Source organism: Bidens hawaiensis, unplaced genomic scaffold, assembly GCF_021521415.1.
Source record: "Bidens hawaiensis isolate Kalapana, Puna unplaced genomic scaffold, B.hawaiensis_p1.1 tig00012379_1, whole genome shotgun sequence".
NCBI lineage: Eukaryota > Viridiplantae > Streptophyta > Magnoliopsida > Asterales > Asteraceae > Bidens > Bidens hawaiensis.
In genome coordinates this window covers 425,765-497,853 of record NW_027492010.1, presented here as the reverse complement: position 1 = coordinate 497,853, position 72,089 = coordinate 425,765, and positions in this window count along the sequence as shown.

Below are 72,089 nucleotides of genomic sequence, written 5' to 3'. Positions count from 1 at the left end.
TTTTCAAAGCCTTTGGATGCAAATGTTCTCTATTGAACACAAAGGATTACTTGAACAAGTTTCAAGCTAAATCCTTAGACTGTTTCTTTGTAGGCTACTCTACTCACTCAAAGGCCTACAGAGTGTATGTGAAAGATAATTTGGTTGTAATTGAATCCTCAGATGTAGTTTTCAATGAAAACCAATTCAACACAGTTGATGGTGCATCATGGTTATTTTATTTAGAAAATTGATAAAGTCTTTCAAGATCTATCTTGAAGACTATGATGAAACCTTTCTGAAAACAAGTGTGCTTGAAGAGGTAAAACAAAAGACATTGGATTTGGAAAAGCTGTGGAAAAAGGTTGCTAGTAAAGAAAAGGAATACACATTTATAAAGGACTCCTCTAGGATAAATGGTGATCAAGTCCAAGATGACAATCAAGAGAACAATGAAAGTCCAGTACAAGATCAAGCAAATAATGATCAAGACAATGAAGAAGTGCAAAATGATCAAGTAAAAAATGAGGAGGATCTAAGCAATCAAACTGAAGAAGAAACTGCTGCAGGTTCAAGGTTTCAAGATTTGTTTGAAAGAATAAACCCATATAACACTAGTGCATCAACTTCAAGATAAAACAATGAAGAAGCACCTGGCACTGACAGTGACACAACTGATTTGAGCATTGAAGAACCAGAAATCAATGAATCAAATCATGACACAACTGTGATTATTGATGTGATTATTCAAACCCCCTATGTTGAAATGAATCATCCTGCTGAACACATCATTGGCAATATACATGAAAGGGTAACAAGAAGTCACTCAGAAACTTCAAACATTTGCCTATACTCATGCTTTCTATCCCAAACAGAATCAAAGAATATTGTTCAAGCTCTAAGGGACAAAATTTGGGTGCAAGAAATGCAGGAAGAGTTGGCTCAATTTAGAGATCTACAAGTTTGGGAACTTGTAGATAGGCCAAGAAACAGACATGCCATTGGCACAAAATGGGTGTTCAGAAGCAAAAGGGATGAAAGGGGTATTGTGATCAAGAACAAAGCTAGACTTGTAGCTTTGGGATGCCTACAAGAAGAAGGTATTGACTTTGAGGAGGTCTTTGCCATTGCAAAACTTGAAGCAATAATAATCTTCTTAGCTTATGCTGCCTCAAAGAATATCAGGGTATTCCAGCTGGATGTCAAATCCGCCTTCCTAAATGGAAAGATAGAAGAGGAGGTGTATGTTTCTCAACCACCAGGTTTTGAGGATCCTATCTATCCTAACAGGTTGTATAAACTGAACAAAGCCTTGTATGGACTGCATCAGGCTCCTAGAGATTGGTATGATGAATTGTTAAAAAACCTACTTGAAAATAGTTTCCAAATGGGAGCTATTGACAAGACCCTCTTTTACAAGAAGAAAGGAAGAGATTTGCTCTTATTACAAGTCTATGTGGATGACATTATATTTGGGTCAACCAATGAAAAGATGTGTATGGAGTTTGAAGAGATGATGAAATCCAAGTATAGCATGAGTTCAACGAGAGAAATGAACTTCATACTTGGCTTACAAGTTCAGCAAAAGGCTGATGGGATGTTCATTTACCAGTCTAAGTATGTATATGACATACTTGACAAGTTCAAATGCAATGATCTGAAGACAACTTCAACTCCTACGGATTCAAAAGAAAAGATGGTAGCTGATGAAAAGGGGGAGACAGTGGATGAGCATGAATACAGAGAAAAAATTGGATCACTGATGTATCTAACTGCTTGAAGGCCTGATATCATGTTTGCAGTTTGTGTTTGTGCTAGATTTCAGTCAAGCCCTAAGGTCTCTCACATGAATTCTGTTAAGAGAATCTTTAAATATTTGAAGGGAAAACTAGACTTGGGAATTTGGTATCCAAAGAACTAGTCTTTTGATCTGACCGCCTACACAGACAGTGACTATGATGGCTGCAACATAAGCAGGAAGTCAACTTCAGGAGGATGTCAATTTTTGGGTGACAAATTGGTGTCATGGCAATGCCAGAAGCAGACAACTGTCTCAATCTCAACTGCAGAAGCTGAATACATTGTTGTATCTGCCTGCTGTGCACAAGTCCTCTGGATCCAAAATCAGATGCTGGACTATGGTTTGAACTTTCTAAACACCCCTATTTACATTGATAACACGGCTGCATCTTTTATTGTTAAGAATCCTGTGCAACATTCCAAAACCAAGCACATTGAAATCAGACATCACTTTATAAGAGATTGTTGTGAAAAAGGTTTAATTGAAGTAACCAGAGTTGATACAAGTGAGAATTTGGCTGACATATTCACAAAACCACTTGATAGAACCAGGTTCAACTTTTTTCTGAAAGCCTTGGGAATGATCAACTCTGATGAAATCTGATTGATGATGTGTGCTTGACTGTGCAAGCTGGTTATCTTTTCAAAGTTTTGTTGAATGTTGTCTGTGTGTATGTGTTTGAATATGATGTTTTTCATGTTAACTGATATGTGCTTTATTTGACTATGTGTGCAAAGTTGGTATCCTTGATACTTAGGCATGTTTATCAGTTGATGTGTGTTTGTGATGTCATGATGAGTGCTCTTGATTTGAATTAATTAAATATGTATGCTTATCTGAAATCCTTGTTTAATTGCTTAATTATGTGTGTTATCTGATCATGTGATATTATTAGGATAAGCTAGACTTTGACTGTTAGTACTGTATGCTTGTCTAGATGATATTATGTATGATTAAGATTTGAATATGATATAACTGTTTGTGTTAAAATGAGTTTTTATGTCAAAATTTAAATTTATTTTGGTCAAAACATGAGCAAGTTGTTTATGGTGGAGAGATATGATAAGACTATTCAGTTCAAGCTTTAAAGAAGCTTAAAAGAATGTTTTAAAAGAAAAGTCTCAAAAGAATTACTCTTGCTGAAAAATATGTCATTTGCTCAAGTCTAAGGAGCATATACTTGTATGTGTTTGGTCCTATCATCTACTTGTAGATTTAAAAGGATAGTCATTAGTCCAAAGACTGAAAGGATGGGGCAATTGTAATTTATTCTTTCGCTTAAAACTATATCATTGACTCTAAGCTTAAGGGATATATACTTATGTGTGTGTTTGGTCCTGCTGACTACTAGTAGACTGTCAGGATAGCCATTAATCTGGAAACTAAGAGTAATTGGGGTGATTGAATCTGTTAAATTGGGAAATGATAGTACATTGACTACTTAGCCAATCATATGATTTTAAAGGCTAAAAAGGCACTTAGTACAGTCATTAACATGTATGGTTGTTTTCACATGATGTGTATACTCTAAGGTGATATAAACATAATGAATATGCTAATCTTTATGTGGAGATGCATAGTTGTCTTTGCATGTCTCAAGATATATCTCTCCAAATGATAGGCAGAAAAGTGATTACCCAGTCATACACAAGCCTGTTTTATCTGGTCAACTCAAAAATGTAACATCTTTAATTATGACAAAGAACAAGTTTGTGAAAATTTGAGAAAATATCAAAAACAAGGGGAAGAATAAATCATCCAAAAGTTGATAAGTGTTTTAAATATTTTATCAAACAAAGAGGGTTTTAACTAGAACTACAAAGATGTTGATAAAATCTGTCTCATCTTGAATGAAAGGTTTGTAAATCCGGATGGAATTGAAGTCCACTGTTCGACCTCTATTTGTTTGAAAATCAAAAATACAAAAATATTCAATAAGTTATGTCATACAAAAACAAAATTTTGACCAAATGGCAGGAGGTTGGAGTCAAATTGGGGGGATCTGGGGAAAGCCAAATAAGCTTTGAGAAGAGATATGAGGCATCATAGCACAGTGTTGACCATTTCTGAATTATGCTACTTAAATGAACCTTAAACATATCACCAAAGAAATGAAATTCATTCTAAGTTCAAACCTGCTGTTAACCTGTCTATACTATCATAATGAAGCTGACAATGAAGTATTGAGAAAGCTACTTAGTCAATATGATCCCATACTTGAGATCTTTTCAGTAAAAGAAAGAAATTGTTTTGAAAAGAAACATGACTGAAATTTGATCTCTAAATGCACCATTTGCTCTTAAACAATGATCTTTAATGAAAAAATACAATTGATAATTGGTTTAAGTCAAAAAGGTTGAATAAGTATTTTCGGGCAAGGTTTGATGTTTTCTAACCCTCCCGAGCACAAAACAGTTGAATACGGATTTTAGGGCAAGGTTTGATGTTTTATAACATTTCCAAGAAAGCTTAGTCACTTTGGTCTAAGTTTATGATTTTTGGGCATGCTTTGAAGTATTTACACTTTTCGGGTTGACTATACTTAAAATTCTAACTTCCTGAGCATGCTTGATGTCTGAACATGTGAATATATGTTCTAGCATGCTTTTAACAAGTATAAATTTTTCGAGCAAACTTAAATGTGAGATATTTCTTGTTCCTAGCAAGCTATGCATCTTATATGTTGTATATAATAATTCTAGCAAGCTTTTATTTAGTCAAGATTTTCGAACATGCTTGATGCTTTGTTTGCACAACTATTTACTAGCAAGCTATTTAATATGTAACTATTCACTAGCAAACTTTGTGACCTTAGCTTTATCACCTTTTGTCAACCGAGCAAGCTTTGTGAATGAATGACAGAGCAAGCTTTAATGTTTTAGACTATCTAGCACACGTGTGATTTGACTGTTTAAATTAATTCTAGCAAGCTTTGTGATTTTAAGTGTATGCTTGAATTTGTAAGTAAACTTCAATATTCTAGCACACTTAATGATTAGTGTGAATATGTTCTTTGAAATTACAAGTGTTTTTCGGGCAAACCTTGTTTTCCGAACACACTCTATATTTCGGGCACACTTTGGTTTTCAAATTTTCCCCTAATATACTTGGGTAATTTCAATACTAACTTTCTGAGTACACTTTGTGTTATGAATCCATTTCTAGCACACTTTGTATTCTTGAAAGTTTTTCGAGCATACTTTGCTTCAAAACTGATTACTTTTTCAGGTAAGGTTAGTGAAGATAAATTATTCGAGCAAGGTAAGTAAATTAGAAGTATGTTACTTGGGTATCTTAAGTGATTCCTAGCAAGGTTGCCTGCTTGATGTTTAATACTTGATTATTTTATCTTGTGATTTGGTTCTCAAGCAATCTTGTATTTCGAGTAAGCTTCCTTCATTTTAACTTCTAATTTGTACCAACATATAACCAAGTACGCTTTGAGCTAGTGGAATATACCGAGCATGCTTGGCAAAAATCACCTTGACAATTTCCGAGCAAGGTTTTCTAAATTTTATAATTGGAGTTGGATGTTTTAAAATGTGTAAAAAGTTAAATGGATAAGGTTACTATTTGACAGCTAATAACTCATAAAATGAAAAAAAGTATTTAAAACCCACTTTCAAAAGGTATATAAGAGGGAGTGAGATATATTTTTCAACATTATTTTCCCTCTCTCTCTCTCCTTCCACTGATTGCTCAAAGAAACCCAAACCGACTCATCGCATTCAAAATTAATCCAAACCCTAACTTTACCAGCCCTCTAATTCTGACTCGGTAAGCAGTAATAATATGTTTTCCGACCACGATTAGATGATAATGGGCTTTTATTATGTATTTTTGCTAACTCTCTGTTTTTTGTGTTGTTATAAATTTGTCGAAGAACAAGTTCTTAATGACATTTCTTTCTTTCTTTTTCAATTTTATAACTTGAAATTGCCTAAAGTAATGAAATTTATGACTAATTTCACTTTGCATATGTTTGATTATGTTTTACAGATATGGCAGATGAACCGACATATCCATTTGAGGATAAGCACAATATATGCGCTCTATTGAAAGTTGGCAAAGTAGCACCAATTATACGATGGTTGCAACAATTGAATCTTCGGTTTGATTTAACGGAGAATCTGATTATCTATAGAAACCACCCGCTGGATTTTTGGAGATTAGCGAGGTTGCTTGATGATATAAATGGACGAAGAATTGAAGCAACAGTTGCAAACCAAGAAATCAGGGTCACTGAGGCAATGATTCGGAGATGTTTGCTTCTAAATGATGATAACTCCAACCCAATCCGCCTTACAGCTGCACAATTGTTAAAGGTATTTGTCATAACAATGGGATATCAAGGAAATATTCATGATGGACAGTTTCAGAAGGGAATGTTTCCCCTCATTTAAAAGTTTTTGATCCATCATATTATCCATGGATTTTCTCCACGGAAGGGATCATGGACCCTGATGAGCAGGGATCTAGCCAATGCAACTGTGGCTGTGCTTTTCAATCTACCATTCAACTTTTCAAGAATGATCTTTGATGGAATGGTTCAGATTATGACTAAGTAAAACAAGCAAAAGTTTTGGTTTATCCAAGGTTCCTACAGATCATATTTAATCAAGAATTGGAGGGATTACCAACTGTTGGTACAACTCATGAACAACAAGACCCTGACACTTTCAAAATGATTGAAACACAAGCAAGTTCGAGCAGATTCAATCCGGATGAGGTGTATGAAGATTTAACTTGGTTATTTGTTGAGAATATCCGTATTCCTCGATTACACGAGTTATTGTCAGAAGATGAAGTTCTTATTGGAGGTGATGATTCTGATGGTGATGGTGATGATAATGATGATGCTGGAAATATGGAGGGAGGTGATGCAAACTTTGAGGTAATTGTACACCCTCAGGGGGAGTATCAAATTAAACCTAACAACCAACAACACCATTTCGCACTCCACCACAAACACCACCCTGCACACCATCACCCATTGACCAAACCTACCAAACTCCACCACAATCACCACCTCAAACCTCCCAAACCCCACCCACCCAAACACCCATCCTAACCTTAACCCATACTGAACCATTACACCTAACACCACCTCAAACCAGATCCCAAACACCACCTCAAACCACATCATAATACTCACCCTAAAACCAAACATCAATCCCTATACCAGAACCTTTTCACACATCACCATCCAATACTCCTCCCTCAAATGCCTTCCTATTACAAAGAAATTTTGATCTTATTTGCCAGAACATTGATTTGAAGGGAGAGAACTCGGAGTTAAGGAAAGAAAATGATGAGCTGAAGGCACAGTTGGCTGCTACTCATGAATGAATTCAAACCCTGAAGCAGGAGGTTGAGAAGACCTCAGCTGCCCCAAAACATGGGGATAATATATTTGACCCAATTGATGCTATTATCAATACAGATGATGTTGTAATGAAGGATGCAGGTGATAGAGATGCTTATGGTTTGACTTGTTTGTTGAATGCCTATGATGATGATGAGGATAGTGAAGAAAGGAGGATAGTTGATCATGAGTATGAGGCTGACAAGTCTGAGGGTGATGAGCAAAACTATGATGCTGAGAATGATATTCTGAATGTGGTAAATAGAGATGAGGATGATAGATGAGGAGAAAAGGAAACTGAGGATGAATTGATTAATGTTGATGAAAATGTGGCTACCATTGACGTGGCCACTGATGTTTTAACTGATATTTTAACTGAAGCACAAACTGATGTAGTCAATGATGATGATGCTGCTACTGAGGAGCTGATACTCACTGAAACTGAACAACCTGAAAGCTCCAAGAGGGTAAAGTATGATAAGGAGATGGATGAGATGGACAGGGATATTGATGATTTCCCACCAGAAACTGAGGAAGAGTTAAAAAGGAGAATGGATAAAGGGAAATTTAAAGTTTATGAGGAAGAATCTGTTAAGGCAAATCTTGTTAAAAGAACAGTGATAGATGAAGAAGAGGAAGCCTCTGCTGCTGCCAGGAAAGAATTTGAAAGTGTTGTGAGAGAAACAAGAGAAAGGGAAATAATTGCCCAAATCTTGGATCCTGAATAACTGGCAGAGCAGGAAGCTCTGTTTGATCAAGCTAATGTTACTAAAGTAATTGATGAAGAGGAGGCTGATGATCAAGTTGTTATTGAGGCTTTGATAAATTTAAAGAGAGCTGAGGAAATGGATAATTCTTTAGCTATGGTGGTAAGCATGTTTCAAACTCAAAATCAGCCTCAAAATGAAACAGCTGAGCCAACAAATGTGAATATGGAGATTAATGTGGAAGAAGAAATTGGTGAATCTATAGCATCAATTTTTGCTAAGAAATGGGCTGAACAGATCAAGGATGATATCAGACAAAACCCATCTGAATGGGAATGTGTGGATGATCAAAAAATACGGATGAAATATTCAAGAAAGAGGGATAGACCAGAAGTATATGAACCAGCTGAAAGAGCTGAGTCAGTCAAAAAGGGAAAATGGGATGAGAAGAATAAGTACTTTGTGGAAACCCCTGATGATGAAGCAAGTCCTCTAAGGCCGGTTCCTTTGCAAATTCTAAGGGCTGAAGAAGTAGTTCAGGGAGTTCCAAACATTCCTGCTGCTGATATCCCAACATCAGATGTCCCACAATATGATGATGAGAAGATAGATGCAGTGAATGAATCCACTGAGAAAGAAGAATCTACTGATGAATCTGATAATGATGATGTTGATCAAAATAAAGCTGAAAATGCTAATGTTGTAGCTCCTGAAGTGACAATGACTGAAGAACAAAGGAGAAACATTGAGCAAAGTCTGATGGATGCTAAGAAGAAGAATCCTTTGGTTGTGAAATTGATGAGTCATGGGATAAGATATGAAAGTTTAGCTGATCTGAATGATGATGAGTTGTGGAAAAGATTGGACAGAGCAAGAGACATCATTAAGAAGAAGATGGAACAAAAGAACAAAGATGCCCAAAATTATAGAGAATATTTGAGAAAGCATGGGTATTCTAAAAAATACTTAACTCACTTCAAGTTTGAAAAGCTAAGAGAAACCTATTATAATACCAGAGAAGAAATAAAAGAAAAATTTGTTGGAGAAGATGTGGCGGCTGGAAAACTTGAAGCTTTGAAAAAGAAGTTTGGAGGAATGTGTGGGTACCTATTGGAAAAGGGGATGAAACCTGATATGGTTGAATGTCTGGATAAAGCTACTGCTTAGTCAATTTATAACAACATGAAAAGAAAGGAAATATTAAAAAGGGTGCAACCTGATCCATCAAGTGTACAAGAAAGGAGAGTTCAAGATGTACCCCCTACAAAGAAAAGAAGAATAAGAACATTGAGGGAAAAATTGAAAGACCAGTTTGAATAGAAGACAGATGATACCCCAATCCCAGAGGAAGTCAAACCTGAGCCAATAGATGAACCTATTGTTTCATGGGAAAATGAAGAAATGATTAGGATTTTGAGAGGGGTAATGGTAAATCAGAAGGGGATGGATGTGAACACCTTTAATGCACTTGACAAACACCAACTGAAAGAACTATTCTACTTGCAAAAAGTTGAATGGGAAAAAGTTAATTTGAAAGGTGACAATCCAAGGAGTTTTGTTGGAGGAAGGTTTGTGCCTGCAGGGTTGATGAAAGATCCGAGGATGGCTGAAATGATTACAAGACTTGCAAGAGATGCAGGTGAAAACTTTGCTGATCTGATCTACTATCTTGGTGAACTGATTGAGTCAATGTATATGAAAGCTTTTGCTATAACAAGGCCCAGGAAACCAATGAAGTCTATACCAACTAGGCCTTCTGCATCAAGGCAACATCCAACAACACACAGAGGCGAGTCAAGTAGAGCTGGATCACAAAGAACAACAAGACCACAATCACATGTGGATCTTCCGAGAACTCTATACTTTGACTCAGTCTCTCAGTCTCTGAAGGTGATTATGGAAAGTAGACAATTGAGAGACATCATCTTTAGAGATGATTTTGCTGAGTACACAAGAGAGCAACTGGAGAGAATGGCCGATCTTAATTTATAAGACTACCATGACAGCAGAAAATTGGCCGGCAGACAGCAAAATGATCTATCAAAATACCTGAAATCCGAAGCTGAGAAGCGATTTCCTCTATTAAGCCAAAAGAAGAAATGGGAAATCTCAAAGCATGAAAGGACAATGAGGATAACCAGAATGAGGAAAATAAGGTGTAACACCCCGTAACCGCAGCGGAAACGTACACGGGATGCAACAGACACATCTGATATCAACAGCATTGTTTATAAAGAAAACACCACTACATTAATTTAAACATATTACATTGTTCCGAGTTTCATAACCATCTAAGCGTTATCACATAATTGTTACCGATAGTACATTAACATATTTAATGCAAAATGTAGATCTCTAGACTTCCACAAAATAGCACACAGCATCGAACACATATCACTCATTCCAATTTGAGTGTACCTAGAAAGCATGTAAAGAAAACGGGTCAACTACGAATAGTTGGTGAGTTTCACTAATTTAAATAAACCATGACAAATCATTATAAAAATCATAAATAAGCGATGTAATTATACTGAGTTCACAAGTGAAAACTCTATTAACCCCAAAACACATCAAATTACCCCTGGGGACACTGTTAACCCAAAACATATCTAATAACCTCTGAGGACACTGTTAACCCAGAAACATATTTAATAACCTCTGGGGGCACTGTTAACCCAGAACATTTCCAATATCCTCTGGGGACACTGTTAACCCAGAAATACATTTAATAACCTCTGGGGACACTGTTAACCCAGAACACTGTTTCGGGCCTTACAATATTAGCAACTCAGTTAATTACCATCTTAATACATTACCGTACGATTTCCGTACAATAAACATTAAATAAATACATTCATTTCCATGCGATCGGCATGTACTTAAACACTTTGATAAAAACATGCTTTCCGCCCCGGGAAAATATTTAAAACAGTTCAATAAAAGGGGCTCGTGAAAACTCACCTTCCTGTGAGCAAGATGTACTACGGTGCACGGCTACTGGTACAAATCTGTAATACGATCCCCAAATCGTTACTACACAATTTCTAACAATATAACTTAAATTCGTGTTAACCGGTACGTCCGGGGACACTGTTAACCCAGTACCGTACACGATCCGGGGACCATGTTAACCCCGATACACTACTCAGGACTTAGATTGTGATATCACTTAGAGTTCTTTAGTTAAAACTACCGATAGTTTGTTTTCTCGTTTTGCGTGCCTAGCACGGTTATTCGTCTTTATGTTTTCAAAAATGAGTTTGACCACACACGACCCGAAAATAGTTATTATTGATATCTTCATTAAAGTGGTGAAATTAGAGCTCGGTTAGACACCCCGTTTGGCCGCGGGGCCCGTTTCCGCCTTTAATACACCGGAAACGGTTAAATCGGGTAAAATTACCCAAATCATCCGAATTATTTTCGGATGATTTATTTTTACTTGATTAACTTAGTTTCATGAAAATAGTCCATTTTTAAGGTTTTTATGCACCAGTCAGCTCGCTTAGGCGAGCTTCGCCGGTTTACTCGTTTTAAGCTTTAAAAGTTTGTTTTTAAATTCCAATTAGCACAAATAAATATCCGTTTAGTCTTGGACCTTGAAATTTTGTACAAACCATATTTTGACAGTAAGGAATTTTATAAATTTTTTTCCCGAATTAATTTTTATATCTAGGATTTATTTAACCATTTTTAAACGTCATTTAAACACCAAATATGTCGAAAATACCAAACGACCTTCGAAAAATCCCAAATTTTTCTGGGATTACCCCTGTCACCCACATAGTTCCCTGTAATTTTTCCAGAACTAAAAACTTATTTTTCATGCCATTTTTACCAAAACCGAGCTAGAAATCCCGAGAACTCGTTTTACCGAAACGCCTACTTAGACTTCTCCAATGAACCTGAAATTTTGTGTGTGACTTTTATATGTTATAAAAAGCTTATCTTAAATTTTCCAGAATTTTTCATGATGTTTAGCTATTTTTCACCATTTTTGGCCAAAACCGAGCATTAAATTCACCAAATATTCATGCTTTATCCAAAAATTACCAAAAATTCACAGATCTCATATTTTCATGTGTAGATCATCTCTGTGAAAGTTCGTGACCCAACTCTAGGTCTATCACAATCTGTCCAAAATAACTAAATCACACGAAAACCGAACTATCTTGTGTTTTCTAGCGTTAGATCACAAAGATCTTGGTTTCTAGCCTTTGCTAGCCACTAGATACAACACTTACAAGCACAACAACACCACACCAAGCAAGTTATACCCACAATCAAGCTATTTCTTTCATGGTTTCGATTAAAACATCAAAACAAAGATTTTGACCGTAAAAATTCGTTTTTGACTCTTTTAACTACTTTCTTGGACCAAGATCCTTTGTATAACTTGTATACATCACTTGATCCTCCAATAATCGGTTTCATCTCGGGTTTTCACCCATTTTTCATTTGAAACCTCATTTCCTTGTAAATAAACCAAGAAAAGAAGATAAACACGATCATAACTCGGTTTTTACCTTGTGTTCTTGCCTAAAAAGCTTGGGTTTTGGATGGATGATGAAGTGGTTGAGAGGATTTTGGAAGAAAGTTTGTGGAAAAAAGAAAAATGGATGTGTGTGTGTGACTAGCATGGACCGACCGGTCCATGTTAAGTGGGTGGGGGGGCCCACATCTCCAACCATGGCCACACATTCAGATTACGAAATCTGGATAATGTTTTGGATAATCAGGTTCAGTTCGTTTCTCGGTTAAACGTTTAATTCGGCTTAAAACGAGGCTAAAACGGTAGTTTTTCGGCTTAAAAATGAAATTTATATAAAACCGATTTAAAAACTTCAAAAACTTAAACCATGACTTTCATTAACTTAATACATCATATTATTAATAATTGTGCATCTTTTTCGGCTTGATCGATCGTCTCTTGCTCGGTTTGGTATTAAAGGTTTCGTTTAACGTACCGACGTATCATTAAATCGAAATCATTTTTCTGTGCTTTAATTCACTCATCCCGAAGCTTTAATACTTCGTAAACATCACTAAATATCATATACCCCGTCTATAATGTATCCCTGATACGTTCGGGCTTCAATAACCGTTAATCGGTTAATCGTATTTCTAATACGATTAACTGTATAATCGAGTATAATTCGTACTGTGAATCATTCATACTCGTATAAACACATTATAATTCATATATTCAGTATTAACTAACTCATAAATAGTATATACCGGTTAGGGTATACCTGATTTTGGCCGGAATCGTTACATTCTCCCCCCGTTAAGAAATTTCGTCCTCGAAATTTTACACGCCCACTATCCCCTTTCGAGAGAAAGGTGGGGGGTTTTTCCTTCAGAATTCACCCTCGCGTTACCAGGTATAATCTGGTCCTCGCTGTGAACTCCACTTAATCTTAATCAATAAAGCTTGGTATGTCCAAACTGTTTAGTTTTCCCGTCTACTATCTCTACGGAATTATTTATCATATCAAGCATGTCTACTATGAGTACTTCCATTACTAGTACTTTCGTTGTCTCATCGCTTAGGTACTTTTCATTCCGTATACATGGCAAAACATCTTGTATAATACTTAGCCCCTGGAGTACTTTAATTGATAAACTAAATGACCAATCATGGAAATAGTCTCATGGGGTCCAATATATCAAGGAGCTATTTTCGGTTTTGCCAAACCTCATATCACTTCTCTAAGGTGATGCCTTAAAAATACCTTGTCACCTCTTTCCAGCGACAATGGTTTCCTTTGAATGTTGGCATAAATCCTTTGCCAATCTCGCGCTGCTTTCAGCTTATCTTAAATATTATAAACCTGATTGGTTGATTCTCGAATCAATCCAAATATTATGGCTTGAGTGACGCCCATTTTTGATTTAACAAATTGGTGATAATCACTTTACCCATAGAAAGCTTCAAGCTCTCGATGCTTCCTTCCCTTCCTTCCAATAATGGAAGTAGGATGACTATTTCGATCTGAGATCATTGAAAATGGTACTTCACGACGAGTTACAATTTCATCATCAGGAATTTAGGCAAGAATTCATTGTAATTTATTCCCACTATCATTGGCGAATTTTCTGTCGTTGTGGCGTTCCCTAGGGTTTTCGGTGTGCAGCCTTATCTCTTGCATAACTCAATATTCACCAACACACGTAACCATATCTTTCTCCAAACTCGACCATTAAAAAAATCCTTTCAGGTATCCGTATCATCAATAGTCAAATCCGATCCCGGATGTATGGATTATTTCGATCTATGCGCTTCGTCAATGATTAATTCACGAAGGTCATGGAGGGTCGGGATCCAACCCGATTTTTGAAGTAGAGAATTTAGTCCACGCGTTGTTCGAAATTCTCCTCATTGCCGTAAGATTCCTTCTTTTCCAATTGTTCCTCTTTCAACGCCTCACATTGAGCGACTCGAATCAGGTTCGAAGGTTCGACTGGACTATCATCCCCAGCACTCGCACTCGCAATGGCTTAACCCGATCTTTCTTACTCAAGGCATCGGCTACGACGTTAGCCTTGCCAGGGTGATAACGGATGTCACAGTCATAATCGCTTAACAACTCGACCCATCTTCGTTGCCTCATATTCAGTTCCTTCTGATCAAATATGTGCTGCAAACTTTTATGATCGGTGAAGATGGTGCACTTCGTATCGTAGAGACAATGTCTCCACATTTTAAGTGCGTAGATAACCGCTCCCAGTTCTAAGTCATGAGTAGTGTAATTTTTCTCGTGTATTTTTAACTGTCGGGAAGCATAGGCTATAACCTTAATATACAGCGTCAACACGCATCCTAACCCTTTACGCGATGCGTCACAATACGCGACAAAATCATCGTCTCCATCGGGGAGACTTAAAATCGGCGCTTGGCACAATTTTAATGGTTTCTATCTTATTTGGATCTTTATGAAATCTTTGTTGCTTTACAACATGACCAAGGGATTATGCCTTCTTTATTCAAAATCACATTTTGAAAACTTCGCGTATAGCTCTTCTTGTTTTAACACTTCCACAATTTTCCTTAATCGTCGTTCGTGCTCTTCTTTACGTTGCGAATATATCAAAATATCATCAATGAATGCTATGACAAATTTGTCAAAGTAAGGTTTACAGACTCGATTCATGAGTTCCATGAATAATGCATGCGCATTTGTTAACCCGAACGGCATGAATAAGAATTCATAATGGCCGTAGCGAGTCCGCAACGTTGTTGCTGCAACGTCCTCCTCTTGGATTTTTCATTTGGTGATAACTATATATAAGATCAATTTTCTAAAGATAAATCGCCCTTTGCAGTTGGTTAAACAGATCATTTACTTCGAAGAAGTGAATACCTATTCTTGATCGTCACTTTATTCAATTCTCCCTAATCAACACATATCCTAACACTTCCGTCCTTCATTTCCCAATTAAAACTGGTGCACTCCATGGTGACTAACTAGGTCGTATAAAATCTTATCCAACAATTCTTGTAACTGATTGGATAATTCTTGCATCTAGGACGGTGCAAGTCGGTAGGGTGCTTTAGCAACAGGGCCAGCTTGAGACATTAAATCGATTCTGAATTCGACCTGTCGGGTTGGCGGTAATCCAGGGAGTTCTTCTGGGAAAACTTGTGGAAATTTGCGTACCACCGGGATATCTTCTATATGTTTTCTTTTAAATACTTTGGCAATCACGTTTGTTAAATACACCACGTCTTCTTGTCGTAAATATTATAACATCTCAAGATGAGATTTGAGTGGCAACATAATACCGTACACTTTTCTCTGTATTTAATCGCTTCATCGTCCGAAAGAGAGCTTCTAATCATCTTCTTTTCATATTTGATTTCTGCTTCATGTTGAGTTAGCCAATCCATGCTAACCATTACGTCAAAACTTCTTTGCTTTACTGGTCGTAGGTCAATAAGGAAAGGTTAATCGTTCAGAATAATAGGACAATTCCGTACAATTTAGTTAACCATTATGGATTTACCGTTAGCGATTCTACAGTATAGGGTTCTATAGTTTCACTAATCGGTATCTTTCCAAAGGGTAGGAGGTTAGCAGGAACTAACTTCTATCGACGACCGTAAAAATATCACTGAAGCCTATTGATTTAAAACTACAACGTACTTAATACCACTTTTGGATCATGACGTGCTTTATTTGAATTACTCACAAAAGCACGGCTCCTTGCTTGATCAGAGGTTGATGCTTGTCATGAGGTTCATCTTCCACGACACCTTGGTTCAACTTTGGGCAATCTCTCTTGAAACGTTCTGTACTGCCACATTCATAGCAAGTACAACTGTTTGGCATAATTTGATTTCTTCGGATGGATTGTTATTGAAGTTGTTGGGTTCGGAGTGGTTGTACATGAATGGGTTGGGGTTGCCGGTTCACATGGCTTCAATTGGTTCTATAAATGGGGCATTACGTCCATCTTTACCACACCCGTGGCCTACTATCACTCGACATTCTTCTTCCTGCCGATAACCATATTTTCCACAGTTAGGGAAGGACCCTTCATGTGGTTCATGTTTTCACACCAGAACTAGTCTTAGTATAATTCTGGGTTGTAGGACATACCTACTTATTCAAAGCCTATCTTGCATTATACCTTTATCATTTCTCTTCTTTATTACTCGACGTCTCACCTAACGTCCTTCCAGTCCACTTCCCATAGAGTAAAATATATCAATGCTGGCTTGCGACACAACCCTTTCAAAGGTTGTATATTTTACAGGATTGACTATACTCTTTATCGATGGAGTTAGTCCCCAATATTGCGCTCACTTCGCTTAGTTTCAGGAGTAATTAGCCATGTTACCAGACATGACAATTCCTTCAAACGATTAGCGTGTTCCAAGTGATCAGCACACAACATTTCTACCTTTCATAGCTCAGTTTCCAATCTCTGAACTTAATTACTCGAATAAAAGTGTTCTAGCCCAAGAATTTTAAATTCCGACCATAACATCTGAGTAACAATTTTCTAACTATAATTTTGTACCATCGTGTTCCATCACGATACAACATAATCTACCAACATATCTGTAGCATATTTCACTACACAATGTTCTAGACTCATACCAATATCCTTAACAATTTCGATCTTTTCTATCCACTCACTAATCTATTCCTCCCTTTACCATCAGTAAACTATTAATAATTTCCTTAACACAATCAACAGACATATCCTTCATACCGGATCTAATTCATTACGACTACTATTCATGTTTAGTTTATAACTAATATTTGTAGTCACAATAGTATCCGGTGGGACATTATCACTCTTAGTAATAACACTAAGAATTGAAATATTCATAATCATGTGATTGCTCGATCTATAAGTCTGCGATCACATTTGCATCAACACTAGCAGTGATCTGTGATACAACATTCAGTATCATCATCAGCTATCTTTGAGCAATCAAATGAATCATATCAAGCTCCATCATTGGAGTTACTCTTTTTATGTCATTCTGCCGTACTCATCCCGTACGCAGTAATCAATACTAATCTCACCATATAACTCGTTACCAGCTCAATCATACCAACAGGTACACATACACACCAAATATTATCATATATATTACACATACCGGCATCTAGTATATATGTCCCACAAATATAATAACATATAGACTTAACCTGACGTCGGTTAACGTCTAAATATGGTTCATAACCCTTGTCACCACCTGACATATAGGTCTTTCTCAACAAAAATCAATGTTTAATATGCTTGATTTCAATATCCGTCTGCATGTCAGCATAACCGATACATGCTCACCGTGAGCACCAAACGATTACATACCACGGAGTTATAATATCCGTGTTTATTCGTATATCCGGCATACACAGTATACCTCCTACGAACGAACAACAACTATGCTATAATGATTCCAACACTTCTTTGTGTATAGGTAATCATTCTATTCGAGCATACATGGGTGTAAACATCTAACGGATGTAAGGATAACATAGGGAGTTGCAAGGTTCAAGGTAATTGCGCAACATGGGTTGCCTTCAAATATTATTAATTACTATTATGGGAAACTCTACACTTGCTCAGTCAATGTCCTCAGGCGTTCTAGGTTTGCTAAAATCGGTAATTCTCGATCTGAAGTTGGTCTGTCTCATATGTTTGTGAGTGAGCAATACATATATATATATTTCAATATATTATTTTATTTTATTTTATTTATTTACTCCTTTACCTTAATGGAATAAGAATGGGTTCAGGTACGGATCCGTCCGTACGTGAGAGTCGACGGTTCGGGTGAACATCCGGGGTTATTAGGATATACGGTACCGGTGTTGGTAGGGTAAGGGATTCATCAATTTTTGTTGGGAGTGACGGTTACTAGATATTTCTGGTTAATGTCAAACGGGAGATCTAACTTGGTACTATCATAATTACGACCCGATAAGTCAGACTCATCATCAACCGATGCTCTTAGGAGTTTCAGCATCCTCGGTACTTTTATTATTTCATCCCCCGGTTCCTTATCCGGGTCCCGTTTCTAAATACATGTACCCACAAGATATGCACGTATATATATATACACATTAGCACACATAAATAATATTATATACTTTACACATATGTTGCCATTTTTACCTATTAATGTACCCCGTGACTTCCCCTGAATTCCCTCGTGCGGACAAGTCTGTTATTATATTCCGGACCATAACAACTCACTTGTCCATCCAAGTTCATCCAAACCTCGTCACTATAAATTATTAGTTGATATTCAGATCCTATAATACTTGAGCTACTGGTTATATTTTAGGTATCTTTTAAAGACATCCTAATTCTTTTATAACCAATGGCTCTGATACCAAGTTCTGTAACACCCCGTAACCGCAGCGGAAACGTACACGGGATGCAACAGACACATCTGATATCAACAGCATTGTTTATAAAGAAAACACCACTACATTAATTTAAACATATTACATTGTTCCGAGTTTCATAACCATCTAAGCGTTATCACATAATTGTTACCGATAGTACATTAACATATTTAATGCAAAATGTAGATCTCTAGACTTCCACAAAATAGCACACAGCATCGAACACATATCACTCATTCCAATTTGAGTGTACCTAGAAAGCATGTAAAGAAAACGGGTCAACTACGAATAGTTGGTGAGTTTCACTAATTTAAATAAACCATGACAAATCATTATAAAAATCATAAATAAGCGATGTAATTATACTGAGTTCACAAGTGAAAACTCTATTAACCCCAAAACACATCAAATTACCCCTGGGGACACTGTTAACCCAGAACATATCTAATAACCTCTGGGGACACTGTTAACCCAGAAACATATTTAATAACCTCTGGGGGCACTGTTAACCCAGAACATTTCCAATATCCTCTGGGGACACTGTTAACCCAGAAATACATTTAATAATCTCTGGGGACACTGTTAACCCAGAACACTGTTTCGGGCCTTACAATATTAGCAACTCAGTTAATTACCATCTTAATACATCACCGTACGATTTCCGTACAATAAACATTATATAAATACATTCATTTCCATGCGATCGGCATGTACTTAAACACTTTGATAAAAACATGCTTTCCGCCCCGGGAAAATATTTAAAACAGTTCAATAAAAGGGGCTCGTGAAAACTCACCTTCCTGTGAGCAAGATGTACTACGGTGCACGGCTACTGGTACAAATCTGTAATACGATCCCCAAATCGTTACTACACAATTTCTAACAATATAACTTAAATTCGTGTTAATCGGTACGTCCGGGGACACTGTTAACCCAGTACCGTACACGATCCGGGGACCATGTTAACCCCGATACACTACTCAGGACTTAGATTGTGATATCACTTAGAGTTCTTTAGTTAAAACTACCGTTAGTTTGTTTTCTCGTTTTGCGTGCCTAGCACGGTTATTCGTCTTTATGTTTTCAAAAATGAGTTTGACCACACACGACCCGAAAATAGTTATTATTGATATCTTCATTAAAGTGGTGAAATTAGAGCTCGGTTAGACACCCCGTTTGGCCGCGGGGCCCGTTTCCGCCTTTAATACACCGGAAATGGTTAAATCGGGTAAAATTACCCAAATCATCCGATTTATTTTTACTTGATTAACTTAGTTTCATGAAAATAGTCCATTTTTAAGGTTTTTATGCACCCGTCAGCTCGCTTAGGCGAGCTACGCCGGTTTACTCGTTTTAAGCTTTAAAAGTTTGTTTTTAAGTTCCAATTAGCACAAATAAATATCCGTTTAGTCTTGGACCTTGAAATTTTGTACAAACCATATTTTGACAGTAAGGAATTTTATAAATTTTTTTCCAGAATTAATTTTTATATCTAAGATTTATTTAACCATTTTTAAACGTCATTTAAACACCAAATATGTCGAAAATACCAAACGACCTTCGAAAAATCCCAAATTTTTCTGGGATTACCCCTATCACCCACATAGTTCCCTGTAATTTTTCCAGAACTAAAAACTTATTTTTCATGCCATTTTTACCAAAACCGAGCTAGAAATCCCGAGAACTCGTTTTACCGAAACGCCTACTTAGACTTCTCCAATGAATCTGAAATTTTGTGTGTGACTTTTATATGTTATAAAAAGCTTATCTTAAATTTTCCAGAATTTTTCATGATGTTTAGCTATTTTTCACCATTTTTGGCCAAAACCGAGCATTAAATTCACCAAATATTCATCCTTTATCCAAAAATTACCAAAAATTCACAGATCTCATATTTTCATGTGTAGATCATCTCTGTGAAATTTCGTGACCCAACTCTAGGTCTATCACAATCTTTCCAAAATAACTAAATCACACGAAAACCGAACTATCTTGTGTTTTCTAGCGTTAGATCACAAAGATCTTGGTTTCTAGCCTTTGCTTGCCACTAGATACAACACTTACAAGCACAACAACACCACACCAAGCAAGTTATACCCACAATCAAGCCATTTCTTTCATGGTTTCGATTAAAACATCAAAACAAAGATTTTGACCGTAAAAATTCGTTTTTGACTCTTTTAACTACTTTCTTGGACCAAGATCCTTTGTATAACTTGTATACATCACTTGATCCTCCAAGAATCGGTTTCATCTCGGGTTTTCACCCATTTTTCATTTGAAACCTCATTTCCTTGTAAATAAACCAAGAAAAGAAGATAAAGACGATCATAACTCGGTTTTTACCTTGTGTTCTTGCCTAAAAAGCTTGGGTTTTGGATGGATGATGAGGAGGTTGAGAGGATTTTGGAAGAAAGTTTGTGGAAAAAAGAAAAATGGATGTGTGTGTGTGACTAGCATGGACCGATCGGTCCATGTTAAGTGGGTGGGGGGGCCCACATCTCCAACCATGGCCACACATTCAGATTACGAAATCTGGATAATGTTTTGGATAATCTGGTTCAGTTCGTTTCTCGGTTAAACGTTTAATTCGGCTTAAAACGAGGCTAAAACGGTAGTTTTTCGGCTTAAAAATGAAATTTATATAAAACCGATTTAAAAACTTCAAAAACTTAAACCATGACTTTCATTAACTTAATACATCATATTATTAATAATTGTGCATCTTTTTCGGCTTGATCGATCGTCTCTTGCTCGGTTTGGTATTAAAGGTTTCGTTTAACGTACCGACGTATCATTAAATCGAAATCCTTTTTCTGTGCTTTAATTCACTCATCCCGAAGCTTTAATACTTCGTAAACATCACTAAATATCATATACCCCGTCTATAATGTATCCCTGATACGTTCGGGCTTCAATAACCGTTAATCGGTTAATCGTATTTCTAATACGATTAACTGTATAATCGAGTATAATTCGTACTGTGAATCATTCATACTCGTATAAACACATTATAATTCATATATTCAGTATTAACTAACTCATAAATAGTATATACCGGTTAGGGTATACCTGATTTTGGCCGGAATCGTTACATAAGGGATGCAGAACATGCCTATTTGACAAAGCTAACAATGATAAGAAAGCCCAATCCCCTGTCTAACTTGAATACGTGTATCAATGCAAGAAGAAGTATGATCAGACCCAACTATGAGGTCCAAAAGAATCGTAGAATTGCTATGATTAAATACAAAGAGATTGAAGGCCATTACCTTTTACGAAATTCTGATGGACTCATCCTGGGTATAATCGAAACTGACAATGATCTGACTTTTATGCATGAAGAAGATTTGAGGGATATTGTTGGATTGTCAATTCCAGAAGACCACCCTCATTATCGAATTTTGTCAATCGTTCAGCAGAGGGCAGGAACAGTCAGAGTGTAAAGAAGACAAGCAGCCTATGATGCAAGAAGAAGATAAAAATCTTTATAATAGGCTTTGATTTGAAATGTCTACGGACAGATTTTTGAATATGTAATAGTTTAACTTTTGGTATGTAAAAGTTTGATGTTGATTTGAATATATATTTTTAACTAAGTGTATGTAACCTTAGAGATGTTTTGGGACAGATGGTGTTCCAATCTAGGGAGAGATTGTTGAGTCAAAGATTTGACCAAACCGAAGTATAAGGAAGATTGGAATCTTCTCAACCTCCTCAGAAATCGCTAAATACGAAACCGAGCACACTTGGTCATCCGAGCAGGGTTTTACTTAGCCGAGCACGATATTTTGCCTATCGGGCAGAGTTATCTTCAAGAAATCTTCTTTAGTGAAAATCCGAGCAGGGTTCACTATGTCAAGCAGGGTTGTTCTTTATGGCCGAGCACAGTTTGCTTCCTAGCAGACACTTGGTCTAACCAAGCTTTTGAAGCCGAGTACTTGGAAGATCTAGCAAGGTATTCTTTAATAAACAATGGTCCGAGCACGCTTGATGAACGTTTAGAATTATCCTAAGGACACATCGGGCAACGTTCAACTCAGACAAGCTACAGTGTATCCAAGCACACATTGCCTTTCTCATAAGCTATACACTAGCAAGGAGTTGATAGGACCATTAGAAGAACAAGTCTGCTCGTTGGATCATATCGGGTAAAGTTGGATATGATCAAGAAGACTGAAATGTGCTTGGTGTAAGTAAAGTCTACCCGGAAACTGTTCCCGAACACACTTGAAGATTACCAGGTCTACTCTAGGACAAAAGGCACCGAGCATACTCGGAAAAGACAAGTGATACAAAGTCTGCCCGGAAGACCTGTTTTTACACTTAGTATAGTTTTGAATATGTAATTTGAATATGTGTCAATCATTAGGGTTTGTAGAAGGAATGACAGCTGTCAGGAGTGGTAGGCCTATAAATTGAATATTTTAGGGCTCGCTGCCTACGGATTTTTGCCTTTACACTTTTCAGAAAAGAACGAATATTCCAGATTGAGTGTGACGGCTGTCCTAGGTTACCGTTGAATATACATTCTGATAAGAAACCCTAATCGATTATCATTTGTATGAATCACTTTATATAAATGGAAATCTTTTGAGTGATTGTTCGTGTCTGTTACCATTATTAACCTATTAGCAACAAATATTTTTTGTTTCTAATTCCGCCGTTAACAAACAATAATCTTTCCTTATTTAGCAATCCGTCATTAACCTTCTTGTAGACACATTATGTGTGGGTTATGACATTGTTATTAAGTATTGAGTTATTATACGGGATCGACAGTAAACACAAACTTATCGATTCTTATCAAGTCGTATTATGATCGGGTACGAGGTCTTTCAAGTGGTATCAGAGCAATACGCTCGTGTTTGCTACTGAATTGAACACATTCACTTGGTTAAACTTGAAGATTTGAAGATTTGAAATTCAAAGTTCATAACCGATCATAAATTTTTCAATTACTCACTCATTTACGGTCCAAATTCAAATTAATCTCAGTATCATGTTCGTTTACATGTATTGATCACTTCTGCACTAGTGGATTCATCAAATTCAAGCTGTTAATCAATTTTCAGATCATGATTAAGTTAACAGAATGTGCAACCTATAAGTCAACATGATCACCGTATAAGTGTTATGGCCGTATAAGGTGTTTCTTATCCTTATAAGCTTGGCGTATAAACTGATCAACGTATAAGTGTGTTATATGCTGATATTCTTCATAGGGTTATATGGCGTATAAGTGTAAAAAGTTACACGTAGTATAAGTTTTGACTTACACATCACTGACACTTACACACTGGTTATACGCTGGTCAAAGTTGTTTTCTTGATTTTCTTGCAACGATGGAAGATTTGAATGCTTTCGTGACACACTGATCAGAATATCAATTTGGAGAATGAAATGGGAACGTCTAGTAAGCCCCCTAAAGCTGTTGAGGATGGAAGATTATCCGAGTTGGGTTGATAAGTTCAAGACCAATGTTCAAGATGTAAACTATAATGCATGGGAAGCTTTTGAGGTGGAATACATCATTCCACGAAATGAAAATGGTACTAGCTATCGGTTATCCCAAACTCTTGGAAGGTGAGAAACCGAGATTTCTTAGGGAAAAGTAGATGATGAATATTTTCAACAAGCCATTAAGTCTAACATTTTTCAACTACTACAACACAATGGTTCATGTCACTCAATCTGGGAAGCTTTATTGAACAAAGACAGAGGGAATCCAGATATGAGAAAGTCCAAGATTGCTCTTTTTTAGGAAGGAATTTGATATATTTAATATGGTCAAAGGTGAATCAATGGCACAATTGTTTGAGAGGTACTGTCACTTGGTGAATGAAATGAAGCGATTAGGCATTGATAAGCAAGATTATAAGTACATTGACAAGATTATTGATTCTTTATCTGATGAATGGGAGACTTTCATTATGATTCAATAATCAAACCCGATTGCATATGCTAGATTGACTTTAGCTCGATTCATTGAAAAGTTGGAAGCATAAGAGCTTGAAATTCGTAAGAAGCAAAAGATGAAGAGTAATACTTTAATTCAAGATATCGGGTTATACTTCAATGCATCACAATCTGTGGTAGCTCCTAGCCCGAAGATTCAAACTGCTTTGTCACAAATAGTAGTTTTGGTGGTACTCAATCACGTCAACCACCTAACATACCACATTACACAAGCTCCTACACAAGAACCAACACTGCTCCTGATCAAACCTCAAAGCCCTCGAGTTCAGCATCTGAAGTTATGCGATGTAACATAGCAGTTAACATCAAAAACATAAATGGACTGACTGCTGAAAATGTTCAAGAGCATATGGCTATTCTAGGATCTGTCCTTGAGTTATATGAATGTTTAGTTGCTAGGCAAATTGGCAACTACAACATGAAAAAGGAGGATTATGATCAAACTAATCTTGAGGAAATGGACATGTTGTATATTCGTTGGTGTATGGTGAGTATTTCCCTTGGTAAAATACTCTTCAAGTAAAGTCTACCCGTAAACTGATCCCGAGCACACTTCTATGTTACCAAGTGCTGAAGGATGGCAGAGCACACAGTCTACTCGGAAAATCAAGATAAATGCAAAGCTTACCCGGAAAACTTGTTTTACACTTAGAATAATTCTGAATATGTAATCTGAATATGTATTTTCGTTTGGGGTTTCTAGAATGAATGACAGTTGTCCTAGGATGGCAGGCCTATAAATAGAATAATTTAGGGCACGCATCCCACGGATTCTAGCCTTTACACTTTTCGGATAAGAAAGAATATTTCTCGAAAGTGACAGCGGTCCTAGAATAGTACAGAAAAGCTTTCCATTCAAGAAACCCTAAATCGACTACCATTTGTATGATGAATATTATATCAATGGAAATCTTTTGAGTGAATCTTGTGTGTGTTAGTTACCTTTGATTATTAATTGCAACTACCCTGTTTGTTATTGATTCCGCCTTTAACAAACGGTAATCTTTCTGAATATAGCAACCCGTCATTAACTCCCTTGTCGACACATCTATTTGTGTGAGTTATAGCATGATTTGAGTAAGATCCAGCTGAAATCGGGGACCTGACAAGTGGTATATTTTGCTGATTGAAGATTTGAAGAAAGATGACGTAAGCAGACCACTGTTCCATTGAAAAGTGACGTCAGCAGCTCTGTTCTTCATTTTTCTTCCAAATCTACAATCTTTTGGTGTTTTCTCTTCCTTATTTTGTTTAAAGCTTTAATTTTTATATATAAACATTGTTCTAATCGCAACAGACACATCAGATCTGAACAACCGGTTTTCAGATCTGATTAGTTTTGAACTCTGCTTTTACAAAGAAACTGTTTTTTGATTTCTCAAAATGTCTGGTTTGAGAAAATTTCTAGACTGTATGGACAAGAAAATTTCACTAAATGGAAGGTCTTGTTTAAGGTAGTCGTTTGCTATAATGATGTTGATATGTGGAACTCAATCAAGAATGGTCCACAAGGCACTGTTGAGGAAGGTGCAAATCCAGCTGAAACTGCTGCTGTGAGAGAAAGAATGAGAAAGGTGGATGACAAGGCTTTAGAAAAGTTAAAATTAGGTCTGTCTTGGGAGATACTCACCAAGGTTGCACATCATCCCACCGCAAAGGCAATGTATGATGCAATACTTGAAATGTTTGAGGGAAACATTGAGCTCAAAAACATCAAGAAGCAGAGACTGAAGCAACAATTAGAGAGGTTTAAGTATAAAGATGGAGAAAGGTTGAAGTCTATTCTTGAAAGGTTTTTAGCAATAGTGAATGATCTCAGAACCACAGACTATGTCATGACTGACTTTGACTTGAATACCAAGCTGCTCAACTCTATGCGAAAGGAATGGTATACTGCCTGCAAATTCATCCTTCAGAAGCACAACTTCAATGATTTGAAATTGGATGATGTAGTGTGCTTCCTTCAGGCTGCAGAGATTGAGATGATAGAGAATGAGATGATTAAGGAGGAAAGACCTTGCTTCAATGTTTCAAATGCATTGATTGCACCCATAGGAAATTTGACTACCAAGAATCAACAACAAATTCCCATTATTGAAGAACCCGTTGAGCATAATGCTGATACTCCAAAATATTTTGTTGGTGGTAGCACAAGTAATCTTTGAAAACAAAAAAGATTCAATGTGCAACTGATTGATGACACCAATTCTGCCTCAATGGCAAGTATGCATGTACCTCATACTAGTAGTAGAACTAGTCAAGGCAGTGAAACACAGGCCTTGCTTTCAATGTGTACTGAGTCATATAATGCATTTGTTGCAAAGAATTTAATTCACACAAGTGTGGTACAAGATGATCTTGAGCAGATAGATGCTGATGACTTGGAGGACATGGATTTGAAGTGGCAAGCAGCCATGTTGGCTCTTAGAAGCAAAAGGCTATACAACAGGACTAGTAGGTCACTCCTATCACGGCCTAATGAAAGAATTGGTTTTGACAAGTTAAAGGCCATTTGCTATAATTGTCAACAGCCTGGTCATTTTGCAAGAAAGTGTAACATGCAAGAAACTTTCAAATGAACTTGTTTCAAAATCAACCAAGAAATCAACAACCTCAATATCAACAGAATCAGCAGAGAACCAATAACAACAACTTCAACAACAACTTTAACAACAATCTCAACAACAACTATAATCCCAACTTCAACAACCTTCAGCATCAAATGAACAATCATGATCAAGGAGTGCCTTAGAATCAAGGTTTTCAAGGAAACAACAACCAAAACCTTCAAAATGTTCCAAACAACACTGTTCCAACAAACCAAAATCAGATCAGAAATCAAGGAAATGTTGATGTAACAACACAGCATGAGGGTAACTTTGATTGGAGCAATCATGAAGAAGACATTGCAGATGATATCAAGAAAGCAAATGTGGCATTCATGGCCATAATTGAGAAAGAAACTGAATCATCATTTCAGGTACATTCTGCTCCTACTATTGATTTAAATGAAGTTATCAATGATTTGAAAGTGAAAGTAGGCAAGCTGGAAAGTGAGTGTTTTAAGAAACAAGGTATTATCAATGCATATGAGGCAAGTGAACTGATAAGTGAAGAAAGAATGAAAAGTTTGAAAGAAGATTGTGTAAACAGTTACAGAGCTTAGAAAAGGTTCACAACTGAAATAGATGGGTTGAAGAAAATGATTATAGATGAGAAGGAGCATAACACAAAACTGCAAACTGACAATGAATTCTTGAAGAACTTGGTCTCCACTGGAAACATCTGTGGAATTCTAAGCCAAGTAAAGGAAGAAGACAAGTACAAAGCAGTACCACCACCATTCAACAAAAACTTTATGCCAAAAGTTGATAAAGAGAAAAGAAATGCATATCTACAACAATTCAAAGATGTTTTTCAAGACAAAGAAGAACTTGTGGAGTTGTATAAGAATGTTGAGGTGAGTGAAGAAGGAGAGTTTGTAGTAAAGAAATATATGAAAGAAGAAAAGTCAATTAGAGTTCAAGTTTCTGAAGATGACTTTGATTCAATTGATTTGAATCAAGATGACTTGAGTGATTTGAGTGATCAAATCACTGATGAGGAAATCAAAGCAGCTGAAAGAAGAAGAAAATACAAGAACCAAGAATCCATTGACAAACTTCCAATGTATCCACTTGTCACATCAAGAATGAAGAAACATAATGAAAGAATAAAGAGAGAGCATGTGTCCTTTGACATATGTGAAAAGAAGAAGGTAAATTATAATGTTGTAATGCCTCCAAGCCAAGTAGTATTGGAAAAGATAAAGCAGAACAACAAGAAAAGGGTAAAAGAAAATGTGGATGCTGAAAACTTTATCCCTATTTATCCTATTTTCTCTAATCATGAGATACTTGATATTGGAGAAGTGGAAACCACGGAAGAATATGAGAAGAGACAATCAAGACATAGAGAAAGTCAAGATGAAGAACCACTGAATATGCAAAAGATTTTATTTGTAAAAACAAAGACAACAAGATTGAGGAGTTTGTTCCTTTCTCAATCAACTTTGATAGTCTAAAGAATCAGAAGACCATTGGAGTCAAAGAACCCAGACCAAGTGAATGATTCAAGAAAGAAAAGGAACATGAGAAATACAAAGGAAAGGTTTGGTGCAAGAAGTGTGATGAGTATGGTCATCATACAAATTCTTGTAATGAAAGACTCAAATTCAAGCCTTTTCATGTCCCAGATGAAACAAAGTATGGACAAGACTTTGTTGTGTACAAGCAAAAGTATGATGAATACCTGGGAAAGGGAAAAGTTTGTGAAAAGAAAGATATGAAGAAAGAAAGCCAGAAGCCTTCAATGAAAGCCAAGAAACATGTGGCTAAACCTGCTCAAAGGAGTAGATCTCCTGTAGAGCATGAGAGAAATGTCAAAAAGGACTTTCAACCCTTGAGAATCATTCCTAAAAGAGATACACAATCTGTCAAATCTGATAGTTCTCATAAGGATCATCAAGCAGTGAGAAGACAAGAACCAGAGGTGTCTTTCCTAGAAAGAAACCCACTGAACTTACTGGTGATGAAAGGTTTCTAATGAAACATGGGTTTGAACCTGAAGGATTCCTTTGGAAACCTAAGGCTGAAACTAAGGTTGAGACACTTGCTGATGTAAGAGACTACTCTGAAAAGAAGGACTATGTGATAAAGCAATATGCCACTGACTAAGCAGAATGCCAGAATTCAACCTCATTTTTTAAAACCCCAAGAGAGTGTGGTTATGAGACAGACAATTCAAACAATATTGAAGTCACTCATGAAGATCCTGAACCAACAACACTCACTTCCCAAGATGCCACTGAAACAGAATCTGATGAGCTGCAAGTTGATCTAGCTTGCACTTCTTCACTCAACTGATCAAACTTTTTCTTTTGTGCAGGAACAGTCCACTCCTCTGAATGACATATGGTATATGGATAGTGGTTGTTCTAGGGGCACATGACTTGTGACAAAAGATCACTTGTCAATTATGAAGAAAAGTTTGAAGGTCCTATAGGTTTTGGGAGTGATGAAAATGGTGGAAAGATTGTTGGGAAAGGAATCTTAACAAATGGAAATGTTTCATTTGATAATATATTTCATGTTGAAGGTCTTCAGTATAATCTACTGAGTATATCACAAATGTGTGGTAAGGGTTACAAAGTCAGTTTTGATGATTCCCACTGTTTCATTCTAAAACCTGAGTTTGTAATCCCACCTGAAATGATTATGATGATGGCACCAAGAAATGGCAAATTATATGAATTGAATATGAAAGAAGCTGTTTCAAGGGGAGGTGCATGTTTTGTATCCAAAGCCACTGAAAATGAGTATAAATTATGGCATAGGAAACTATGTCATGTGAACTTGAAGAACATGAATAGACTTGTGAAAGGTGAGCATGTGATTGGCTTACCTACAAGAGAATTCAAACTGGAAGATCATTGTAGTTCATGTCAGAAAGGAAAGCAACACAAATCTATGCCTAAGCCAAAGCTCATCAACTCAATTGATCAAGTAGTTGAATTGCTTCACATGGATCTTTTTGGTCCTGTGAGTGTACCAACTATAGGAAAGAAAAGATATTGTCTTGTGATCATTGATGACTATTCAAGATATACTTGGGTCTATTTCCTAAGTACAAAGGATGAGACTACAGAGCTGATTAAAGGTTGTGTAACAATGATTGAGAACAAATTGAATAAGAAGGTTAAAATGATGAGAAGTGACAATGGTACTGAGTTCAAGAATGGAGTTATGCAAGAATTTTGTACAGAAAAAGGAATACTTCAACAATTCTCAGCTCCTAGAACTCCTGAACAAAATGGTGTTGAAGAAAGAAGGAATAGAACTTTGATTGAAGCTGCAAGAACCATATTAGCAGATGCTAATTTACCTGTAACTTTCTGGGCAGAAGCCATAAATACATCATGCTATGTTCAGAACAGGGTACTGGTCAACAAAAGGCATAACAAAACTCCTTATGAAATATTCCACAACAGAAAGCCTTATATCAAGTTTTTCAAGCCCTTTGGATGCAAGTGTTTTCTTCTGAACACAAGGAATTATCTGAACAAGTTTCAAACAAAATCTCTTGATTGTTTCTTTGTTGGGTATTCTAGAAACTCAAAAGCATACAGAGTATATGTGAAAGACCATTTGAGTGTTATAGAATCATCTGACATCATCCTTAATGAGAATCAGTTCAACACAGTCGATGGTGCATCATGGCTGTTTGATCATGAAAAGTTGATAAAGTCTTTCAAGATTTATCCTGAAGACTTTGATGACTCATTCTACAAGACCAGTAAAATTGAAAAGAAGAAGAAGAAACCATTGGACTTAGAGGAGTTGTGGAAAAAGATTGCTAGAAAAGAAAAGGAATATACTTTTGTGAAAAATTCCTCAAGTAATATTGTTGAACAAGATCAAGAAAATAATCAAGAAAACAATCACAGTCCTGAACATGATCATACTGAGATCAATCAAGACAATCAAGAAGTACAATATGATCAAGTTCAGAATGAGGGAGACACAAGTAACCAATCTAATGAAGAAGAAGTTGCATCTACTGCAAGATTTCAAGATCTATTTGAGAGATTGAATCTAGAAAACAATGGTGCATCCACTTCAAGACAGAATGATGAAGAAGCACCATAATTTCATGATGCAGAAACTGATTTGATCATTGAAGAACCAGATCTCAATGAAACAAATCTTGACACAAATGTGTCTACGGATATGATTGTACAAACTCCTTATGTGGAAAAGAATCATCCTTCTGAAAACATCATTGGAGACTTGCATGAAAGAGTCACAAGAAGCCATTCTGAGATTGCAAACATCTGTCTTTACTACTTCTTTCTATCCCAAATAGAACCAAAGAACATTGCTCAAGCACTAAAAGACAATAGTTGGGTGGAAGCAATGCAGGAGGAACAAGCACAGTTAAAAGACCTACATGTGTGGGATCTTGTTGATAGACCAATAGACAGATATGCAATGGGAACTAAATGGGTTTTTAGAAACAAAAGGGATGAGAGGGGTTTGGTGATTAAGAATAAATCTAGGCTTGTGGCACTGGGATGCCTTCAAGAAGAAGGAATAGACTTTGAGGAAGTCTTTGCATCTGTTGCAAGACTTGAAGCTATCAGGATCTTTCTTGCATATGCTGCCTCAAAGAACATTAAGGTGTTTCAGCTTGATGTTAAGTCTACATTCCTAAATGGAAAGATTGATGAAGAGGTGTATGTAGCTCAACCTCCTGGTTTTGAGGATCCTTTGTATCCAAACAGGGTGTACAAGTTGAACAAAGCCCTATATGGATTACATCAAGCTCCTAGAGCTTGATATGATGAGCTGTCAAATCATCTTCTTGAAAATTGTTTAAAAGAGGAGCCATTGACAAGACACTCTTCTATAAAAGAAAGGGATCAGATTTGCTTATTTTACAAGTGTATGTGGATGACATCATCTTTGGATCTACAAATGAACAAATGTGCATGGAGTTTGAAGGGGTAATGAAGTCCAAATACATCATGAGCTCTATGGGAGAAATGAACTTCTTCCTTGGATTGCAAGTTCAACAGAAAGCTGAAGGGATTTTCATTTACCAGACCAGATATGTGCAGGACATCTTGAACAAGTTCAATTGTCATGAGTACAAAACTGCTTCAACTCCTATGGACACTAAAGAAAAGATGATTGCTGATGAAAAGGGGGAGCCTATAGATGAACATGAATATAGAGCCAAAATTGGATCACTGATGTACCTTACTGCAACAAGACCAGATATCATGTTTGCTGTATGTGTGTGTGCAAGATTCCAATCAAATCCAAAAGTCTCCCATGTGAATGCTATGAAGAGAATTTTTAGATATTTGAAGGGAAGACCAGACTTGGGAATTTGGTATCCAAAGAATAAATCGTTTGATCTGATTGCCTACACAGACAGTGATTATGATGGCTGTAACATGAGAAGAAAGTCAACCTCAGGAGGATGTCAATTTTTGGGTGAAAGGCTAGTGTCATGGCAATGCAAAAAGCAGACTACTGTCTCAATCTCCACTGCAGAAGCTGAATAAATTGCTGCATCTGCATGCTGTGCACAAGTTCTATGGATTCAAAATCAGATGCTGGACTATGGTTTGAATTTTCTGAACACCTCTATTCTTATTGACAATATTGCTGCATATTTTACTGTTAAGAATCCAGTTCAACATTCTAAAACTAAGCACATTGAAATCAGACACCACTTCATAAGAAATTGCAGTGAAAAAGGTTTGATTGAAATGCAAAGAGTTGATACAAGTGATAATTTGGCAGACCTATTCACCAAACCACTTGACAGAACCAGGTTTAACTTTCTTTGAAAGCCTTGGGAATGATCAACTCTGATGAGATCTGATTAAGGATGTGTGCCTAGTTGTGTACCTCTCTGTGCTAACTGATTATTTTGTTATAGGTTACACATAATGAATGTTTAGTGAATATGCTTGATTATGTTGCTTGATATGTTAAACTGTTATGTGCTTTAACTGATTATGTGTGCAAAGTTTGACATGATTTATTTGATTGATATGTTTGCATGTTTATCAGTTGATGTGCATTTGTGATGTTAGGTTGAGTGTTCTTGTTATGAATTACTTGTTAATATAAGCTTATTTGACATCACTGCTTAATTGCTTGAATATGTGCTTTATCTGATCTTCTGATGTTATTTAAGATAGGATAGACCTTGAATGTTAGTATTGTCTACTTATCTTAATGATATTATGTTTGATTAATATTTTTTTATGTGTGACAACTGTTTGTGTCAAAATGAGTCTTATGTCAAAATTAAGTGATAAAATGAAGTTTTCTGATGAATTTTGCATAAATACTTTATTTTGGTCAAAACATGAGCAAGTTCATTAATGGTGTAGAGATATGATAAGATTATTCAGTTCAAGCTTTAAAGAAGCTTAAAAGAAGGATTTTTAAAGAAAAGGCTCAAGTAGTTATTTTTGTTGAAATTTATGTCATTTGCCCAGTTGGAAGGGCATGCACTTGTGTATGTTTGGTCCCTAAATCTCTACAGATTCAAAGGATAGCCATTGACCTGAAAACTGAATGCATTTGGGGCAATTATAACTTGTTTCTTATTCTTTCACTTAAAACTATGTCAATAGCTCTGACTTTGAAAGGACATATATTCGCATGTATGTTTGGCCCTGATTAACCATTTGGTCAAACAGGATAGCCATTTACCTGCCAATGAAGAGAAATTGGGGTGACTGAATATTAAACTGAACTTATGTGGGAAATGATAGTACATTGACTACTTAGCCAATCATATGGATTTAATAGGCTAAAAGGACCCTAGTATAGTCATTAACATGTATGGTTTCTTTCTCACGATGATGTAAAATCTAAGGTGATATAAACATAATGAATATGCTAATCTTTATGTGGGTGGAGATACATTGTTGTCTTTGCATGACTCAAGATAAATCTCTCCAAATGATAGACAGAAAAGTGATTACCCAGTCATACACAAGCCTGTTGTTATTTGGTCAACCAAAAATGAAACATCTTTAAATATGACAAAGAACATGCTTTAAGAAAATTTGAGAGAATATCAAAAACAAGGGGAAGAATGAATAAATCAACCAAAAGTTGATAAGTGTTTTAAATATTTTATCAAACAAGAGGGTTACAACAAGAACTACAAAGATGTTGACAAATCTGTCTCATCTTGAATGAAAGGCCTGTTATTTAACAGTAAGTCCAACGTTCAACCTCTATATGTGTTTGAATCTCAAAAATACAAAAAGATCCAATAAGTTCTGTCATACAAAAACAATTTTTGACCAAATACATGAGGTTGGAGTCAAATTGTGGTGATCTGGGGAAAGCCAAATAAGCTTTGAGAAGAGATATGAGGCATCATAGCACAGTGTTGACCATTAATGCATGAAGTTACTAAATGAACCTTAATCATATCACCAAAGAGATGAAATTCATGCTAAGTTTATACCTGCTGTTAACCTATCTATGTTGTCATAATAATGCTGAGAATGAAGTATTGAGAAAGCTACTTAGTCAATATGATCCCATTCTTGAAATCTTTTCAGAAAATCGAAGAAACTGTTTTGGAGAGAAATACAACTGAAAGTTGATCTCTAAATGCACCATTTGCTCTTAAACTATAATCTTTAATGAAAAATATATGATGACAAGTGGTTTAAGTTAAAAAGTGTTGCATTTTGCCTTTAATAAGTTGAATATGTAAGTTCGGGTAAGGTTTGAAGCTTAGTCATTTTTTGGCTAAGTTTATGATTTTCGAGAATACTTTGAAGTGTTTACACTTTACGGGTAGGGTACTCCATTGTACTAATTTCCCGAGCAAGCTTGAAGTCTTGAGATGAATATCTGTTATAGCTAGCTTTTAACAAGAAATTCTTGTTCCGGGCAAGCTTTGCATTTTATATGCTGATTGTTATACCTAGCAAACTTTGTGAACTTAGTTTAGTACACCAAGTAAGCTTTGTGATTTGTGTGAATATATTTTCAGGTAAGGTTTGTTAACCTTTCTGGGCACACTTAGATACTATTATTTGAGTTTGTCATTTTCGGGTATGGTTTGGTATGTTGAAGTCTCTCGGGTAGACTAAACTGTTTAGTTTAGTTCTCAGGCATACCTGATGGTTGAATATGTGTATCCTAGTAAGCTTAGTGCTAACATAGGTTTTTCGGGCAAGCTCTTTGAAATTTTAGACTATAGCACACTTAAATGTTTATATTTTTAATTTCATTCCTAGCATGCTCTATGATATTTGTGTTTACGATTTCTTTGAGATTACAAGTGTTTCCGGGCAAACTTTGTTTACCGGGCACACTTTATATTTCGAGTACACTTTTGTTCCCTCAATATACTTGGTAATTTCAAAACTTGACTTTTTGAGTACACTGTCTGCTAGATATCATTTCGGGTACACTTTATTCTCTATAAAAGTTGTTCGGGTATACTTTGCATAAGAAGGTTGCTCGGGCACACTGTGCAATCATGTATGCTTGATTGAATATGTTTCTTATTCTGATAGGGTTTATGCTAGTTTAAGCTTTCTAGTTTAAATTTAAGAAATGTATACGGGTATCTTAATTGATTCCTAGCAAGGATGTTTATTTGATAATTTATACTTGATTATTTTCCTTGTGATTAAGTTCTCAAGAAATCTAGTATTTCGGGTAAGCTTTCTTCAATAGTATCTTGACTTTAAATTACTTAGCTTGACCAAGCAAGGTTTGATATTTTTATCGGGTAAGCTTTGCGTAAGTGGAAGTATACCGAGTAGACTTTGTAAGATTTACTTTTCCGAGTAAGGTTTTCTAAACCTAAATGATAAAGAGTTATATGTTTTACAAATGTTTTTTTTAATATCAAGTGGATAATGTTACTGTTTTACAGCTAATAACTCACTAAACGACAAAAAGCATTTAAAAACCACTTTCAAAAGGTATATAAGAGGGAGTTAGGCATATTATTTCAACATTACTTTTCCCTATCTCCTTCCACTGCAACTGCTTACTCACAAAGAAACCTAAACCGACTTATCGCATTCATTTCTAATCCAAACCCTAATTTTAATCAGCCCTCTAAATCTGACTCGGTAAGCAATAATAATGTGTTTTCCGATCACGATTGGACTATAATGGGCTTTGTTTATGTACTTGATTACTAATACTCTATTTTTGTGCTTAGGTTATTAACTTGTCGAAGAATAGGTTCTTGATGATTTTTCTCTCTTTCTTCTTCATTTTTATAACTTGAAATCACTTAAAGTAGTGAACTTTATGACTAATTTCACTTTGAATATGTTTTATTGTGTTGTTCAAATATGGTAGAAGAAGAAGTTCAACCGAAATATTTCTTTGAAAAGAAACACAACATGTGTGTACTGTTACAAGTCACACCTGATAATCAGCCGGTGGAAAGAATGATTACATGGATGGCTAGATCGAATGTCAGTTTTGCTTTCACAGAAAGTCCAGTTATTTATAGAAATCATTCACTAGATTTCTGGAGATCTGCAAGACTTTTTGTTGACATTAATGGGAGAAGAATTGAAGCAACTGTTGCAAGCCATGAGATACATGTGACAGAAAGAATGATAAGAAGATGCTTGCAGTTGAATGATGATGACCATAATCCAATAAACTTCAATACAGCTCACCTGATGAGGATATTTGAACAGACAATGGGATATCAGGGAACTTTACACAATGGACAGTTTCAAAAGGGGATGTTTCCTATGCTGTATAGATTCCTAATTCATCATGTGATACAGGGGTTTTCTTCAAGAAAAGGATAATATACTCTGATGAGTCGTGATCTAGCAAATGCCACTGTTAGCATTATATATGACCTACCATTCAATTTCTCAAAGATGATCTTTGAAGGTTTGGTATCAAATTTGAAGAAGGCTGAGGTGCATAGATTCTTGCAATACCCAAGATTCCTACATATAATCTTTAACAGGGAATTACAAGATCTTCCCACAATTGGTATGACACATCAACTGCAGAATCCCGACACATATGAAAGAATTAGAAATCCGGGTGTTGCCAATAGATTTAATCCAAACATTCCGTTTGAGATTTTACCATGGTTGTTGAACCATGATTTGGAGATTATGCTTGTTCCTGAGCTGAGCTCAGAGGAGGAAGAGGAGGTTGATGAGTAGAGGGATGAAGATGATGATAATAATGATGGAGATGAAGGAGGGGCTGGAGGAGCCATGATTGTTGGTACACTTGATCAGGGAGAACAACCTGAGGAACTGTAACACCCCGTAACCGCAGCGGAAACGTACACGGGATGCAACAGACACATCTGATATCAACAGCATTGCTTATAAAGAAAATACCACTACATTTATTTATATCATATTACATTGTTGCTAGTTTCGTTACTGTCTAGGTGTTACACACAAGTTTTACCGATAAGACATTAATATATTCATTGCAAAATATAGATCAGCAAGCTTCCAACAAGTAGCACAGATCATTAAGCACATATCAATCATTCCAACTTGGGCATACCTAGAAAACATGTAAAGAAAACGGGTCAACTACGAATAGTTGGTGAGTTTCACTAATTTAAATAAACACTGACAGATCATTTTAATAATCATTTATTAACAATGTAATTATGCGGGGAACTATGTTTTCCCCATAACATTTCCATTAATCTTCTGGGAACTATGTTACCCCAGAACAATTATAACCTCTGGGAACTATGTTACCCCAGAACAATAATAACCACCGGGAACTATGTTACCCCAGAACAATAATAACCTCCGGGAACTATGTTACCCCAGAACAATAATAACCTCTGGGAACTATGTTACCCCAGAACAATAATAATAACCTCTGAGAACTATGTTACCCCAGAACAATAATAATAACCTCTGGGAACTATGTTACCCCAGAACAATAATAATAACCTCTGGGAACTATGTTACCCCAGAACAATAATAATCTCCGGGAACTATGTTACCCCAGAACAATCCCACACGATAAACAATTTATATATTCTATGCATCAAACCATATATATATTTAAATATACAAGTGTTTCCATACGATCGGTATGTACTTAAATACTTTAATAAAGACATGCTTTCCGCCCCGGGAAAATATTTAAAACAGTTCAGTAAAAGGGGCTCGTGAAAACTCACCTTTCTGTGAGTCGGGACGTGGTACAATGAACTGCTATAAGCCTGGATCTGTAATATGATATCTAGTCGTTACTATATAATTCCCATAAATTAAATCCGTGTTAATCGGTACATCTGGGGACATTGTTAACCCAGTACTGTACTCGATCCGGGGACAATGTTAACCCCGTGACACTCCTAAGGACTCAGATTGTGCCATTACTTAGAGTCTGACGGTCAAAATTGTCATTTTTATGTTTTCCTTGATTTGCGTGCCTAGCACGGTTATCCGTTTTTAGTTTCAAAAATGAGTTTATTCACACTTAACCCAAAAATGGTGTTTGACTGTTATTTTAGTTAAAGTGATGAAATTAGAGCTCGGTTTGGACACCCCGTTTGGCCGCGGGGCCCGTTTCCGTCATTTAGGTGCCGGAAACAGTAAAATCGGGTAAAATTACCCAAATCATCCGAATTATTTTCGGATGATTTACTTTTATTTAATTTACTTAGTATTATGAAAATGGTCCATTTTTAGGTTTTTATATACCAGTCAGCTCGCTTATGCGAGTTTTGCCGGTTTACACATTTTAAGCTTTAAAAATTTGTTTTTATGTTCTTTTTAGCACAAATAATTACCCGTTTAGTCTCGGGTCTTGAAATTTTGCACAAAACTTATTTTGACAGTAAGAAATTTTATAAAAATTTTCCAGATTTATTTTTTTATATTTACATTTATTTATCTATTTTTAAACATTATTAAAACACTAAATATGTCAAAAATACCAAAAGACTTTAGAAAAATCCCAAATTTTTCTGGGAAGATCCCTGCCATCCTCATAACTCCCTGGAATTTTTCCAGAACTCAAACCTCATTTTTCAAGCCGTTTTCACAAAAACCGAGCTAGAAAGCCCTAAAACTCGTTTTACCGAAAAGCCCCCTTAGACTTCTCCAACTGAGCTCAAATTTTGTGTGTGACTTTTATATGTTATAAAAAGCTTTTCCTAAATTTTCCAGAATTTTTCATCAAGTTTAGCTATTTTTCACTATTTTTGGCCAAAACCGAGCATTAAATTCACCAAATATTCATCTTTTATCCAAAAATTACCAAAAATTCACAGATCTCATATTTTCATGTGTAGATCATCTCTGTGAAATTTCATGACCCGACTCTAAGCACACTACAATCTGTCCAAAATCACTAAATCACACGAAAAAAGAACTATCTTGTGTTTTCTAGCGTTAGATCGCAAGGATCTTGGTTTCTAGCCTTTGCTAGCCACTAGATACAACACTTACAAGCACAATAACACTATACCAAGCAAGTTACACTAACAATCAAACCATTTCTTTCATAGTGTCGGTTTTGATGTAAAAACAAAGGTTTTAACCGTAAAAATCCGTTCCTGACTCTTTTTACTCATTTCTTGGACCAAGATCCCTTGTATACTTGTATACATCTCTCGATCATGCAAGAGTCGGTTTCATCTCGGGTTTTCACCCGTCTTTCACTTGGAAATTCATTTTTAAAGATTCTAACCGTAAAAATTCGTTATTGACACTTTTAACTCGTTTCTTGGATCAAGATCCCGCGTATAACTTGTATACATCACTTGATCTAGCAAGGATCGGTTCCATCTCGGGTTTTCACCCATATTTCACTTGGAACCTATTGTTCTTGCAAAACAACTTAAAATTAAGAAATCAACACCAAAGATTATGCATTATAACATGCTTATACCTTGTGTTCTTGGTTAAAAAGGATGGATTTGGATGCACACTTGAAATGTTTGGAGAGATTTGAAAGAGTTTGATGTTGTAAAAAGAAAAATGAAATGATATTATGGATAGGGTGGGCCGATCGGTCCACCATATGGGGTGGGGTGGGACCCACAAGTCCATTCTAAGCCACATATTCGGATTACGCAATCCGGATAATGTTGTGGATAATCTGGTTCAGTTCGTTTCTCGTTTAAACTCGTAATTCGGCTTAAAATGAGCCTAAAATGGTCGTTTTTCGGGTTAAAATAAAATTTACATAAAACTGATTTAAAAACTTTAAAAACTTAACCCATGACATTAAATGACTTAAAACATCGTATTGTCGGTATTTGTGCATCTTTTCGGTTTGATCGATCGTCTCTTGCTTGGTTTGATGTTAAAGGTTTCGTTTATCGTACCGTCGTACTAATAAATCGAAATCCTTTTTTTCTGTGCTATAATTCACTTATCCCGAAGCATTAATACTTCGTAAACATCACTAAACATTATATACTTCGTCTATAATGTAATTCCCGATTCGTTCGGGTTTCAATAATCGTTCATTGGTTAATTGTAATTCCAATACGATTCACTATATAATCGAGTATGATTCGTACTATGAATCATTTATACTCGTATATACGTACTATAACTCATATAATCAATATTAAATGACACGTAAATAGTATATACCGGCTAGGGTATACCTGGATTTGCCGGAATCGTTACATTCTCCCCCCGTTATAAAAATTTCGTCCTCGAAATATTACACGTCAACTACTTCCTTTTGAGGAAATAGGTGGGGGTATTTCTTCCGAAATTCATCCTTTCGTTCCCAAGTAAATTCTGGGCCTCGTTGCGAATTCCATCTAACTTTGACCAACGAGATCTTATTGTGTCTAAGTTGCTTGGTCTTACCGTCCACTATTTCAATGGGCTCCTCTACGAAGTTGAGCTTATCATTTATTTGAACACCCTCTAAGGGTAACACCGATGTCTCATCCGCCAGACATCTTTTCAAATTTGACACATGAAACACGTTATGAACTGCACTTAGTTCCTCAGGCAGCTCTAATCGGTAACCTACCGGACCGATTTTTGCAGTGATGCTGAATGGTCCAATGTATCTAGGGGCCAACTTCCCCGCCTTTCCAAATCTGACCACTCCTTTCCAGGGTGATACTTTCAAATATACCTTTTCCCCCTTCTCAAATGACAACGGTTTTCGACGGGTATCGGCATAACTCTTCTGCCGATCCCGCGCGGTTTTCAGGTTGTTCTTGATTTCAAGAATCTTGCTGGTCGTCTCCTGGACCAGATCCGATCTAATGACCTGCGAGTCACCCACTTCAGACCAGCAAAGTGGTGATCGGCACTTCCGTCCATACAATGCTTCATAAGGTGCTGCCTTTATACTGCTATGGTAACTGTTATTATAGGAAAATTCAACGAGTGGGAGATGTTGATCCCAGTTTCCCTTAAAGTCCAGTACGCAGGCACGAAGCAAATCCTCCAAAGTTTGAATGGTCCTCTCAGACTGACCATCGGTCTGAGGGTGGTAAGCTGTGCTTAGGTCAATACGTGTTCCCAATGCTTCTTGGACAGCTTGCCAAAGTTTGGAGGTGAAATGGCTATCCCTATCGGAGATGATCGAGATGGGGATGCCATGACGAGACACTATTTCATTTATATAAATTTGCGCAAGTCTCTCGGTGTTATAATTATTCCTAATCGGAATAAAATGTGCCGATTTGGTTAATCGATCCACGATTACCCAAATCGCATCATGTCCCCGGGATGTCTTAGGGAGGTGTGTCACGAAATCCATCGTGATTTGCTCCCATTTCCATTCGGGAATTTCCGGTTGTTGTAACATTCCAGAGGGTTTCTGGTGATCCGCCTTAACTCTCGCACACGTCGTATACTTGCCGACGTATGTGGCTATATCCTTTTTCATACCTGGCCACCAGTAAAATTCTTTCACATCCTTGTACATTTTATCTGATCCCGGATGTATGGAATATTTTGATTTATGTGCTTCGTCCATGATTAATTCACGAAGGTCATGGAGGGTCGGAATCCAAATCCGATTTTTGAAATAGAGAATTTCGTCCACACGCTGTTCGAAATTCTTCTCGTTACAGAAAAGTCCCTCCTTTTCCAATTGGTCCCCTTTCAACGCCTCGCGTTAAGCGACTCGAATCAATTCCGAAAGGTTCGACTGGACTATCATTCCCAACGCTCGCACGCGTAGTGGCTTAACTCGATCTTTCCTACTCAAGGCATCGGCTACAACGTTAGCCTTGCCGGGGTGATATCGGATGTCACAGTCATAGTCACTCAGTAACTCGACCCACCTTCGTTGTCTCATATTCAGTTCTTTCTGATCGAATATGTGTTGCAAACTTTTATGATCAGTGAAGATGGTGCACTTTGTACCGTAGAGATAGTGCCTCCAGATTTTAAGTGTGAAGATGACTGCTCCAAGTTCTAGGTCATGAGTAGTGTAATTTTTCTCGTGAACTTTTAATTGTCGAGAAGCATAGGCTATAACCTTACTATTTTGCATCAATACGCATCCTAACCCTCTCCGGGATGCGTCACAATACACGACAAAACCATCGTCTCCGTCGGGGAGACTTAAGATTGGCGCTTGGCACAATCTTTGTTTTAGCGTTTGAAACGCCGTTTCCTGCTCTTCACCCCATTCATACTTCCGATCCTTTTGAGTCAGGAGGGTTAAAGGTTGGGCGATGCTGGAAAAGTTCTCTATAAATCGACGATAGTATCCAGCTAAGCCTAAGAATTGGCGGATTTCCTTTGAAGATTTAGGCGCTTGCCAATTCTTAATTGCTTCAACCTTACTCGGATCGACGTGTATTCCTTGGTGGTTTATAACGTGACCGAGGAATTGCACCTCTTGTAACCAGAAGTTACACTTGGAGAATTTTGCATATAACTTCTCCTGATCCAGGAGCTCTAAAACTAACTTTAAGTGTTGCTCGTGCTCTTCTTTACTCTTCGAGTATATCAAAATATCGTCAATAAATACAATGACGAATTTGTCGAGATAGGGTTTACAGACTCGATTCATGAGATCCATGAATACTGCTAGCGCATTTGTTAGCCCAAAAGGCATAACTAAGAACTCGTAATGGCCGTAGCGAGTCCGTAATGCGGTTTTTGGGATATCCTCCTCCTGAATTCTAACCTGATGGTATCCCGATCTAAGATCTATTTTTGAAAAGTAGCTCGCACCTTGTAGTTGGTCGAACAGATCATCGATTCGGGGGAGAGGATACCTATTTTTGATTGTCAATTTGTTCAATTCCCTGTAATCAATGCACATTCTAAGGCTCCCGTCCTTTTTCACGAATAGTACAGGTGCACCCCACGGGGAATAACTGGGACGTATAAATCCTTTATCCAACAATTCCTGCAACTGGTTGGATAATTCTTGCATCTCGGATGGTGCAAGTCGGTAGGGCACCTTAGCAACAGGGCCAGCTTGAGGTAACAGATCGATTCTGAATTCGACCTGTCGGGTTGGCGGTAATCCAGGAAGTTCCTCTGGGAAAACTTGTGGAAATTCGCGTACCACGGGAATATCGTCCACCCGTTTTTCCTCAGAATCGGTGGCCGTCAGGCTCGCTAGATACGCCACACATCCCTGACGTATATATTTTAACACCTTGAGATGGGATATAAATGGTATCATGGTGCCGGATTTTTCTCCTTGCACTAATACCTCCTCGTCATCCGACACTCGGATCTTGACGATTTTCTTTTCACAGTTTATTTCTACCCTGTTACGTGCCAACCAATCCATTCCCACTATCACGTCAAAACTTCCCAATTCTACCGGTAACAAGTCAATCAGAAAGGATTGTTCGTTCAGAATAAAAGAGCAATTCCGAACTATCTGATTAACTATCATAGTTTTACCGTTAGCGACTTCTACGGTGTAAGGTTCTATGGTTTCACCAATAGGAAGGTTTGCTATCGAAAGGAATCTAACGGAGACAAAACTTCTATCGGCGCCTGTATCAAATAATACAGAAGCGTAATGATCAGAGACGAGGAAGGTACCTGTCACTACGCTGGGGTCCTGGCGTGCCTCGTTTGCCCCCATCACGAATGCTCGGCCTCGCGCCGGATTCGACGACGATGCCTGACCCGTGAGTTGTCTCCCGTTTCCTCCCTGGTTCAGTTTCGGGCAGTTCCTTTTGAAGTGATCCGTGCTGCCGCATTCGTAGCAAGCACGGCTAGTGGTCACCATTTGGTTTCCTTGCGGGTTTTGCTGTCGGGCCGGTTGGGTCCTAAATGGCTGCGCACGGATAGGTTGCGGTTGTCGGTTCAGGTTGTTCAGATTTGTCTTACAATTTGGTGCGTAGTGTCCAATCCTGCCACACCGGTGGCACACCACCTCTTTGCACACGCCACCATGGTGGTAACCACATTTCCCGCACACAGGAAACGTTCCCTTCTGCGGTTCTTGCCTTCCGCCCGAACTAGTCATGGCATAGCTCTGGGCAGCGGGCCTAGCTCGTTTGCTTTGCTGCTTTTCCTGGATCCTATGGTCATGTGTACCCTGTTTTCCCCCAGCGGATTCTCCTGTCACCTTTAGTGATCCGCTCCGTAAGAAATCATACGTGACAATGCCAGCCTGTGTCACTGCACTTTCATACGTCTGGTGTCCCCCCGCGTTAACTATACTCCTCACTATTGGAGTAAGTCCCCAAATATAACGTTCCACCCTCTTCGTCTCTGGGGTGACCAACCACGGTACTAATCGTGACAGTTCATTAAACCGGTTGGTATAACCCAAGTGGTCCGCCCCCCTCATCTCCAGATTCCACAACTCATTTTCCAGTTTCTGTAATTCATTCTTTGGGCAGAAATGTTCCAACACAAGAGCCTTAAGCTCTGTCCAGGTCATGTGGTTTGTCGCCGCCTGACCTCGAGTCTGTACTATGGTGTTCCACCATGTCAAGGCATGGTCGGTGAATGTACAGGTGGCGTACTTAACGACACAATCCTCGGGACAGTTGCTGATATTCACCACTGATTCTATTTTCTCTATCCATTTAACTAACCCATTCGGTCCTTCAGACCCGCTAAACTCTAATGGCTTGCACAACATAAAATCCTTGATCGAACATCCCCTGGATGCACGAATTGGTTCAGTACGGTTTGTCTCTACCGTAGGTATAGGGCCATTGCTGTCAGTAACGACCACCCTAGGCGGTGCGTCATTACTCGGAATCGTGTTATCATTCCTTGGAGGATTAGCATTTTGTTCCCCGTCATTATTTATGGGCGTTTGATTGCTCGGAGGGGTTGGATTGGTCGAGTTGTTAATACTGGCGGCGATGCGCGATACTATATCCGGTATCGCCGCCTCCAACTGTTGAGCAATCAAACGGCTCACATCTACTTCCGATATTTTCGTTGATCGTTTCGGTGCCATACTACACAACATCAAGAAAATACATATAATCAATACCATCTCAAATCATAAAACACAATACATATTTCATTCATTAGTAAACATTGATACATATTACACAAACATCAGTTTACATACCTTCCAGTCAACATTACACAACTAAGTTTTAATACAAGGGCCCTATGTCGGTATCATCTCGACATAACCCGTAAAGGGGTCAGTGCTTGAATGATACCCAAAAGTATCTATAATGATATGCCCCAAAAGAGACCCACCCTAGGGGCCAGTGGTTGTATCATAACTAAACAAGATTCACTCCATGTTAGTATCACCACTAACTACTTACACAGAGTATCAAAAAAATGGTCCCTGTCTATCCCCAAACCCAAAACAACTAAACATGGTGGTAAACCAACCCCACCAACATCGCCACCAACACCACTAACACCGCCATCAGAACCCGAACCCGACTCTCCATCCGGTCAAGCATCCATTGGGAGTACGAGCACTCCCTCTTCAGCTGGGCGATTGCATACTGATGATCCAGTATGCAATCACCCAAGTACATTCTCCTTTGGACTCCCACCGTCAAGGCGGCGGAGTGCTCGTTCACCTGTTCGGTGAGCGTTCGGAGCCAGGCCGCAGCATCCCGCTCCTGTCTCGGGAGACCCCACACCGGTAGAGTCGCAGGCTCGGGACGAGAGCTGGAGGACTCGCCCCTGCGAGTAGCAGGTCTGGGTGGGGGCGAGATAGGTCGGACCGGTGGAATACTGATCCGCGCCGTGAGGCGGGGTCCGAATCCAGGGGGTGCAGGAGCAACCTGTGGTGCGGGTGGGGTCGGGGATCTGGCCATCCTAGCTGAGGAGGACTGGCCGGAATTCCTCAAGCTAGCCTCGGAAGGCTCGGTGCTGGATGCTACAAGTGGGCTCCCGGAGTCCCCGGAGCTGACCTCCTCCGGGTCCTCCTCGATCGACACACTGGGGGTTCTTGACATATTACCTGCACACAAGTTAACAAACATATAGTTCTTTCCATAGTGTAAATCATAATCAAATTAATATGCACTTACTTATACAACTTGACTACATAACAATATTATCACATATTTGCACATATGTTGCCAATTTTACCTATTAAAGTCCCTCGTGACTTCCCCTGAATCCCCTCGTGTAGACAAGTCTGTTATTATGTTCCGGACCATAATAACCCACTTGTCCATCCAAGTTCATCCCGATCTCGTCACAATATATATTTAGTTGATATTCAGATCCTATAATATTTGAGCTACTGGTTATATTTTAGGTATCTTTTTAAAGACATCCTAATTCTTTATAACCAATGGCTCTGATACCAAGTTCTGTAACACCCCGTAACCGCAGCGGAAACGTACACGGGATGCAACAGACACATCTGGTATCAACAGCATTGCTTATAAAGAAAATACCACTACATTTATTTATATCATATTACATTGTTGCTAGTTTCGTTACTGTCTAGGTGTTACACACAAGTTTTACCGATAAGACATTAATATATTCATTGCAAAATATAGATCAGCAAGCTTCCAACAAGTAGCACAGATCATTAAGCACATATCAATCATTCCAACTTGGGCATACCTAGAAAACATGTAAAGAAAACGGGTCAACTACGAATAGTTGGTGAGTTTCACTAATTTAAATAAACACTGACAGATCATTTTAATAATCATTTATTAACAATGTAATTATGCGGGGAACTATGTTTTCCCCATAACATTTCCATTAATCTTCTGGGAACTATGTTACCCCAGAACAATTATAACCTCTGGGAACTATGTTACCCCAGAACAATAATAACCTCCGGGAACTATGTTACCCCAGAACAATAATAACCTCCGGGAACTATGTTACCCCAGAACAATAATAACCTCTGGGAACTATGTTACCCCAGAACAATAATAACCTCTGGGAACTATGTTACCCCAGAACAATAATAATAACCTCTGGGAACTATGTTACCCCAGAACAATAATAATAACCTCTGGGAACTATGTTACCCCAGAACAATAATAATCTCCGGGAACTATGTTACCCCAGAACAATCCGACACGATAAACAATTTATATATTCTATGCATCAAACCATATATATATTTAAATATACAAGTGTTTCCATACGATCGGTATGTACTTAAATACTTTAATAAAGACATGCTTTCCGCCCCGGGAAAATATTTAAAACAGTTCAGTAAAAGGGGCTCGTGAAAACTCACCTTTCTGTGAGTCGGGACATGGTACAATGAACTGCTATAAGCCTGGATCTGTAATATGATATCTAGTTGTTACTATATAATTCCCATAAATTAAATCCGTGTTAATCGGTACATCTGGGGACATTGTTAACCCAGTACTGTACTCGATCCGGGGACAATGTTAACCCCGTGACACTCCTAAGGACTCAGATTGTGTCATTACTTAGAGTCTGACGGTCAAAATTGTCATTTTTATGTTTTCCTTGATTTGCGTGCCTAGCACGGTTATCCGTTTTTAGTTTCAAAAATGAGTTTATTCACACTTAACCCAAAAATGGTGTTTGACTGTTATTTTAGTTAAAGTGATGAAATTAGAGCTCGGTTTGGACACCCCGTTTGGCCGCGGGGCCCGTTTCCGTCATTTAGGTGCCGGAAACAGTAAAATCGTGTAAAATTACCCAAATCATCCGAATTATTTTCGGATGATTTACTTTTATTTAATTTACTTAGTATTATGAAAATGGTCCATTTTTAGGTTTTTATATACCAGTCAGCTCGCTTATGCGAGTTTTGCCGGTTTACACGTTTTAAGCTTTAAAAATTTGTTTTTATGTTCTTTTTAGCACAAATAATTACCCGTTTAGTCTCGGGTCTTGAAATTTTGCACAAAACTTATTTTGACAGTAAGAAATTTTATAAAAATTTTCCAGATTTATTTTTTTATATTTACATTTATTTATCTATTTTTAAACATTATTAAAACACTAAATATGTCAAAAATACCAAAAGACTTTAGAAAAATCCCAAATTTTTCTGGAACGATCCCTGCCATCCTCAGAACTCCCTGGAATTTTTCCAGAACTCAAAACTCATTTTTCAAGCCGTTTTCACAAAAACCGAACTAGAAAGCCCTAGAACTCGTTTTACCGAAAAGCCCCCTTACACTTCTCCAACTGAGCTCAAATTTTGTGTGTGACTTTTATATGTTATAAAAAGCTTATCCTAAATTTTCCAGAATTTTTCATCAAGTTTAGCTATTTTTCACCATTTTTGGCCAAAACCGAGCATTAAATTCACCAAATATTCATCTTTTATCAAAAAATTACCAAAAATTCACAGATCTCATATTTTCATGTGTAGATCATCTCTGTGAAATTTCATGACCCGACTCTAAGCACACTACAATCTGTCCAAAATCACTAAATCACACGAAAACAGAACTATCTTGTGTTTTCTAGCGTTAGATCGCAAGGATCTTGGTTTCTAGCCTTTGCTAGCCACTAGATACAACACTTACAAGCACAATAACACTATACCAAGCAAGTTACACTAACAATCAAACCATTTCTTTCATAGTGTCGGTTTTGATGTAAAAACAAAGGTTTTAACCGTAAAAATCCGTTCCCGACTCTTTTTACTCATTTCTTGGACCAAGATCCCTTGTATACTTGTATACATCTCTTAATCATGCAAGAGTCGGTTTCATCTCGGGTTTTCACCCGTCTTTCACTTGGAAATTCATTTTTAAAGATTCTAACCGTAAAAATTCGTTATTGACACTTTTAACTCGTTTCTTGGATCAAGATCCCGTGTATAACTTGTATACATCACTTGATCAAGCAAGGATCGGTTCCATCTCGGGTTTTCACCCATATTTCACTTGGAACCTATTGTTCTTGCAAAACAACTTAAAATTAAGAAATCAACACCAAAGATTATGCATTATAACATGCTTATACCTTGTGTTCTTGGTTAAAAAGGATGGATTTGGATGCACACTTGAAATGTTTGGAGAGATTTGAAAGAGTTTGATGTTGTAAAAAGAAAAATGAAATGATATTATGGATAGGGTGGGCCGATCGGTCCACCATATGGGGTGGGGTGGGACCCACAAGTCCATTCTAAGCCACATATTCGGATTACGCAATCCAGATAATGTTGTGGATAATCTGGTTCAGTTCGTTTCTCGTTTAAACTCGTAATTCGGCTTAAAATGAGCCTAAAATGGTCGTTTTTCGGGTTAAAATAAAATTTACATAAAACTGATTTAAAAACTTTAAAAACATAACCCATGACATTAAATGACTTAAAACATCGTATTGTCGGTATTTGTGCATCTTTTCGGTTTGATCGATCGTCTCTTGCTTGGTTTGATGTTAAAGGTTTCGTTTATCGTACCGTCGTACTAATAAATCGAAATCCTTTTTTTCTGTGCTATAATTCACTTAACCCGAAGCATTAATACTTCGTAAACATCACTAAACATTATATACTTCGTCTATAATGTAATTCCCGATTCGTTCGGGTTTCAATAATCGTTCATTGGTTAATTGTAATTCCAATACGATTCACTATATAATCGAGTATGATTCGTACTATGAATCATTTATACTCGTATATACGTACTATAACTCATATAATCAATATTAAATGACACGTAAATAGTATATACCGGCTAGGGTATACCTGGATTTGCCGGAATCGTTACAGGAACCAGAACAACCCATTATTCCTACACCACCACAATCAACATTACCCACTGACCAACCCATTATTCCATCACCACCACAAACTCCACCACATCAAACCACTCAATCCCCACCCCAAACCTTAACCATGAGCCAGCCTGAAACATCAAATCATATATCCCCAACACCACAAACACCACCAACCACTAGCCCAATTCAAACTGATCCATTTATTCCAAGCCCACCTCATACACAATCACCACCACAATCCATTTTCCAAACTCAAACCACAACACAAGAACAACCTGAATATGAACCTTTCACTACATCACCACCTATAACACCACACATTGACACTGACTTATTCCAAAGAAATTTAAACTTGTTGAAAGAGAATGATGAATTAAGAAAGAGGAATAAGGAGGTCACCATGGAGAATGTTATGTTGATTGAAAAGTTGGCTAGAGCTAAAATGAGAATTCAAGCCCTGGAGCAGGAGGTTGAGAAGACCTCAGCTGCCCCAAAACAGGGGGGGAATGAAAATATGCCAACTGACTCAAGGGTGAATATTGAGACTGAGAAAGTTACAGGTGATGAGACTGTAGATGGTTTGAAATTGATTTTGAGTGCATATGATCATGAGGAGGAGAATAGTGAGGAAAGGAGATTGGAGTATGATGAGTATGAAGCTGATAAATCAGATGTAGGAGAACAGGATTATGATGTGAATGATAAGATTATGAATGTTGTATGGAATGAAGAAAATGTAGAGGAGACAGTGGATGAGATTGAAAGGATAAATGATGAAGAGATAGTGGCTACCACTGATGTAGTTACCAATGTGTTAAAAGAAACTCAAACTGATGAAATTAATGAAGGGAATACTGCTACCGAGGAGCCAATCACTACTGAAGTTGAGCAACCTGAAATCTCCAAGAGGGTAGAGTATGACCCTGAATTAGAAGCACTTGAGAAAGAGATTGATGATTATCAACAAACTGATGAAGAGGAAGAAGTGCAGAAAAGAATGAATAAAAGGTAAAGAAAAGGTAACAGAAGAAGAGCCTGTTAAGGCTTATCCTGAAAAAGACATTCAGTTTAAAGATGATGCTGAAGCTGCTGTTGCTACCTTGAGAGAACATGAAAACATTATGAGGGAAACAAGGGACAGAGAAATACTGGCCCAAATCATGGACCCTGTAGAGTTGGCAGAGCAGGAAGCCTTGATCAATCAAGCCAATATCGCCAAAGTAATTAATGAAGAAGTGGCTGATCAAGATGTGATTGAAGCTTTGATTAAGTTGAAAAGAGTTGAGGAAGCAGACAACTCTTTGTCTATGGTGGTTAGCATGTTTCAGTCCCAAGGTCAACCAGAAAATAAGTCAACAGAAACTGCTGAACCGACCAATCTAAATACTGAAATGATGGTTGAAGAATAGATTGGTGAGTCCATTGCTTCAATGGCTGCCAAGAAATGGGCTGAGCAAGTGAAAGAAGATCTAAAGAAGAACCCAACTGACAGCTGGTCTGAAAGGGTAAATGTGACTCAACCTTAAAGATCAGAAACAATTCATCAAAAGAAAGAAAGGCTTTCTAATCTGTATGAAGAATTTGCTGAGAAAGTCAATAGGTTTGCTAAGACCTACATGAGAAGAAAGAGGGCATCTGAACAATCTGAGCATGAAAGATCCAAAAAGAGAGGCAAATGGGATGATAAGAACAAATACTTTAGATGATGATGCAAGCCCCATCAGGGCAGTCCCATTGCAAACCTTGCTACCAGGAGAAAAGGTTCAAGGTGTTCCTAATGTGCCTGTTAGAAGTGAAACAAACCCAGATCATCCACCCTCTGATGAGCCTAAAATTGATGCAGTAAATGATTTAACAGAAGAGGAGGATGAGTCTGATGAATCTGATGATGATGATGACTGTGATGACCAAAGAAAAGGTGCCAAGACTGCTAATGTTGAATCCCCTCATGTGAAAATGATAGATGAACAAAGGGATAACATTGAGCAGAGTTTGTTGAATGCCAAAATGAACAATCCTTTGATTATGAATCTAAAGGCACTTGGTGTGAAATTTGAGAGTGTGTCTCATATGAATGATGATGAATTGAAGAAGAAAATGACAAGATCAGAAGATCTATGCAACAAAAGAACAGAGATGATAAAAAATACATAGAATATCTTAGAAGGCATGGCTATTTAGAAAAGGATCTAACACACTTCAAGTTTGACAAACTTCAAGATCTTTACAACAGTGAAAGAGCAAAAGTGATAGAGAAATGTGTCAAGGAGAATGAGAAGATTGAAAAGATGGAAACTTTGAAAAAGAAATTTGGAGGTATTTGTGCATACAGGCTGTAGAAAGGGGTAAAACCTGAGATAGTTGAGAGCTTATCAAGAGAATCAGTATTGGACCAATACAATAAACTCAAAAGAAAAGAAAAAATGAAGAGGTTACAAACTGAGAGCTCCTCTAAGCAGTCTGAACCAACTGATGAACCTCAAGCAAAGAAAAGAAGAATTCAAACTTTGAGGGAGAAATTAAAAGAACAAGTCAGATCTGCTGAAACCCCAACCCCACAAGAAATCAAGCCAGAACCTGAATATGAACCCATTGTTCCTTGGGAGAATGAAGAGATGATTAATATTCTGAGGGGCATAATGCTTAATCAAAGAGGAATGGATGAAGCCTCTTTTATTGCCTTGGAAAAGCAAGACTTGAAAGATCTGTTTTATATTCAAAAGGCTGATTAGGAGAAAGCTCTGAAGGAGGGAGAGAACCCTATAAGCTTTGTTGCTGGTAGATTTGTACCTGCAGAATTGTCAAACAATCCTGGGTTGGACAAAATGATGTTGATCCTTAATGAACAAGCAGGACATGACCTTGTTGAGATTGCTAACCTTCCACCAGAGATGGTGAGGCAATCTACATCAACACCTTCAACTTGAAGCCTGATAAACCCAAGATGTCCATTCCATTCAGGCCTCCAATTTCAAGAAGACATCAACAAGGTGGGAGAGGTGAATCAAGTAGATCTGAATCCCAAATAACTACAAGACCACAATCAAATGTGGATCTTCCAAGAGAACTCTACTATGATTCTGTGTCTGAATGTCTGAGAGTGATTATGGAAAGCAGACAACTGAGAGACATAGTTGTGAGAGGTGACTTCTATGAGTACACTCAAGAACAACTGGAAAGAATGGCCAAACTCAATCTGTATGATTATAGAAACATAAACAAGATGGCAGGAAGGCAAATGAATGATCTCTCAAAATTTTTGAAGGATGAAGCTGATAAGGGATTCCAGTTCCTAAAAGAAAAGGGAAGTTGGAGAATGATTCAACTTCACAGATCAAGAAGGACTGAAAAGTTAAAGAATATGAACAGTGCCGAACTGTACTACAAGATGAATGTCAGAGACAAGAATCCTTTGTCAAAGATGAATACATGTATCAGTCTTGAAAGAAGAATGACACGCCCCAACTACACAGTACAAAGAAATGGCATCATAACTTAGGTTGAATACAAAGATGTTGGCCATTATGTGCTGAGAAACTCTGATGGAAGAATATTGGGGATAATCAAGAAAGATGAAGACTTGACTTACTTGCATGATGAGGATCTGACGGATTTAAGGGATTTGGTCATACCAGAAAGTCATACTCACTACCAAGTCCTTGATATCTTTAGGCTGAGAGCTGCATCAGTGATAGTAAACAGAAGACAAGCCGCCCTCAATGCAAGGAAGAGACAAGATTCATAGATTAGGCTTTGTTATGTAATGTCTTCGGATAGAATTTTGATTATGTAATTTGTTTATGTTATGAATATGTACTTTGATTTTGATTTGATGTGTATTTTGACTAAGTGTAAGTAACCATAGAATATTTTGGGTCAGCTGAGGTGTTCCAATCTAGAGGGAGATTGTTGAGTCAAATATTTGACCAAAATAAGATATATGGAAGATTGGAATCTTCTCAACCTACTCAGAATCCGCTAAGTATGGATCCGAGCACACCTTAGATCACCGAGCAAGCTTTTACTTAGCAGGGTACGATATTTTGTCTATCGGGCAAGGTTATCTTCAAGAAGTCTTCTTTAGTGGATATCCGAGCAGGGTTGGAAAATTAGTGTATTACCGGGCAAGGTTCACTAGTTTCTGCTAATCCGGGCTAGGTTCACTTTATCAAGCAAGTCTGTTCTTCAAAGCCAAGTAAAGTTCACTCCCGAGTAAGCTTTTGGCTAACCAAGCTTATGAAGCCAAGTGATTGGAAGACCGGGCAAGGTATTCATTAATAATTATGGTCCAAGTAAGATTGATGGTTTAATGGAATATCTCTAAGTAACATCGGGCAAGGTTCAACTCAAGCAAGGAATAGTGCTGCCGAGACAGTTTGCTAATAAGTTATTTTCTAGCAAAGGGTTGAAAGGGACCATTGAAGAACAAGGTTGCTCGTAAGGGTTTGTCGGGCAAAGTCTGGCAAAGTCAAGAAGATTGAAGTCTACCTGGTGAGTATTTTACTTGGTAAAATACTCTTCAAGTAAAGTCTACCCGGAAACTGATCCCGGGCACACTTCTATGTTACCAAGTGCTAAAGAATGGTAGAGCACACAGCCTACTCAGAAAATCAAGATAACTGCAAAGCCTACCCGGAAGACTTGTTTTACACTTAGAATAATTCTGAATATGTAATCTAAATATGTATTTATGTTTGGGGTTTCTAGAAGGAATGACAGTTGTCCTAGGATGGCAGGCCTATAAATAGAATAACTTAGGGCACGCCTCCCTCGGATTCAAGCCTTTACACTTTTCGGATAAGAAATAATATTTCTCGAAAGTGACGGCGGTCCTAGTATAGTACGGAAAAGATTTCCATTCAAGAAACCCTAAATCGATTACCCTTTGTATGATGAATATTATATAAATGAAAATCTTTTGAGTGAATCTTGTGTGTGTTAGTTACCTTTGATTATTAATTGCAACTACCCTATTTGTTATTGATTCCGCCTTTAACAAACGGTAATCTTTCTAAATATAGCAACCCGTCATTAACTCCCTTGTCGACACATCTATTTGTGTGAGTTATGGCATGATTTGAGTAAGATCCAACTGAAATCGGGGACCTGACACACGTTTGTTTACAAGAGAAAATGTTTTTGTTGTAACGAGGAAGGAAATTGGTTCTATTCACGCCCAAAATGATTCTCAATTTCCCAAGTGAAAATGCATGTGGTAACCAAGAAACCACATGTGAATGTTTCATCTTTGAGACCTACTTCTTCAACCATAAAAATTTTAAAACGGGGCGTGGAGAAGGAATTGTTCAAGAAAAACTTTGAGGTTGGTGAGTCTTCAAATGTGAAAAAGACTAATGATGGTATATATAAGAAGACAAGTTCTGTTAGGCAGATTGGGTGGTTAAGGTTAAAATCAAAGATAAACCTGTTAATTCAACCACTGAGAAAGAAGTTGAGTCTTTTAAAATAAAGAATTGTTGGTGCATGTCGTGTAACAGATGATCTTTTGTATTTGTTAGAATTGAGAGCAAAGGTCAAAGGGGAGACTGTTGGTGCATTTTGTGACCGTCGCTATGCAATTCTGACCAGCGGAACGCCACAGGCGAAGTTAGCATAACTTCGCCTTAGGCGAAGTTAGAACAACTCCGCCGTAGGCGAAGTTGTAACAACTTCTGCCTTAGGCGAAGTTAGAACAACTTCGCCATAGGCGAAGTTAGCACAACTTCGCCTACTGAAGCCCAAGCCCGAGAATGTTTTATATATATATACGTGTGTCTTGTTTAGGTTTAAGGAATCCAGAAATTAGTGTGTGTTTTGAGCAGTTAGTTTGTTTAGAGAGAGTAAGAGACAAGGAGAGTCGTGTGAGACGACCCGAGGTAGAGCTCACCTCGGGTCAGTCGTGTTTTCTGTTTTGGTTACGGTATGTAACGTGTTTTGATTATTATATAAGAATCTGCAGATTTGATTATCCCGTTCTTGTATTTGTTCGTGTATTTGTTCGTGTACGTGTTTGTGTTCTTCATCTTCTACACCAATAAACGAGTCTAGGAGGATTCCGCACTCCTAGACCTCGTGCGGATCTCGTATCGATCGGCGTCGCCCCGCGGGGACCTACATGTGGTATCAGAGCCTTAGGCTCTTATGCTATGGTTCGAGATCTGCGTTTTGGTGTTTCTGGCACGTTTCTGATCGTTTCTGGCCGATCAGCGCCGCAGGCGAAGTTATGGGGTTCAGGCGAAGTTGTCGCTTAAATTTTAGGGTTTGGGCGAAGATATAAGGTTAAGCGAAGTTATCCACAACTTCGCCTACCTCACAAGTTCGCTTATCAGTCAAGCGAAGTTATGGCCAGGCGAAGTTAATGAGGGGCGAAGTTGACTTTCAGGCGAAGTTGACTTTTAGGCGAAGTTGACTTTAGGCGAAGTTAACGAAAAGAAAAAAAAATAAAAATAAAAAAAAAAGAGTGTTTTGGAGTTTTCGTCTATATGGCCAGGTGTACACGATTATTGTGAGACCGGAGATGTTGTTCCGTCAACGAGTGAAACTTGTTATCTCTGGGTCTTACGTGTGAACAAATACGTGTCAACTCTGGATATGGAGTTGAGTTTGTGAATGGGATATTGATTGAAACTGGATATTGACACATATTTGGGTGTTTGTGGGCAATGAAATTGTTGTTGTTCGAGGTTGACCAACTGAAGAAAGTCAAATTGAACTGAAGGTTTTCGTCATTACTGGATTGCGGTCAGAGCATATTATTTATGTTATTTTCAAGGCGTTCGAGAATTGGATCCTGAAACGTGATGCTTATTTATTAGAGTGAAAATTCTGGAACAAGTTGGATTTAATCGGGAACTAAAGTGTTTATGTTCTTGATCGTTATCCCTGGTGATTGAAGATGCTTCGGATTAATTAATGGTCATGTGTTAGATTCTGTCAAGGTGGTTTTGTGATGAAATTGATCACTTGATGTTGAGTAGTTGAAGATTAAACCTTATCGTATGCCGACGAGTTGGTGAAGTTTTGGAGGAAGCCCAACTTCACGTGTTGGTGAAGCCAGATGGACTCACGTGATTGGTTGAGATGATCTATTGGCACGAGGATGCATGCATTTCAAAGACCTCAATCGTTATAGTCGTAGAAGCTTACACTGAAGGGAAGATCTGATATGGAAGACGCTGGGTGATTGGTAGATTTGTGAAGCTACATGACAGATTCAGACACGGCTGGTTGACTGCAAACAGAAGATCATCAGTTAAGAGGGGGACTGTTGGTGCATGTCGTGTAACAGATGATCTTTTGTGTTTGTTAGAATTGAGAGCAACGGTCAAAGGGGAGACTGTTGGTGCATTTTGTGACCGTCGCTATGCAATTCTGACCAGCGGAACGCCATAGGCGAAGTTAGCACAACTTCGCCTTAGGCGAAGTTAGAACAACTTCGCCGTAGGCGAAGTTGTAACAACTTCTGCCTTTGGCGAAGTTAGAACAACTTCGCCATAGGCGAAGTTAGCACAACTTCGCCTACTGAAGCCCAAGCCCGAGAATTTTTTATATATATATACTTGTGTCTTGTTTAGGTTTAAGGAATCCAGAAATTAGTGTGTGTTTTGAGCAGTTTGTTTGTTTAGAGAGAGTAAGAGACAAGGAGAGTCGTGTGAGACGACCCGAGGTAGAGCTCACCTCGGGTCAGTCGTTTTTTCTGTTTTGGTTACGGTATGTAACGTGTTTTGATTATTATATAAGAATCTGCAGATTTGATTATCCCGTTCTTGTATTTGTTCGTGTATTTGTTCGTGTACGTGTTTGTGTTCTTCATCTTCTACACCAATAAACGAGTCTAGGAGGATTCCGCACTCCTAGACCTCGTGCGGATCTCGTATCGATCGGCGACGCCCCGTGGGGACCTACAAGAATGAAGTTGAGTCTTTAAAATCTGAGCCTTCTAATTCTAATTCGTTTAAATCTTGCTCATCGATTGAATCATTGGCTGATTATGAGGATGATAGCTTTGATAGTTGTTTCTACGACAAATTGAAACAACCCAAAACCAAGAAGGCTTGGGTTTCCTTGTTTTACTAATCGCATATTTTTGTAGGGGTTTTTAAGATCCAATGACTCACGTTGGATTATGGATACTGGAGTCTCTCGACACATGACTGGAACTCTTCATTTTCTAAAGAATGTTAAATCTATTTGAAGAGGATATGTGGGGTTTGTAGGAATTCAAGGAGGTCAAATTGTTGGTGAGGGTACTTTATCAAATAGGAAAGTGATGTTTGAGAATGTGAATTACATTACTGATCTGTAGAATAATTTGTTGAGTCTCAAATCTGTGACAAAGGCTTTTCAACTCATTTTACAAGTCAAGATTGTTTGATAGTGAAGCCTGGATTTAAGATACCAGATGAAAGGGTATTAATGAAGGCACCAAGGGAGAATGATCTTTACGTTCTTAAGATGAGTGTTGCATCATCGACTCAAGGCACTATTCAGTGCTTTGTCACCAAGGCATCTGAATAGGAATCTGTGTTATGGAATTGTCGAATGAGTCACATCAACCTTTGCAAGATGAACTATCTTGTTCATAACCAATAGTTGAAGGGGTAAAAGTCAAGGGTTTCCATTTGAATACTGATTGCTTGAGTTGTAAGAAAGGAAAACAATAGAAGAAGTTTCACCCGATGAAGTCTCTCAACCCAATCAACTTACCATTCGAGAGGGTTCACATGGATTTGTTTTGTCCCGCGAATGTCAAAAGTATCACCGGGGAACTTTATTGTTTAGTTGTCCCTGATGATTACTCACGCTTCTCGTGGGTGATGTTTCTTGAGTCGAAGGATGAGACCTTCGACAACTTAATGATCTTATTCAAGAAACTTGAGATGTTATATAATCTGCCGATCAGAAGAACCAGAAGCGATAATGGTACCGAGTTCAGGGACAACTGAATGCCTCAATATTGTGAAGAGCATGGTATTCTTCATAAATTTAGTGCACCCTACACGCCACAACCTTAATGGGGTCACTGAACAAAAGAATAGGACTTTGATTGAAACAGCTAGGGCTATGTTGGTTGATTCGAAACTACCTGTTAGCTTTTGGTCAGAAGATGTTGCCTCATCTTGTTATACTCTCGACCACGTTCTAACGTTAAATAATTTTAGAAAAACCTGCTTTGAGCTCCTTAATCGTCGAAAGCCGAACTTGAAGTGGCTTGAACTGTTTGGATCACAATGTACTGTTCTTGACCCAAATGGTAAATTTGGTGCTAAGTCTGTGGAGGGTTTCCTTGTTTGTTATGCTAGTCCTTTATTACGTGTATTCTTACCTAGCATTAACTGGATCGTGCAAGTGCAACATGTTGATTGTAAACACTATGCTACTCCTATTCAATGAAAGGGCGATTCGTGGATGTTTAACTATATTACCTTGTGGAGTTGTTTCTCATTTCCTAAAGAGGAAATCATTGATGAAATGGTCACACTGTTATTTCAACAACATGTGGGTAAAGGAAGTATTGAAGATATTACACCACAAGATGTTCCAATCTTTACTGATGACCCGACACTAGATGTTGATGATCTATTTGAAGATCCGCCGACTACACCATCCTTTGATGATGATGGTGAAGATCATGATGATGTAATTGAGTCCTTGGTTCAACAAACACCTAATTCTGATGTAGTGGTTTCTGATGAAGTGGTTAGTGAAGAGAATGTCAACAATCTTCCAACTGATGTGGTGGTTCCTAATGAAGTTATTCCTCGAACTTTATCATATCACCCGAAAGAGAATATTGTTGGTGATCTTAATACTGTAGTACGAACTCAAAGAAAAATCGACCAGAGTCTTAGTTGTTACTATACTCAAGTTGCTCCTTTTCAAAGTAGGTTCTCATTAAAATGTTTTATTTCTCAAATTGAACCGAAGACATAGAAATAAGTGTTGACAGAAGAAAGTTGGGTCAATGCAATGCAAGAAGAATTGTTACAATTTGAAAAGCTAGGTGAGTGGAAACTTGTTGATCTACTTGATGACAAACGATGCATAAATACCAAGTGTGTTTTCAAATGTAAAAGGGACGAAAATGGAATCATTGTCAGAAAAAAAAAAGCTCGATAGGTGGTTCTTGGTTTTAATCAAAGGGAAGGAATGGATTATAACGAAGTCTATGCTCCCTTTTCTAGACTTGAAGCAATCTGAATTTTGCTGTCTTTTGCATCTTGAAAGGATTCAATGTTTATCAGTTAGATGTGAAGTCTTCTTTCCTTAACGAAAAATTGGATGAAGAAGTCTATGTAGAACACCACCGGGGTTCGTTGATCCGATTCACAAAGACACGGTGTGCTTGCTCGACAAAGCTCTTTACGGATTACATCAAGGCCCGAGAGCTTGATATGAAACATTGTCTCAACACCTGTTAGACAATAGCTTTATTCATGGCAACACGATTGTACACTCTTCACGATGGAAGTAGATGGTCATTTACTGAGAGTCTAGGTCTACGTTGACGATATTATCTTTGGGTCAACAAACGATGTTTTGTGTAAAGAATTTGAGGAAGTTATGAAGTCGAAGTTTGAGATGAGCGCTATAGGAGAGTTGAAGTTTTTGTTGGGTTTGCAAGTCGAACAGATGTCTGATGGTAACTTTATTCACTAGATAAAGTATGTCAAAGATATCCTCGAAATGTTCAATATGGCTGACTCAACGCCGATCAGCACTTCTATCAATCATTGAATTGGTCCCGATCCCATCGGGGAGAAGGTTGACGAAGCACTCTACCGTTCTATGATTGGTTCCCTCATGTACCTCACTGCATCAAGGCCAGACATCATGTATCCTACTTGTGTGTGCACCCGATATCAATCCAATCCAAAAGTCTCTCACCTGACGTTCGTGAAGTGGATATTTTGGTATCTAATGGGATTTTAATGGGTCGGTTTTTGGTATCCTCGAGATGATGTATTTGAGTTAAGAGCATATTCTGATTCAGATTATGCAAGTTGCAAGCTAAACGCCAAATCTACCACCGTCGGCTGTCAATTCTTTGGTAGCGGGTTGGTGACATGGCAGTGTAAGAAGCAGACGACTGTATCACTATCTACCTGTGAAGCTGAGTACGTGGCTGCTTCTAGTTGTTGTACTCAGGTTTTATGGATACAACAACATATGCGCGATTACGGTTAGGAATTTCTTAATACTCCTATTTTTGTAAATAACACTGCTGCTATATTGATAACTAAGAACCCGGTAAGTCACTCTAAAACTAAACATACCAATATACGGTATCACTTCATCCGTGATTGCTACGAGAAAAAGTTGATCACCATAGACAAATTTCACATCGACGATCAAAAAGCTGATCTTTTTACTAAAGTTTTTGATAAAAAAAAAAAGATTTTTGTTTTTGTCGGGGCTTAACAGTATTAAAAACGTGGGAGGTGGGAAAGTGAGTGATCCCGATGTTATGGATTCCGACCTTGAATAGCCATTCATCAAGGTCATCTTTCTTAATATTTTTCTTTAAATGGTTTTTGATTTTAGGGGAAGAAAAGGTTTGGGAAATTACAAAAACATTTGAAAAATCTTAAAATCCTAAAACATTCAAACATTTTAAAAATCCAAAAACATTTCAAATATGATAAAAATACAAAAACAATTGAAAATGCTCCTCAAAATGAGTTTTGAAGAATAAAAGAAAAATTATAGTACATTCATCATCTTGTTCCAAGTACCGGTAAATGAGGAATAAAAGTCTATTGCTTAATGTCGGTGCATTGGTAGGCTTTGAAAAAAAACAAGTGAGGGAATAACTGATATAAACCTAACTAGCCAAATTGAAAGATGGGTTAGTATTCTAGCACTAAAATTTTGGTGATGATGGCAAAAAATTAATAGCCTGTCATACTCAACCTTATGTTTCAGTAAATCACCAAAAATAAAGTGTTAATAAAAGTGTTTTAAGCGATCAGTACACAGTCTACACTTCGACGGTGTATGGTTTTATGGCCTTAAATCATGAATTGATGGGATGCACTAGGTTTTTGGAACCATTGAGGTCTTTATTTGGTTTATTATCTGGGTATTAATTTCGGTGAATATTTAAAAATGTGCTCTAAGAGCGAACCCTAAAAATTCATTAAACTTGATCACTTTGAACTTTGTGTGCAACTTTCACTACTGACTTGATCAAACACGTTGTTAGTCATGCATTATTCCTCCCTTACGCGCGTCTTAATACCATAAAGAAACGGACCCCAGGAGATACAATGTATGCAGCCGACAGATGAAATCGTGCATACTCATCCATGGTAAATGAAACTTAGGATATTTCTTGATAACGGGGGTATGCCTTGTTGTGGAAAATTATTGCTATGATTTCTAATTAAAAAGTTTAAATATTTTGATATAGCTGGTTCTAAGGTTTAAGTAAAGTTGGGGCGATATGGTAAAAATAAAAATAAGCCTAAATCAAGATTAGAATCTAATCATGCTATGATATTGTGTGCTTAATTGAACCTTAATAGTATCACTGATGTCTCTGAATCTTTTGTTATAAAATTTTAAGTGGACAACAATGCCAATGACTAGGTTTAACATCAGACATAATAAAGACGAAATATAAAACCATGATGGAAGAACAGATCGATCAATATGATTCCTTTCTCAACTCACAAAAATATGTTTTATGTTTCTTTTTGCTCATGATGTTTTAAGTTTTTAAATTTTTTGTTTGAATACAACTTTCATTTACAAACCAAAAATATTTAACATTTCTGTACAATTTCCGTATTTGATGAATGGTTAATCGGGTTTGGATATCCGAGAATCTGAATCGAGTGATTGTTTTTGACAAAAATATTCAAAATTGGGGTTTAAAGTTCAAGTGAATTTATCAAGGTCATTAATTTGGACTCGATTAAGTTCGAAAATGTGAAAATGGTTGTTCGAGTCAAAATAGTTCAAATTTGTGTTCATAATTTCTAGTGGGTTCATCAAGGTCATTAATTTGGAATTGATTGGGTTCGAAAGTGTGATATTTTTTTGTTTTAAACGTTGATTGAACATTTCAACGTATAAGTGCTAAACTTATACGGCGTATAAGTTGTTATGACTTATACGGCGTATAAGTCTAATACTTATATGTGGGGTATAAATCCCAGGTATGTCTAAAATTGATATATGTTGATTGACACTTACTGTGATTAAATCCTTAAGCTTGGTCAACACTTGTTCTTGTAAAGCTTGATGAATTCGTGAAATTGGATGAGGTTTGAATTCCATAAGCTTGTTGATGATTGGAGAAAAAATACCAAATTACCCCTGGTATATATCTTCCGTAGAGAACAGCTTGGTCAAACAGTCAAGGTACCAAAAATCTCAAAAGTTTCTTCAAAACTTAGAAATATTTCACAAACTCTATTTCCTAGCACAAAGTGTTCTTGGGATCACTTTCCTAGCACAAAGTGTACTCGGAATAACTTTCCTAGCACAAAGTGTACTCGGAGTAACTTTCCTAGCACAAAGTGTACCCGGAAAGCAAAACACTTGTGATTTTTCAATTTTAGCAATAGCACAAAGTTTACCCGAAAGCGCTTTCCTAGCACAAAGTGTACCCGGAAATCAAAACACTTGTGATTTTTCAATTTTCAACTAGCACAAAGTGTGCTCGGAAGTACAAGTGTGCTCGGATTACTTAGTGCTCAGAAACAAAAGTGTGCTCGGATTACTTAGTGTTTTTTCATTTTCCACCAAACATGCTCGGGAGCAAAAGTGTGCTCGGGAGCAAGGGTGTGCTCGACACAAACTTGAGTTTTCTCTTTACAAGCATAATTGTTCGTTGGTTGAAAGAAAACGAAACTGATGCCCATGTCGGTCATGACTGGCTATTCGATTACAATGAACTCTTCATACCGTTTAATGTACTTCTAGTTATCAACACAGAAACTTCAGGAGGGGATACCGTAGATGTGGATAAAGAAGATCTACATATAGTATTTCACATTTCTCCAATTCTGGATGATGATCTCATAGAACCACGTGATGTCACTCCGCCCATCTCCATTAATCAACCAGAAGAAGTTACTAAAGCTGTGTCCTCAACTTCTTCGGAAAATGCTCCAACAGTTGAGGGGGAGAATTCTATTCGTCAAATTTTTGGGAGCCCTCTGTTTCCTGTTATTATTCTGAATGAATATGTTGCCAGCACCTCGTACTCACATAGTACGGCGGCTTCTGGATGGAAGAATCAACTCACTGAAATTGATAAAAATTTATCTAACTTACCATCTACCGAAGTTGTTCCCGAACAACCGATTCCATCAAGAACTCAACAAAATGGTGTGGCATAAAGGAGAAACATGACTCTAATCGAGGCAGAGAGGACCATGTTGTATGATTCTAAACTACCATTATTCTTATGGGCCGAAGCTATTAATATGGCATGCTATGTTCAGAATCGGGTGATAAACAAGTCTCAAATGAAAACTCCATATGAGATTGTCTATGGCCATAAGCCCACAGTTGCACACTTCAGAGCGTTTGGTTGCCCATGTACTCTACTAAATTTTGAGTCAACTCCAAAATTGGGGCCAAAGCTGATGACTGTTACTTCGTTGGTTATGCTGGTCATACTGCCTACAGAGTCTACAATAAGTCAACCAAGCAAATTTTGGAATCATATGATGTTCGTTGGTTGGAAGAAAACGAGTCTAATGCTCGTGTCGGTCCTGACTAGCTCGATTACAATAAACTCTTCAAACTGTTCAATGTACTTCCAGTTATCAACACAGAAACTTCAGAAAAGGATACCGTAGATGTGGATAAAGAAGATCTACATGCAGTATCTCACATTTCTCCAATTCTGGATGATGATCTCACAGAACCACTTGATGTCACTCCGCCCATCTCCATCAATCAACCAGAAGAAGTTACTGAAACTGTGTCCTCAACTTCTTCAGAAAACGCTCCAACGGTTAAGGGGGAGAGTTCTATTCGTCAAATTTTTAAGAGCACTTTGTTTCCCGATATTATTCCGAATGAATACGTTGCCAGCACCTCATACTCACACGGTACGGCGGCTTCTGGATGGAAGAATCCCGACACTGAAATTGATGAAAATTTATCTAACTTACCCTCTACCGAAGTTGTTCCCGAACAACCGATTCCATCAAGAACTCAACGAAATCACCCAATTGAGAACGTCATAGGTCCACTTGAAACAAGCGTGTCCACCATAAGTCAGATATGACACAAATTAGCTGCTTGTTTTCTTGTTTAATTTCCCAAATTAAGCCAAAATCAGTGGAAATGGCTCTTCAAGAACTAAGCTGGGTGGACGCTATGCATGAAGAGTAAAATCATTTTGATAAATTTAAAGTTTGGACATTGGTTAAGCTGCCGAAAGGAAAGAAAGCACTAGATACGAGATGGGTTTTCCGAAATAAGCAAGATGACACAGGGGTTATTGTTAGAAATAAGACACGGTTAGTCGTTCGTGGTTTCCGTCAGGTTGAAGATTTAGATTACACCAAAGTCTATGCTCCCGTAGCTAGACTTGAGGCCATTCGGATTTTTCTGGCCTATGCGTCATTCATGGGTTTCACGGTGTATCAAATGGATGTTAAGACCGCGTTTCTGTATGGCGAAGTCAAAGAAGAGATTTACGTAGATCAGCCACCGGGGTTTTTCGACTCTAAGAATCCCACTCATGTCTACAAGCTGGATAAAGCGCTATATGGACTTCATCAGGCTCCTCGGGCTTGGTATACAACATTGACGGCTCATCTTCTAGGTCATGGTTATAAAAGAGGGACCATTGATCAAACTCTGTTCCTTAAACCCGTCGAGAAAGATTCGATTCTGGTTCAGATCTATGTGGATGACATTATTTTAGGATCTACCAGTACTGAGTTGTGCTCTGAATTTGAAGAAGTAATGAAGAAGAAGTTTGAAATGAGCTCGTTGGGAGAAATGACAACGTTTCTGGGGTTGCAAGTTCGTCAGAGTTCGACAGGAATCTTGTTGCATCAAGGAAAGTATGTTGAAGACATGGTGGCCAAATTTGAATTTCAAGATTCCAAGAGTGCTACCACTCAGATGGCGGTAAGGCCTCTTCTGTCGTCTGATCCGGAAGAGTGTCCCGTAGATCAAATGTATCTCACCAACTGTCGTCCTGACATCATGTTTGTTGTCTACCAGTGTGCCCGATTCCAGGCTAACCCTGAAATTTCTCATTAATTGCTGTTAAAGTATTTTTAGATATCTGAAGGGACAACCGAAGTTAGGTCTTTGGTATCCCAAAAACTCAGATTTTGATCTTTATGCCTTTGCTGATAGCAATTATGGTGGATATGACATTGACAAGAAATCCACATCTGCGAGCTGCAAGTTTTTAGGCGATCGTCTCATCTCATGGCAATGCAAGAAGCAACAACCGGTATCTACATCAACTGCCGAGGCTGAATATGTTGTTGCGTCAGCTTGCTGCTTATAGGTTATCTGAATGCAACATCAATTGTTGGATTACGTTTTGGAATTTCTTGACACTCCTATTTTCTGTGAAAATGATGCTGCCATTGCAATCCTTAAAAATCCGGTTCAACACTCAAAAACCAAGCACATTGATATCAAAATAAATTTTATTCGGGACTGTTACGACCGAAAATTGATTCATATTGAGCAAGTTCACACTGATTATTATGTGGCGGACTTATTTACTAAACAGGTCGGAACAGCCAGACTTAATGTGCTTGTGAGTTTTCTTAAAATGCTTCGTTTCGAGGATTGAGTCTTTTTGAGTATAAATTTGTACTTATTTTCTAAATTTGCACATATTTAGGGGGAGAAAAATCAAAAAGTCAAAAATAGTGTGCGCACGTTTTCTTACTTCATAAAAATTCAAAAAGTCAAAAAGAGTGTGCGTGTGTATCACTTTCGCTTAAAATTATATCGGCTGCTCAAATTAGATTCACAGGATAGCCATTTACCTAAAGACTGAAAGCATCCGGGGCGATAGTGATGTGTTTGTGTGTTTTGAACTCTTTCACTTAAAATTATGTCGGTAACTCTAAGTTGGAAGGATATATGTATTCTCATATGTGTATGGTCCTGTTAACCACTTGTGGACATACGGGATAGCCATTCACCTAAAAACTAAGAGTGACCGGGGTGACTGAGTTTTAAACGTCTTCTGGGAAATGATATGATTATTCAATTAATAGCTTTATAAAGCCACAAAATGTTTTCAAATGAAAATTGATCAAACCTTTGGAAAATGATAGATAAATTGTTTTTGCGTGCCTAATGGGTGAAGTTATTAAGCTTAAAAGGCTCTAGAACAATCATTGATTTGTATGGTAGCTTTCCATGATGCGTAAAAGTAAAAGTGATATAAACTAAATATGCAAAACATACTGTGGAGAGTCATTTTGAAAAATGTGCATGTCTCCATATACATCTCTCAGAAGGATAGGCAGAAAAGCAACTACCCAGTCATACACGAGCCTGTTAGTGTCTTGATCACCAAAAAATATTGTGCTATCATACTGTAGTGATCCAGATTCGGGACTTACAAGTTCTTATTATATAAAAAAATGTTGTTGAGTATGTATATAGTTTGTGTTTTTATGTTTCCAAAAGCTTATAGGATCAAACTAGAACTACAAGGGTGAAAAGTCAAATTTGTTTTGAACACCTTGAATGAAAGGCATTTAAGTCCAACGTTCAACCTTAAAGGTTAAAATTTTTATTGCTTTCTATAATTTTTTGATCAAGCACTAGGGGGTTGGAGTCAAATTGGGGTGATCTGGGGAAAGCCAAATAGGCTTTGAGAAGAAATAGGAGGCATCACAGGTCCATGAGTGATGTCCATCTGAGATTTATGCCTAACTGAACCTAATCCATATCAATGACGCAATGAAAATCAGGCTAAGTTTTTATACCTGCTATCAACCTATTTCTTTATGCCATAATAACGCTGAACATGAATCCTTGTGAAAATACCTCAATCAATAAGATTTCATGTTCGGATCTTTTCATAAAGGCGGCAATTTTATCAAAAACAGAAATTTGATCCCAAAATCCTGTTAAATTACAAGAAACTGTTGTTGCGTGTTATTTCTCTTATATTTTTTTATTTTTGTATATTTTATTTTGATCCTTTTTGTTTTCATCTCGAAACTACTCTCCTCGAAACTCATGTTAAAGAAGGGGTTAATTCCAAATTGGTTAAAACGTGCTTGACCTTGAGCCTGTTTAAATACTTTTGTTAACTTGCTTTGGGCTAAATTTTGAACTAGGCTTGTTCAGCTGAAACCATATGGGTTCTCGGCCCAATTGATTGGAATCATAAAAGCGTTTGTTATTTGAGTTGAGCTGGTCTGGTTAAGTGTTTGTGGGTTCTCGGCCCACAAGACTTGGGATATTAAAGGTTCCATGTACCTCAATTATTGGTATTATTTACAAACTCATCTCTCTAATAAAAATTCATATGGCCAAAAACCCTAACCTTGATATACTAATCAAACTCATTCTTGCTTGGTGCTCTTTGATTCATTCACAGGTGATGAACATAAGAATGATTCGATTGATCTTTACGAGACCGATTAAGATGTGTCCTTAAGGATAGATGGAATTTTGTTAATGATTTATACATTGATTATGTGTTTATGTCAGACCTTTGATTGAAACAATGTTGGGAACATGTTATGGTTGGATGTTAGGAGTTCAGGAGTTCTTGCAGGTTCCATGGTGATTTCGGTCTTTTGGATAAGACAACGCGATTTTCTAGGCAGAAGTCAAGGATTTTTTGTTTCCAGTCTGTCTAACCGAAAACCTTTGTTTACCAAGAGTTCTCGGTTGACTTTTGTTGACCGAGATCTCTCTTGTTGACCGAGAACTCATTGTTCTCGTTAATTTTGGACAGAGAACTCATAGTTTGGCCGAGAACACCCTTCTTTGACCGAAAACTCCCACCTTTGACCATTTGTTCACCTGTGTGGACAGAAAACACACTCCTGGATCGAAACCCATTATAATCTAGTTATTGTTTTTCATTTATGGTCCATTTAATATGGTTTTATCACAATTGGTCCTAAATGTTTAATAAATTAACAATTGTGCCCTTAAGCTTATGATTGTCATTCAAGTCATGTAAATATTTGCTAACTTGACTCGTTTGTTGCAGAAATGGCTGATCAGGCTCCTTTAAAGTTTGTTGATAGTCATAATATAGTCGGATACCTATTTGATCCACCACTGACACACAAGGAGTTCATGTCTATGCTCGTTGGTCTCAACACATGTCGGATTTCTCACTCTTTACGAGAAAATCCTATTTTTTGCAAGAAGACGATCACCAAATTCTAGAACAATGCTTCGATCAACCAACGATGACCAGGTGGAGTTGTCTCTATAGACTCCAAAGTGAAAAAGAAGCCAGTCATCATCACAGAGGCCATCATACGCGAGGTTCTTTCATTTGGGTATCAACCTGATTACCCAACGGAATACACGACCGGTGCTGTTTCTGAGGTTCTTACAAGAATGGGCTACGAGGGATCCTACCCTCCTGCAATCAAGAAGTTATTTCACCCGTACTAGAGGTTTTTGATACACACGTACTTTACGTGTGTGTCGGGACGAAAAGGAGGATTCGATGAGATTAGTCACACTCAGATGTCCGTTGTAGTTGCTCTGATCATGGATTGGAATTACAACTATTCCAAGTTCGTTTTCGATTAGATGATGAGCAACCTGAAAGGAAAGAAGAAAGAGATGTTTCTTATGTATCCTCGGTTCTTATAGATGATATTTGATTCGCACTACATTGATCTTGTTAAATCTGTTAAGACGCTGGATATGAAGTCGATGGGACCCAACACCTTTGGGTTGATAAAGCAGTCAAGGAAAGGGTCAAAGGTTGTCTATCGGGGCCTTCATGAGCTAGTTAAGTTTGGCCGTTTTGCTGAAACAGAGATTGTACCAGTTAGAGCTCAAATTGTTGAAGAGCATGTGACGCCAGTTTAGAGATGTACTGCTACACTTGAGATCAGTTCTGATGATGAAGGTGAGGAGACTAATGTACAAGATATAGTGTCTAAACACCGTGACACAGAGACTGCTCCATCTGCTGAGTAGTTACAAGACTTTGAGAAGTTCAAAGAATTACTTCAATCAACTGCTTTGAAGCCTCCTCAAACAGTTGCTGAAAATCAAGATGAAGACATTCCAGAAGTATCAAACACTGATCTTATTCCTCGCAAAAGAAGAAAGAATGATCCAAGACCAGGTGTTCTGATCTCTGAAACACCAACAACAACACCACCAACAACAAGCCAACAACAACAACCACATCAACGTGAGTCGAATATTCCTGAGACTCATGTTGACCCTAGTCCATCCACTTCTGAGCCTCAAACTGAAGAACAAATTTTTGATGATATTGCTCATGAGTTTGACTTTGAGACCGATGTTCCACATACTGATGCCCCATATGGATCATTTGACCCAACCAATCAGGGTCAATCAAGCTCTAGTGCCTTCGAGAAGCTTGCTCAGATTCTCGTCATGCAAGAAGCTTATTTGCAAAAATAAAGAAAAGGGGGTTGTACTTGAGGATGCTCCCGTTGACGTACAAGCTCTGCAATGTCGAGTTTTTGAAATCGAACAAGATTCAGTTGTAAAATATGTGCGTATTCAAGGACTTGAAGCTAGCAACTCTGATAAAGATTCCAAGATCAAAGAGCTTCAGTCAAACATGGGAGGCCTAACTGCTGATTCAATGATTTGGAGACAAATTCAAGGGCAGTGAAGAACAAGTTAAGAATCCAACTACTACTGAACAAGGTGGGAGCTCCAGTGCACAAATTCTACACATGTTAACGCAGTATCTTTCAATTCCACCCAAAACAGCTAAACAATCGGAGCACATTCAAAAGAAGCTCCTCGTAATGAAGAATTCTAATCAAAACGTTGAATCATCCGATCATCCAGATAGGTTTATTGTCACCTTTCCAAAAGGATTTTCAGATAAATATGGTGATCAGTCTGGAGTTATGTCATGGGGCTTTGATGCTGGAAAGAACATGTGGTGGGTTAAACGGAAGTCTAGGACTACTGAGTACTATAAGAAGATGAAAGATTTCGGATCTTGGATGAAGGTAGATCTTAGCGACCTAATCAACGCTCTGTTCCACAACCCAAGTCATGAGAAGCGAGCTACTGATTTCTGGAACTTTCTACAACATCAAGTCGATACTGGGTTTCCAAACATGAAGACCATTGAGTCATTTTTGAATAAGGCTAATGGGGTTAGGGATCCACGGACAGGAAAGACCATGGTAAATGTTATGTTGCCTGCTACAGATAAGGCTACTAATATTCATGTGCCTAACGCCATTCCAGATGGTACCCTAGATAATATAAGTTTCTAGATGTATGATAGTGAGACTGTCATCGTTGTTATACGTTTACAAAAGGGTAAAGGGCAGTTCAGGTTTGTTGATCTGAGAGATTTGCTTAAGTTTGGAGAAAAAGATACCAAGACCCTCAGCAAATTTCAAATCATGGCTGACCCAGTTTTTGAAATGGCTGCAAAGGAATACACCAGTATGGCGGCTTCCATTATCAGAACTGGATTTTGGGCAGGTGGTTTGAAGGATGCGGATATCTATTACATGGAGCACGATTAAGAACGAAGCTACAAACCAAGGGGGATATT